The sequence below is a fragment of the Sminthopsis crassicaudata genome, chromosome 4, assembly GCF_048593235.1.
Source record: "Sminthopsis crassicaudata isolate SCR6 chromosome 4, ASM4859323v1, whole genome shotgun sequence".
Taxonomy (NCBI): Eukaryota; Metazoa; Chordata; class Mammalia; order Dasyuromorphia; family Dasyuridae; genus Sminthopsis; species Sminthopsis crassicaudata.
In genome coordinates this window covers 275,773,077-275,825,973 of record NC_133620.1, presented here as the reverse complement: position 1 = coordinate 275,825,973, position 52,897 = coordinate 275,773,077, and the positions used below count along the sequence as shown (strand labels likewise).

General features: G+C 45.3%; 4 protein-coding genes and 1 long non-coding RNA gene across 15 annotated transcripts; 2 read left to right on the top strand and 3 right to left on the bottom strand.

Annotated features, from left to right (window-relative positions):
• Positions 1-7,075: 7,075 nt before the first annotated feature.
• On the bottom strand, positions 7,076-9,327 carry LOC141566376 (uncharacterized). The gene is made up of 2 exons (XR_012489291.1): positions 9,186-9,327; positions 7,076-8,505 (listed from the first exon to the last, which is right to left on the bottom strand). It is a non-coding gene; the product is annotated as an uncharacterized LOC141566376 (long non-coding RNA).
• On the top strand, positions 8,702-34,016 carry TJAP1 (tight junction associated protein 1). Of its 11 annotated transcripts, XM_074310818.1 has the most exons (13): positions 8,702-8,809; positions 9,260-9,409; positions 20,032-20,152; positions 26,438-26,535; positions 26,858-26,904; positions 27,622-27,779; positions 29,157-29,185; positions 29,765-29,926; positions 30,031-30,097; positions 30,359-30,388; positions 31,268-31,375; positions 31,531-31,614; positions 32,176-34,016. In XM_074310818.1, the coding sequence occupies exons 6-13, from the start codon at positions 27,660-27,662 to the stop codon at positions 33,244-33,246; spliced, it is 1,671 nt and encodes a 556-aa protein (XP_074166919.1). In that variant the 5' UTR covers positions 8,702-8,809; positions 9,260-9,409; positions 20,032-20,152; positions 26,438-26,535; positions 26,858-26,904; positions 27,622-27,659; the 3' UTR covers positions 33,247-34,016. The 11 variants fall into 11 exon arrangements, with proteins under 11 accessions (XP_074166919.1, XP_074166927.1, XP_074166926.1 ...); XM_074310826.1 differs by lacking the exon at positions 30,359-30,388; XM_074310825.1 differs by lacking the exon at positions 20,032-20,152 and having other exon boundaries at positions 8,708-8,809; positions 27,622-27,758.
• Positions 33,986-39,219, bottom strand: LRRC73 (leucine rich repeat containing 73). The gene is made up of 6 exons (XM_074310832.1): positions 38,803-39,219; positions 37,476-37,636; positions 36,881-37,003; positions 36,379-36,479; positions 35,517-35,742; positions 33,986-35,319 (listed from the first exon to the last, which is right to left on the bottom strand). Exons 1-6 carry the CDS (start codon positions 39,072-39,074, stop codon positions 35,249-35,251), a joined length of 954 nt encoding a protein of 317 aa, XP_074166933.1. The 5' UTR covers positions 39,075-39,219; the 3' UTR covers positions 33,986-35,248.
• Positions 39,220-41,699: 2,480 nt separating this feature from the next.
• Positions 41,700-49,593, bottom strand: YIPF3 (Yip1 domain family member 3). Its single transcript, XM_074310831.1, has 9 exons — positions 49,308-49,593; positions 45,995-46,192; positions 45,684-45,790; positions 44,076-44,121; positions 43,724-43,816; positions 43,352-43,483; positions 43,072-43,185; positions 42,688-42,811; positions 41,700-42,194 (listed from the first exon to the last, which is right to left on the bottom strand). Exons 1-9 carry the CDS (start codon positions 49,386-49,388, stop codon positions 42,058-42,060), a joined length of 1,032 nt encoding a protein of 343 aa, XP_074166932.1. The 5' UTR covers positions 49,389-49,593; the 3' UTR covers positions 41,700-42,057.
• On the top strand, positions 49,594-52,267 carry POLR1C (RNA polymerase I and III subunit C). Its single transcript, XM_074310830.1, has 9 exons — positions 49,594-49,746; positions 49,826-49,897; positions 50,055-50,162; positions 50,474-50,606; positions 50,685-50,804; positions 51,056-51,208; positions 51,320-51,469; positions 51,726-51,842; positions 52,046-52,267. Exons 1-9 carry the CDS (start codon positions 49,678-49,680, stop codon positions 52,162-52,164), a joined length of 1,041 nt encoding a protein of 346 aa, XP_074166931.1. The 5' UTR covers positions 49,594-49,677; the 3' UTR covers positions 52,165-52,267.
• The last annotated feature ends 630 nt before the right edge of the window (positions 52,268-52,897 follow it).

Here is a 52,897-nt window from a genome sequence, read left to right as displayed (position 1 = left end):
CTACAACAATCTTTTCATGTCTCAGGGATTCCAGTGATTCCTGAGGGTTTTGAAGTCCAACAATTTTTGATGTCCATGAGTCAAACGCCATAACTGCCAGGCTCTTTCAGTGGTAGGTGCAATCAGCGATGGAACCACCCAATGTTTCTTGGGTCTTCTCCTTCGTTTCAAGGGTCTGCTTGAATATTTATCAGCTGACTGACACAAGTTCAGTCTAAGTCAGCCAGAATAAGTAATGGGATTGTGGACTTAAGAGATGAATAGTGTCCAGGACAAGGGACATGATGCTCTCATCCAAGGCTGGACTCCTGACATCTGGAGAAGGATGTTCCCTTAGGAGGTTCCTGATTTCCTTATTTCAGGAAGGACATCAACCATTTCTGTCGTACCCAGAGGGATACAACTTGGGTGTGAAAGGAATGGGTACTTTATCACCTTTGCAGAAGACCCTGGAGACCATTACTGCAGAGTAAGAAAGACTGAAGGAACATGGCGGCTAGAAAGGATTTTGTTCTGTTTGGCCCCAGGGAGCAACACCAGATACAATGAATTATTTGATGGACAAGGCAAATACCACTCATTGGCACCCATCTGATTCCTTCTCTATCTGTAGAGATATAAACAAACCCTCTCCCCCAAACAGTTAACCTATCTGGTCCCTTCCATTCAACACTTTCTGAATCTCTCCACATCACCTGGCGATTATCTAAAGATAGTGGAGCTGCTCGCACTGGACACTGCCCTTCCAGTGGGTTATAAAACCTGTCTGCTGGAGCCAGTGCATCTTTGTCAAAAATCAAGAACTTAATAGTATAAAGAGTTAGATTTAGAAGTTCTCTAGGGTTACCTATGGCTCCCCCTTTCCTTTTTTTTTGGAGGAGCATCTTAATGTCTCTGTTTCTCCTCTCTATTATTGCCTGTCCTTGAGGATTAAAAGGTATGTCAGTAATGTGTAAAATCTTATACTGTGCACAAAAGTGTGCAAAATGTTTAGAAGTATATGCAGATCCATTGTCTGTTTTATTGTTTGTGGCACACCCATAATTGTAAATGCTTGTATAAGGAATTCAGTGACCACTCAGGCTGTCTCTTTTGCTGCTGGTATTGCAAAAGTGAATCCTGAAAAGGTGTCTACTATAACATGGATAAAAGACAGATGACCAAAAGATTTATAATGGATTGCATCCATTTACCAAATTTCACTGGGTCTCAAACCATGAGGGTTCTTCCCTGGAGGGAGTGTAGAAGTGTGGAAAGGAATGCAAGCTGTACAGGCTTTTACTATGCTCCTAGCTTCCTCTCTTATTATTCCAAATTGTAACTTTAAGGCTCAAGCAGCCTGATGATATTTAAAATGAGATTCTTGGGCTTCTTGAAATAAAGAAGTTTTGGCCAACATAGTCAGAAGGCTATTTGCCTTTGAATTACCATCAAAAATAGGACCTGGAAGTCCACTATGAGAGTGGACATGCAAGCTATAAATCTTAGTTGGATGCTTTCTCACTTGCTCTTGAAGTTCCTTAAAGAGCTGATATATACTAGAGGCTACAAATTTTATTTGGGCTGTGGCAATTCTTTGTACCACACCTACTGAATAGGCTGAATCAGATATTATATTTATATCTCCTGGATAATAAGTAAGAGCTAGAATGATTGCATACAATTCATTCTGCTGAGTGGACTAAAAAGGAGTTCTGACTACTCTCTTTATAGTTAAGTCACAAGAGTATACAATGCAAATAATTATGTTTGGATGCATCTGTAAAGATAGTTGGTTCTTTAAGAGGAACTTTAGAAAACTTTTCTTCAAGAATCCATTGCCAGGTATGTAATAGTTTGGTTATCTTTAATGGAGACCCATGTGTAAAATTTGGAGCCATGGCTAATAAAATTTGCCACTCTGGGATGTTTTCACAGCACACATTAACTTGTGCATTAGTATAAAAGGTGTATATCTTGTCAGATAATTTGTACTGCTTGCTTAATAGCCTTTAATAAAATTCTAGCCACAAACACTGGGTAAGGAGTAAGGCTTTGTTCTGGTTGTGCTGGGAGGTCCACCCACTCTATCACACTGTCTCCTTGATGAAGGACTGCTGTGGATGCCTCTTGTGTAGCAAAAACTGATATTTCCAAGGGTTTTTGAGTGACTCTTTCAACCACATTGGATAAAGCCAGTTCAATTTCTCTTAAAGCCTCTTGAGCTTTTTTGGTAAGCTGGCGTGGTAAGTTTAAAGCACTGTCTCCCCTTAAAATGTCATATAATGCAATTGACAGGTAGTCAAGCCTAACACTGGACGCATCCATTGGATATCTTCTATCAATTTCTGAAAGTCATTTAAGGTGTTTCACTTCTCTGTTCTTAAGGAAAATTTTTATACTGTAAGCACCTTAGGGTATACTTCATATCCTAAATATTGAAAAGGAACATGTCTTTGCTTTTTTTCTGGAGCTATGTGCAATTTGTAGTTCCTTAGTGTTTCCATGGTCTTTGTAGACATGCTTCTAACATTTGTTCCTCAGGTGCACATCCCAATATATCATCCATGTAATGTAATAACATAACTTTTGGAAATGCTTTTCTTACTGGAGTAAGAGCAGCAGCAACATACATTTGACACATTTTCATTCCCTGTTGCAAAACTGTCCATTCATATCTTTTATAAGGCTCAGCTAAGTTAACTCTGGGCACTGAAAAGGCAAATCTTTTCATATCCTCCTTATCTAGAGGGATAGAATAGAAACAATCCTTAATGTCTATAACCCAAAGAGGTCTATAACTGCATCTGGCCCATGGGCCGTAGTTTGAGAACCCCTGCTCTAGGCAACTGAGTAGGAGATGGAAGTCCAGGATGAAGAGTTCCCATAGTTTCCATCTGTTCATTTACTTTTCTTAAATCAGTCAACACCCTCCATTTTCCAGATTTATTTATTACAACAAATACAGAGAATTCCAGGGACTTAGAGAAGATTGTTAAGTGTCCTTGGTTGGGTTGCTCCTGTACTATGTCTAATAAGGCCTGAATTTTATCACTACCTAAGCGCCACTGTTCTATCCACACTGGTGTATCAGTTTTCCATTGGATAGGAACAGGTGAAAGTGTTGGCAGGCCTTCAACAGCAGCCCTGCCTAAAAAACCCGAAGTACTCATTTGTAATCCTAATTGTTGTAAAATGTCTCTTCCCCACAGATTGATTGGGATTTTTTCAACTATAAAAGGAGTAAAAACTCCTGTTTCACCTTCAAAAGTCCATCTCAAAAGGGTAGCACTAATTTCAGCTGCTATTGATCTTCTTACACCAGACATGCAGGTGTCTGCCTTAATCTTTGGCCAGTGACTGGGCCAGTTGGCACCTCTAATGACTATATGATCTGTACCAGTGTCTACCAATCCTTCTAATGGTATGCCATTTATATAGATAGTGAGCATAGGTCGGTCAGCTGTCACAGCTGCTGTATAGCACATTCCTGGATTTTGTTGCTTGGAGTCAGAATCTGGGCAACTATCACCAGATTGCTTATTAGGAGTCTGTATCAATAAACTTGATGCTACTACTTCTCCTGGTTCATAAGTCACAAATTGTCTCCCTGTATTAGTGACTGGGATATTATCTACACCTTCCCCAGTTTCCCACATCAGTGTATGGATGGACACTGTTTTGTAAATACACTCAGGAGGTGAAATGGTCAAGCCTACTGTACTTGGAGGCAAGGGATCTGTAGCTTGGAGAGGAACAGATTTCACCTTTCTAGGGGGTATCTCAGTTATCCCAGCTGCATACAACTCTATTCTCCCCATTTGTAATCCCTTTCTCCTATCAGGTTGCTTCCTGGCTGATTGGTCATGTCTGGGTACTGAACTTCTAAGCACTCTCTGGGTGTAGCATCAGTTGCTATCATGCCCCAAGTGTTTTTTGCCTGGGGTTCTGGGGCTGGGCCCCTCATCCCATTTCCCTGAATAAGTCTACATTCTGATGCCCAATGGAAGCCTCTGTTGCATTTTGGACATGGGGTATTGGGTCTTGTTCTCCCACCCTATTTTCTCACTTTGTCTCTATGCCAACATTGAGTTTCAGATGCCCTACTTTACCACATTGAAAGCACTGAAGAGTCTCTCTAGAAGTCCCTTGCCAAAAGGGACCCTATCTCTTTATCAGTCTAAGTATGCTTCCTGTAGATCTCTTTAGGGCTAGGGTTGGGGTTGCCGGTGGGGGTGGGGATGGGGGAGAATCTTTTCCTAATATCTGCCCCATTGCAGCTAGAAAAGGTTACTAGTTTAGCCCTTAACAAAGTGAGTTCCCTGTTTGTCTATTAAAATACTCACCCTATTTCCTGGTCCCTGAGGGGTTCTTCAGTGAAATTAGGGTCCTTGGCCCCCCCGCACTGGATGCCAAATGTGGCGACCTCGTTAGCACCCTGGGTACCTTAGAATCAGCTGGAGTAAGGATAAGCAAAAATCTTTATTCTTAGTCTTTAGCAGTAGAAGTGAAGAGAGTGGACCAGTAGGATCTCTGTGACCTCACCTCGTCATCTCTCTTGAAATAACCCTGGCTAGTCTCCTTCTAACTCCTAGTCCCTCCCACAATTCTCTGTAGACACCAAACAATTGAGCTAGCACAGGATAGTGGGAAGGGCCATTTTCCAAGCATATTCTTATATTGTCCAATTGGTAATTAGCCTCAAGTGCTCAATTGTCCAACCTCAATGCATTGACTCAAGAGCTCCAGTCCCTTACAATTTATCAACTGTATTTCTTATAAATTTGAATCAATTCTCTCTATATTTTGAAAATGAGGCCTTTATCAGAACCTTTGAATGTAAAAATGTTTTCCCAGTTTATTGCTTTTCTTCTAATCTTGTCTGCCTTAGTTTTGTTTGTACAAAAACCTTTTAACTTAATATAATCAAAAGTATGTATTTTGTGATCAATAATGGTCTCTAGTTCTTCTTTGGTTACAAATTCCTTCCTCCTCCACAGGTCTGAGAGGTACTGTCCTATGTTCTTCTAATTTATTTATCATCTCATTTTTTTATGTCTAGATCATGAACCCATTTTGACCTTATCTTGATATAAGGTGTTAAATGTGAGTCAATGCCTAATTTCTGCCATACCAGTTTCCAATATTCCCAGAAGTTTTGTCAAATAATTAGTTCTTATAACTGGAGTCTTTGGATTTGTAAAACACTAGATTGCTATAGTTATTATTTTGTCCTATGAACCTAACCTATTCCAGTGATCAACTAATCTATTTCTTAGTCAGTACTAAATGGTTTTGATGACTACTGCTTTTAATATGGTTTTAGATCTGGTACAGCTAGGCCATGTTCATTTAAATTTTTTTTTTCCATTAGTTCCCTTGAAATTCTTGACCTTTTGTTCTTCCAGATGAATTTTGTTATTTTTTCTAGGTCAGTAAAATAATTTCTTGGGAGTTTGATTGGTACTAACTAAATAAATAGATTAGTTTAGGTAATATTATCATCTTTATTATACTCACTTGATCTGTCCAAGAGCATTTGATATCTTTCCAGTTGTTTAGATCTGACTTTATTTGTGTGAAAAGTGTTATGTAGTTTTGCTCACATAGTTCCTGACTTTCCCTTGGCAGATTGATTGTAGCAGTCCAGTTTGTAATGGAAAGGAACTGGAAATTTGAGTAGATGACATCAGTTGGAGAATGGCTGAATAAATTATGGTATATGAATGTAATGGAATATTATTCTATAAGAAATGATCAGCAGGGTGATTTCAGAAAGGCATACAGTGCTAAATGAAATGAGTAGAATGAAGTGAACATTGTACTCAGTATCAGGAAAACTGTATGATAATCAACTGTTATGGATTTGACTTTTTTCAACAATGAGGTATTTCAAGACAATTCTGATAGGCTTATGATGGAGAGAGGCATCCACATCTAGAGAGAAAACTGTGAAGACTGATGTAGATCAAAGTATAGTATTTTCATCTTTTTTGTTGTTTGCTTGTATTTTTATTTCTCATTTTTTCTTCTTTTGATCTGATTTTTTTTTCGTTTTGCATGATAAATATGGAAATGTTTAGAAGAATTGCAAATGTTTAATCTATATTGGATTATTTGCTTCTAGGAGAGTAGGGACGTCTAGGAGAGGGAGGGAGAAAAATTTGGAACACAAGGTTTTGCAAGGATGAATGTTGAAAATTATTTTTGCTTGTATTTTGAAAAATAAAAAGTTATTATAAAAATATAAAATATTCTGTTTATGAGGCATTCAAAGTGGTTTATAATGTAGCCCTAACTTTCCTAACTTTCCAGTCTTCTTAGTCTCTGCTGTGGACTCTTCAATCAAATAACACCATCCTCCTGGCTGTTCCATAGATAAGATATTTTTGCTCTAGATTCTGCCTGTCCCCCTTTTCTGGAATGCTCTCACTCTTCCTGCTGGTCTCCTGGCTTCCCTAGATTCAGACCCCAATTAAAACTTTATCTTCTATAGGAGCCTTTCTCAATCCCTTTTAATTCTGGTACCTTCCCTCAGTATATAATTTCTGTTTAATCTGTATATAGCTTGTTTGCTTGTTGTCTCATCAAATTGTGAACTCCTTGTGGGCAAGGACTATCTTTGCCTATTGCTATATCTCCAGACCTTAGCACAGTGCCTGGCACATATAAGTGCTTAATAAATGTTTATTGAATGGAAAAGATATAGACTTACAATGAAGAATAATTACTCCTTAAAACCTTATGAAGACAAGTAAAATCCTGCAGGAAAGAATATAGACCCTTCCTGGAATAGAGAACTTTCAAACATTTCTGATAAAAACACCAGAGCTAAGTAGGAAATCGGAAATTCAAACACAAGAATCAAAATAAACTTAGAAAGATGCATTTATCTGAACAATTGAAGAGAGTGAAATGATTCATTGTTGATATTTTTGAAGCAAATGTCCTTCAGAACTTAACCCAGTGCCTGGCACATAGAATTTATTAACTGAGGGACAAGTGGGCATTATATGCCTCATTATCCCTGTTTGCAGATAATGAAACTGAAGTTAAGTGAGGTTAAGGGATTTTTAAAAATAATATTTTCTCCCAATTATATGTAAAACAATTTAAAAACGTTTATTTATGTATTTTTAAATAATTGTTCAGTTACAAAATGCTTTACAAGAATTCTTGAACCCATTTGATTTTTATCCATCCCTATGAGGAAGGCACAGTAAGAGTAATTTTATCATCTCTGTTTTGTAGATAATATGAAAGTTAGACTTATATAAAGCCATGGTCCATGAACTAGGATCCTAGCCAAAACTAGGGAACAAGTGGAATCCAAAATAAAGTTCGAGTCTTCTGGTACCATCTAAATCGGAATGCCAACAAGCTGAGAGAAATGAACTTGGCCACGCCCATGAGCATGAGGCGGCTCGGTCCTTTCCTGACCGGGGTTAACTGGAGCAGAGACTCAGGGTCACACAGCTGGAGCTGACCCCGTCAGTCCGGTTTGTTCTACTGAAGCCTGTGTTAGGCGTAGTGCGGCCACGGGGAAAGACAAAAGCATCACCCCGGCCCCCCGGAAGCCGACATCTGAAGGTGTGGTCCCAAGGAGGTGGTGCGTTAGAGCTGGGACATCCGAAATCAGCGTCAGTGGTTCCCAAACCGTAAAATAGTAATCCTCCTCCACGGCAAGGTTTCCTCCTTCTCCGTGTAAGGGAGTAGCGCGGTGGCAGAGACACTGGCTCTGGAGTCATACTGGTGCCAGGACCAAACTTGCTCTCCCTTTCTTTTCAATAATATTTTATTTTTCTGAATAAAAAAAGTATAAAAACAGCTAGCATTCATTCTAAGTGATGTCAAGTTAATTGCCCAGGATACACAGCCAGCATTCATTAGAAGCAAAATTCAGATCCAGCCGTTTCCAGAAATCTAGTATTCTTTCTTCGTCGCTTCTCTCTTTCTGTGCCTTTCTCTTTCATTCTTCTTCTTCCAGCCCCACGTTTCTCCCGGCTGACTAACTTTACTAGGCGATGACAGAGCTTTGGGTTTGAAGCCGGAAGCGCTGAGAGAAAACCCAGCCAGGTAACTATGGCCTGGCAACCGTGGGAAAAGTCATTCACCTCTTATTTGCCTCCGTCTGTAAAACTTAATTAATTAAAAATTAATTTAAAAATAATAAAAAATCATTAAAAATAATGCTCGCTGCCTTCTAGGGTGGCTGTGGAGATGGGAGTGTTAGCCCGGCACACAGCGAGGGCTGTGCAAGCATCATTCCTGTAGCCTGAGTACAGTGACCGGCGCGCAGTAAATACTACATGCACCGCAGCGATCCCTCCATAGCACTAACAGAGCCTGCCTCCAAGCAGCGCTGGCTAACTGACGGTTATTATCGCCCGGTGCGCCCTCCGGCCCCGGTTGCCATCACCCATATCCCCTCCCCTCTCCGCAGGCCCCCATCGCTGCATCCTTTCTTCCATCGGATGAACAACTCTTCGGAAACAAACCGTGTAACCTCTCCGGGCTTCCGTTCTTCTGCAAAACAAAAGGACCTCTAAGATTTGGATTCCCTCTCTCAAAACCTTAAAATCTCAGTCTAAGACTCTTCCGCCTAACCCTCCTCCTCCTCCTCTTCCTCTTCTTCCCTTTCTCCTCCCCCCTCCCTTATGCCCCGCCCATTTTCACTCCGCTTCAAAGAGCCCCGCCCACTCCGATGACGAGCGGTGCCGCTGTGCGTGGGGATTCCGGCTGCGACCCCCCCCCTTTCCCCTCAGCGGAGGATTACCCGGCCTGCCCCGCGGCAAGATGGCGGCCTGAAGGGAGCGGGCGGCGGTGAAAAGTTTGTTATGGGGGCTGGAGGAGTTGGGGCGGGGGCGGGGGCCGGGGCCGGGGGGCTGGCTGCAGAAACTGAGAGAGGCTGGCCGGGCGGGGGCCGAGCTGAAGAGTTGGGGTGAGGGGGAGGTAAAAGAGGGGGTTCACATGGGTTTGGGGAGGAGGGGCTGTGGGGGAGGGGCGGGGGGCTCTTGTTTGATCCCCGCCTTGCGGCTCCGGGCGAGGGTGGAACTGCAGGTGTTCTCCGGAATTCTGTGGAAAGTGCTCTTTAGGAGCTTGGCCGGAGGGGACTTTTGCAACCTTACTTCCTACCTGAGGCTGGGCTTCCCCCTTTCCCTCCCCCCCGGCGCGTGGAGGCTGGTGGGTGGATTAGGTCCTTTCACCTGGAGGGTCCAGGAAGGGGGCGGGGAGCCTGGCGTGGTAGTCGCCTCGAGCCTTCAGTGAAACGTTCTTCTAGGCCTAGAGGAACCTTCTTGGAACGCCTATCTCTGACTGCAGCGCCCGGCAGTCTCAGCTGGAAGTCCCGAGGGCTGGAGACCGGACGGAGGGAGCGGCCACCCCGGAAGAGTGGGGGTGGTCCGTGGCCACGTTCTCCACCCCGGAGCGGGTAAGGAGGTTCCCCGAGCAGAGTGCGCTGTTGAGGCTGGCCCTGCGTTTGGGGAGCAGGAGGGACGGCTGGGGACTTATGGAAGAGGACGGACCCTAGTGCGGGTCCGGAGTTGCTCGTCTGGTTTATGGGAATTGGACAAAGGGGCTGTTTCATACACAAAACGTAGCTAGAGAAATAATAACTAACACTATGAGTTTCAAGATTTGCAAACTTCATCCCACTTAACTGTCGCCTAGAGTCAAATGGTACTAATCCATTTTGCTTTTGAGGAAACGGAGCGTCTGGGGTTAGGGGACTAGCCTGCGACCACTCGGTTAATTGCTGGAGGTGGGATTTCCAAACTTCGATCAAAGCCCGGTCAACTACCATCCTGCCTGCGGGAAAGTTCCCTTTACGTGCTTTGCGAGTGCAGCAGTACTCTTATACTCGTCTCTCCTGAATTATCTTAACCTCCAAAGTTAGTCACCTGACTTAAAGTGAAGATTGATGGGAAAAGTTATACAAAATAGTAGGAGATGGAGGTGGGGGAGATAAGGAGACTCCGGGTGTCCTCTCCCTATTCTTGTTTCCTGTAGCTTGCGCTCCACTCCCCAGGCGTTTGGTCTGGATTTCCTGATTGGTCTCATCTTTTTTTGTCATTTCTAAGTACAGGGTTTATTTTTATAATAGGGAGTGGGGTTTGGGATAGATAAAGTAATCACACTCAAGTTGAGGGGCCCAGACTTAGAAGGAAAGGAAAGATAAAGATGCTTCCCCCCCCTGCTTGATTTTTCAGCGAAATTCAGTGTTTGATCCTAATCCCGAGGGGTGCATGATAGGAGTGTTTCTTATAGAACCTGGGCTTTCTAAAGGGTAAATCTGTGATTTTAAACAGTCACTTTTACTTAAGAATCCCTTAGGATAAGCTCAAACTCATGTGGCCGAGGTGGCAACATCTTGGTGTCTGAAGGTCTAGAAAAAGCTGAAGAGCTGGGACCATTTCTCTTGTTTTGTAAGAAACATCTTGGAAATAGTCGCAGTCATCCAGAGTAACTGGTGGCGCAGTGACCAAAGTACCGGGTCTGGAGTCTGGAAGACCTGGGCTCAAAGGTCACTGACTAACCGTGGGACTCTGGGCAAGTCACTAGCTCTGTTTTCTGGACAGTAAAGTGGGGAGAATCACTCCACCTCCCTTGGGTTAACGAGAATCTCATTAGATAATATTTGTAGACAGCCTTAGCACATTGTAGCATATAAGTAAGCACTCCACAGATGTTTATTTTCTTCCTTTCCCTTGTATGCAGTGAGACACCTATGTTTTGTATACAGCTCTTGGCATTAATTCATTTTTTAGTTCAGATTTTTAGCCCATCCTAAAGGTTGGGATTGAAGACCAGTGTCACAAGGTATCTCAAACGAATCTGCAGGCTTGAACCTATCTCCCAAGTTAAGAGATAAAGTTTATTATATTTGGAAAGCAAATGGAAGCGGGCTAAATTCCAAAATAATTTAGCAAAGAACCAGAAACAAGAAGATAAATTTTTAGGAAAAAGACAAGAAGATCACATTGAGAGCTTCATGTCATTGATATGCTCATTTTATGGTTTAGAGGATTGAGGAGTGGTCAGGTATGCACCTCAGTATTGAAATTTATGGTTTAGAGGTTAGTCACCACGGACCCACGGATTGTTATCTTGCAGCCAGCCTTGTCTGTGGAACTTCTGCACTTCCCAGGAGAAGTAGCCTTCAGCTTACAGCCACGTCTCTAGAAGCTGCACCTCCTCAGGGGGACTTGGTGGCCTAACAATAGCTGAAGGCAAAATTTAGGTCTGGCTTTTGGGGAATGTGGATCAACAAGTGTCTAGTAGAGAGCTTCACTTCAATGTCGGCATATTGAATGGATCCTTCCAGTGATTTTCTTTTAGCTGAAGGCATGAATCTTCATTTGGGACTTTTTCTGACTTGAATCACTGACCTGGATCTCTTCAGAGTCTGTTGCGTATAAAGAGCCACACAAGCCCTATTTATTTGGAGAAGCCATAATGCTAATGAAATAAGGGATTCTCTTCCTATTCAACACTTAACCATTTTAGGACGGTAAGATAAACTTTTTTCAGAGCCCTTTGCTGTCCTGTGTTTGGGAACCTTTGAGAAACAAATTTTATCATCATATACATTCATGTTTAGACGTCTCTTTGGTGTCTATAAATCTTAGATTGACTTATTTTAGTGTTTTGTTGTTTAAAAAAAAAAAGGTGAGCAGTAAATTGTGCTATTAAAGACATAAGGAATTTCACACTTCCCCTCAGTTCCCTAGATCTTACCTCCATATAAAAATAATTGAAAAACAATTGAGATTCCAATGAAATGGGAGTTCTTGGATTGTATTGATTGTTAGGAAATAGAGATCTGGGTATTTGAACCTCAAGAAGATTTAGCCAAATGTCCAGTGCTGCTTTGTTCTCATACTCTGTTGTGAATCTTTGATGGGTCAGATTCCTTTCCCCCCTCCCATTTCTTTCCCCATCCTCCCTCCCCTCTTCCTTCCTTCCTCCTCTTCCCCCTCTCCACTTTCCCTTCCACTTCCCTTTCCCCACTTTTCTTTCCCCTTCCTCCTCTCCTTCCCCCTTTCCCCTTTTCTTTTCCTTTTCCTTTCTTCTCTTCTTCCTCTCTCCCCCTCTTCTTCTCTCTCTTCCTTGTCTCCCTCCCCCTTCCTCCTCCTCCCTCCCTCCTTTCTTCTCTCTCTGTCCTCCTGTTTCCTTTCTTTTCTCCTCTCTCCTGATAGGAAAGAGATACCTTTGAAGCCACAAATCCAGGGGTGTAGCAGGTATTTGGTTGACTGAGTTTCCTTATTTTAGACTCACTCTTTCCCTATTTCTGAGTCATGTTCCATGTTTAACATACCCTCTAGGCCAGTTTTTTTTTTTCCTTTTTTACTTCCATAAATGACTATGTTGTGAGCAGGGTTAGACTTGCATTCTGATAGTCCACAGAACTCCAGATCTGGGGCCCAGTGCACACCTCCTTTTCTAGTATTCTAATGTTTTTTCCTTGATGTGATGTGGTAAATCTTGTATATAGAAGCGAAGGAGTTATGATTGTGCAATGAATTTCAAGTTATCTGTAGTTAGACTTTTGTACTTTCCCTCCCCCACAAATATATAGCAATTTACACATCTCAGCATGCTGTACTTTATCTCAATTTGTGCTGCAAGAGCTTTGCATGCTGAAGCGTGTTTTCTGTGGATTATAACTTTATATTTCAGTGGAAGTCCTAAAACTTTGGGCACGGGGCATGTTTTAGCACGTGATTTAATTTCAGTATGGTTGTTGACAAAGCTTCCATTTCTTTTGCTTTATGTCCATTTCTTTTAGCCTCCCTCTCCATCTTGCACCATCTTTTGTACTTTGGTGAATTATAGTGAGACTCCATTTTGGAAAAAATAAACCAAACTTGATGAGGGAAGCAATTGGTCTCCTGACCTTAGAGAGCTATTGTTCCAACAATAAGTATGTCAGTGATTCCATAATCTTCTTCTGGCTTTAGGATAATCCTACAAACATTGCTGACTATCACATGATCTGCTGGTCATTGATAACCAAGTTCCTGAGACAATGGTGAATAGGCTATCCTTCAAACCTACCTGTAAGCCATAAAATTAGCAAATAAGTAATATGAAGCTCTAGTCTATCTCTTTCTTTCTTTCTTTGCTAAAATCCTTTTGGAACTTAGCCTACTTCAATTGGTGTTACAATTTTTTTAATTTTAATTTTTTTTTCTATTTTTGCTGAGGCAGTTGGGAGTTAAGTGACTTGCCCAGGGTCACACATCTAGGAAGTGTTAAGTATCTGAAGCCAGATTTGAACTCAGTTCCTCCTGACTTTAGGGCTGGTGCTCTATCCACTGTGCCAACTAGTTGAGATTAGTGGCAGTCAGAGAGTTGTTAAAATCCCCTTTTGGTTGGTGAAAGAATTCATGAACCTGAAATATTAATTGGCAAAAATGAAAGTTTATTGTTGGATAGGAAGCCAGCTGTGCTAAGAGACTGATTTCTTTAGTGGCAAAGTCCTAATAGGGAAATGGAAGCTGGCACTGAGAAGAGAATGCCTTCTCAGCGGGTAGGGTCCTAGCAAACTGCTTTGGATCTTCTGCAAGGAGTGAGTTCAGAAACTGAATTTTAAAAAGGAATCTTGACGCTCAGGTTTCAGGTTGAAAGGGAAGCCACAGTTCCCAGGCCTAGATGCTTATCAGTATCCTGCCCAGATGACATCTCCAAAAGGGTGGTTTTTGACCAAGATTTCTAATTGAATAACGACATTTAACTTATCTGGGAGGGAGAATATGCCTTTCCAGAAAGGCCTGAGATCAAAAGGGAACACAGTTTCAGAGTGATAATTTTAAAGGGAACATAGTTTTACCCCCCCTTCACAATCACAATAAACTTTGACCCTTGATTTACAGATGGGTTCAAACCTGCAGTTCTTTTGAGATGCCTTGCGACACCGGATCTGTGACCCCAATCTTTTGTGGTTTCCTTTTGAACCTCAATAAACCCATATTATAGAAATCATTTTATTTTGTGGAATTGTCTCTAAATTTCTGCCTAGTTGCCAATATAATTTTTGATTTAGGCAGAGTTTAAGTTTTGTCCCCAGTAAATTAGTTGAAAAATGTGAAACTCAGCCTTTCAGGGGGTTGGGAAAAGAGTAGGAGAGATGATAGTCTATGAGGAAAAATCTTGGTGGAAAGAGACCATTTCTTCTGAATTTTCACCTATCTCAGTGCCTTTCCTTTTTTCTTAGGGTTTTAGTTGAGACCAAAAAAAATAGCAACATTCAGATAAAGCTAAAAAAAAATTTATGTAGCAATCATAATCTCCAATTATGTAAACAGAGATAAATATATTTATAAATAAATACTGCAAATATAGATAAATACAGATTAAAAAAATATAAGTAGTGAATTTACTTTATGTCAAAAGGTACCTCAAGTAGCAAAACAATAGCAGTACTTAAAGGAAAAGTTAATTGAATGGGGAGAAAAATAAATTGTAAATCTACCATAGTGGGAGGCCTTCTTATACTCCTTTTAGGCCTTCATAAAATTTTAACTTAAATCATAAATAAATGAGTTTGAGACTTGAATGAAAATTTGGAAAAAAAAGAAAATTAGGAAAAATTGATTCTCTTGTGGATACTGAAAGGGAATAGAAAGAAATTTACATATTATCAGCTGTTTATGGTACCTTTATAAAAATTAACTATTGTGGTATAAAGATATAACAAAAAAATGGAAAAACAAAGATACTAAACAAATCATTTACTAATTACAGTATAATAAAATTTATTTTTAATAAAGAATTTAAAAAATTAATTGGAGATTAATATAATTCTAAACTGATAGGCCAGAGAAAACATTGTAGAAATAGTAGGAAATTTTATGAAAGAAAATGATAGTAATGAAACTATATACCAATACTTAAGGGATACAACTAAAGCAGTTGTAAGGGGAAAATTTATATCTTTAAACGCTTCTATGAATGGAGAAATCAGTGAATTGAGATAATAATGAAATAAGAACAATAACATAAAAAATCATCTAAATAAAATAGAAATGATAAAAATTAAAGATTAGTAAAATTGGAAGGAAAAAGATAATTGGATTGCTAAAAAAATTAGAAGCTTTAAAACATTTTTTTAGTTATTTAAAAGAACTAGGAGTATTAGCTAACGTGATTAAAAAAATAACACCAAATTATATATTAAAATGATGAGGAAGTAAGGAAATTAGCAGGAATTATTTACCCAGCTACATGCTAATAAAGTTGATAATTTGGAAGAATTTAAATGAAAATTTACAAAAAATATAAAACACCCAGATAACAAAAAGGAGGTTTTTTTTTTTTTTCCTATGAAATTAGCGGAAAATAGCAGCTAAAATTTAAAACATAAAAATGAATAAACAAACTTCATGGATTTTTTTGTTTTATTATGATGTAACCAAAGTCTTACTAAAATTGGCTTGCCCCGGTAAAATTCATAAGAATCCTGTCCTGGTTCCTTATCATTACCTTAGATCCATGTCTTGCGTGGAGTAGGTATTTGTTGTCTTCAATCCTTGAGTTCCCATCTTGCTTCTTTGGTGGATACTAACCATGGTACAAAGAGGAGATGGATAGGTGAGGATGCTCTCATGCTGATATTGTGAGTATTATGGACTTACTTAGAAGTGTTACTGGACTAGTAACAGTTGAGTGATGAATTTCAGAGATAAAACTACTTCTTTTCCTCCCTCTGCACAGGGGGAGGAAAGCACAGACATGCTTGGGATTGAAAAAGGTCAAAAAACACTGAAAGAGAATGTCAAAAGGTAGTTAAATGAACTATTAAATAAACTATCTTGCTTATTTGTTCTTTCAACTAATGTGCCAGAAAAGGAATTTAAGTTGCTTCACAGTGACATGAATGGATGGGTTTCCTCAGTGTAGGTGTTTGGTAGCCCCTGAGGCACCTCTTCCCAGTCTGTGATTTGGCTCTAGTATGTCTATGTTAATGGCAGTTTGTTCCCAGAAATACTGTATCTCTTTATTATGTAACTTCATTGTTAACACAACACAGAATGGTTAAGGGTGGAATTTAAGGGTGACATAGAGAATAGAAATAGAAAACAGAAGAAATCAGTTGACATGACTTCTGGCTTTGCTTGCCTCTATGATGTGATGAGAACCAGGGTCCTCTTTGCTTTCCATTTGGAAGAATAAAGAGTGTGTGTCCTAGAAAGTATTCTGATTCTTTGTAGAAACAGCGCTATATAAACTATAAATTCCAAGGAGTAGCATTAATAATAGCAACAGTAATTCTTTTTAATAGAGGGTTGAATTATATGGTTAACAGCTAGACTGTTGTAATTCTCTAGTGTTGGTTTTGACTTTTTCATTCTCCAGTAGTACTTGCTTTATAGGGCCACTAGGGGAATGAAAGGAAGTGAAGTTATAAATTTAACATTGATGGTCTCTTCTTTGTTATCATTTCCTATAAAGAAATGGTATTTGGATTATTTATCAAGTAGATTTTAGGGGCAAAGTGACCAAACTAACCAAATCAGTTTTAAAAATTACCTCCATCTTTGAGGGGCCTATTCTTGTCTCAGTTCCCCCCCCCCCACACTTATTTGTGTATATCCACCAAGGCTTTTTCTTCAACTCTCCTCCTTGGCAATCTTATCTATTCCACTGGGTTCAGTTTTCACGTATGTGCCAATGACTCTTAAATCCTTATGTCCTAGCCCAGTGTCTTTCCCAGATTCCAACCTCATGTCTCTTATTGTCTTTTGGGCAGCTCTAGCTGCTGTCCTGCTGGAAGCTCAAACATAACATATCCCAAACTGAACTCATTCTTCTTTAGAAACCCTTTTTCTTAAAATTGACTGTTCTCAAAAATTGACTCTCCTCAAGTACCCATTTCAGTGGATAATAATATTTACTGCCCACTGAACTTATTTTAAAATCTCCAAGTCTCATTGACTCTTTCCTTCTTCTAGGTAGTTGCAAAGTCCTCATGATTTTCTCTCCATGCTATTGCTTGCCTTGATTCTCTTGCTAGTATCCCAGCTTAGGTTTTCATCATCTGAGACCCTAGATTTAAAGTTGGGGTAGGTGAGTTTGGGGGCCATTTAGTCAGTCTCCCCTTGTTTTACAGATGAGGAAACTAAACAGGTGAAGTGACTTTTTTAAGGTCAAATAGGTATAAAACATCAAATCTTAGGGATATTGGTTATTTTAATTCTAAACATGTCCTTTTCTATTATACCATAATTTCTCTTGGGTGAACTATTGTAATAGCCTACTAACCGGTCTCCCTGCCTTGAGTCTTTTATCCAATCCATCCTTCACACAGCTATTAAAATAATTGTTGTAACGCACAAATATGTTCACTCCATTCCCTTTTACAGACTTCCCCATTGCTCAGGTTGGAAAAGCTGTAGACTTTTGGGAACACCCTATCTTGTCAACTTAACTTTACATTCCACACACATTCAGTTCCCATTAAACTGATTATTCTTTAGTCTTAGCCTACGTTTTCTGTCCTATGTGAATTCACATAATTCTGTGGCTATAATGTATTCCTTTTTGTAGTCTCTACTTATCAAAATCCTAGACCTTAAACAGGTGCTGCCTTTTTTTTTTTTTTTTTTTTTTTTGTGAAATCCTCCCTAATGTCAGTTTTCCTAAAGCACTTTGTCTTAATATCTCCTTTGCCCCATTACTTTTTTTTGAAAATAAGTTTTTTATTGATATTCTCTGTTTCTTATATCGCCATAATATTATATTCCCTGCACCTTTTAAAGAGCCATCCCACATGATAAATAAGTAATTTTTGGAGAGAGGGGGAAAAAAAGGCAGCACAACTTATCAATAAAAATATCCATGCAAGTACTATGTGTAACACTCAATCACTTAATCACGGTACTTTTATTTGTTTGTTCAGGTAAAAACTGTGTTGTTTTCATCTTTGTATCCTTCTTGTGCAGTTTGCATGTTGTGTAGGTCCTTAATGTTTGTTGAATTTAAACATATTGAAATTATTCCTCAGTTTGAGACATAGTCTTTGGACCTTCTGGTAACAGTTATTATTATCATTTTACTCTTTTGAGGCAATTGGGATTAAGTGTCTTGCTCAAGGTCATACAGCTAGCAAGTGTTACGTGTTTGAGGCCAAATTTGAACTCAGGTGCTCCTGACTTCAGGGCTGATGCTCTCTATTCACTTTGCCATCTAGCTGCCCTCTGCCTTCTAGTAAATGTAGGTTGAGTCAGTAATCTTATTTTGTGTGTGGCTCTTTCACTTTCTTTCCTCCTTGATTCAGTCAGAATAGTACTGCTTCTTGGGCAGCACTCTGTGAGTGCATTTAGAATTTTTTTCAGGCTCAAGTTATTAGGTCTTCTCTTTGCATAAAACAAGGTAGAAAAGATAGATTGACATCTACTTCCCTTTTGCTTCTATTATCTGCTGAAAAAAAGACAGTTCTCTCCATCCCCCAGACTGGAGTTTACAAGAGTTTTCCAGTGAATGAGAATTTCTAGACAGCTTGTCACTCTCTAGTCCATCTAAATTTAAGGAATCTGATCACTCATGTTTCCAATGGACCAGCAGTGATGCATGACATCCACCTCCTGAGAGTGAGGATGGATTCCAGAGACATTCCCTGTCTCCTGCTTGTGAAGCTTCCCTCCACTTCTGGGCTATTATTCACAGATACCAAAGAACTGAAAGGTGTAAAGCTCAGCAAATAGAAAATAGAAAAGGATTTATGAGAGTCTCTCATAGTTGCAGCCACCAGTGCTACAGCATGAGGTACATGTCCCACATCTCTTTCCCCCTCATTTTTCCCTGCCCTCCTACTCTCTATCATGCTAAACTCAGGCAGGTGTGGATCTGCTTTGGGCTTTTCATTTTATTTTATTGGCCATCAGCTGTTAGTACACTGACTCTCAGGTGCCTTCTGCCCTAAGAATTCCAAAATTAGCACCTGATAAATTCTCTTCCATTGCAGGCCTGTTCAGGGCAGAGAGGGTGTATAGTGGGGGTAAGGGGGAATTTTGTTATTTCTACTGTTTCACATGGCCTACTTTTTACTTCCACCCACTTGAAAAGTTATAGCCAGGATGCTTTTTTTTTTTTTTTCTTTCTCCCCCTGAGGCTGGGGTTAAGTGACTTGCCCAAGGTCACACAGCTAGGAAGTGTTAAGTGTCTGAGACCAGATTTGAACTTGGGTCCTCCTAAATTCAAGGCTGGTGCTCTATCCACTGCACTACCTAGCTGCCCCCCAGGATGCTTTCATATGAATAGGTGAATGAAATTGTCTCCTGTGCTGGGGGATGTGGTATCCTTTTTACTGAATCTTTGTTACTTGGAAAAGATGGAAAAGACTTCATTGGATCTATAGGCTTTCTACTGAGAATAAGGCTTCTATATCCTAGAGGCCTTTCAGAGCCTATGGGGCTGGCAGGACACTAATCCATCCCCTCCTGGCATGTAGAGTGTGGTCATACACTATGCCATTGTATTTCATTTTCTGATGTAATTCCTGTTTCTCAGTTCTGAGGCTGGTTCCTTCATTCACTTTCTACTTGTTGCCCGTGTGGGAAGAGAAGAGACGGACTCAGCTGGCATAGTCTAAGTCGATAGGTAGTAGTGCCAGGCCATGGGTAGCTTTACTCCCAGATCCTATCAACATTTTAGATTAGTATTGCCAGACTTTTACAGTACAACCTGGCAGCAGTATTTGTGATGCAGGGAATAGGGAGGGTAGTCTATCTCTGCCAGTAGTAATACCTTCTTCCCTCTCCTTATCTACCCTTACTGTGAGCACTCAAAAATTATTGTGGATCTTTTTGTTTGTTTGTTTTTCTTTTCTGGTTAAATAAAAAGTTTTGTGCCCAAGCATAGTTGGTTGATGGAGGGTGAAGACCAGGTAATTGTCATGTTTCCCCTGAGGGTTGTTTTCTCTGTTTAAACCTGCTGAAGGGGGTGGTCTGTCTGAACCTTTTCTTTTGGGAGCATCTCTGGCATATAGCCCCACAGGCAGGGGTTAGTTGTGGTAATCTGTAGTTTGGCATCCCTTCTCCTCTCTTTTTGCAGCTCCAGAGTTGGGCTGCTCGTAAACCAAGCTGTTTGTTTATATGGAGAGCCTGGAGGGTGTCTGCCATGAGTCTGCTGCTAACAACAAGAACTGGCTGGTTTGGGAGAAGACACTAACTCCGTGAGTCTGAACCTAGCCACAAAATGTGCTTCTGATGCTTTGTTAGCCATTCCCCTTCCCTGAGTCTTTACTAGAGCCTGGTTGCTTCTTGCTATCTGATGGACTTTTGCATTTTTTCCTCCATTAATCACATTTACTGTTCTGCTTATCTTGCCAATTTCTTGCTTGGCTTTGATAGGGAGCCCCTTTCAAGGGTTTGGTGGGGAGGTGTGTCATTAGAGAGCTGTATCCTTTCTAGCTGGGCACTGACTCTCACCTCCAGCTTCCTTGCAATTCCATTGCCTTCAGTGCTTCCGGTTTGTCCTCAAGAGGTATTATTAGTTGGTGTCCTAGGCTACTCTGTAGTTTCCATTTTGACTCTTAGACCTGAAGATTTCCTAGAAGCTACAATGATTTCTGATTTCTATACTTAGGAAGTAGACAAGATTAGAATGGGAAGTAGAAAGGGGATTTTCCTCTAATCCAAATGTTCTACTGCTATCCCAAGGATTTTGATATCCTGGATTTTTATTGGAAAGAATGGTGGATTAATTAGTACTCCCATTACTTTCCCCCTCTGGATAAGAGCAATTCCAGGCTTTTTCATCAAGGGAAATGTTTGGAATCAGGGATGAGAGGTTGGGGAGGAATTTAGGTTAGGCTTTGGAGAATTCCAAGAAAGAGTAGTTGGTCCCTAAAACTCAAAATGTTAGGCCTAGTGAAAAGAGGACTAGGTTTTTGAATAAGAAGCCCTGGGTTTGAATCCTGGCTCTGTTACTTACCATTGCTTTGTAATCAGTCAGTCACTTAGGTTCTCTGGTTTTCTTTTGTAAAATAAGGGAATGGGACTAGAACTTTTCCAATATCACTTCTAGTTCTAATTCCTGTGAAACTGGTATCTGGATTCAGGCCCCTATTTTAAATCCTGACTTTGCCCTCTTGCTCTCATTATTCTTTGAGGTGGATGTTGAGTGAAGTTTGACCTTTCTCCATGTCTGGAGGTGGGGCTGGACTTTAGCCCAAGTTAAGCTAGTAGTAACTCCACAAGAAGACTTAGCTAGAAAGGGAAGAGGACTTCGATTTTTGCCATTTCTAGCTTGGCTTGTAGATCGGTGAGTGAAAACTCATGCCGGATGGGGGAGTTCATTCAAAGCTTTCCTTTTGCCAACTTAGATGAGGTAAGGAAGATGAAGATTTCCAAATATATTCTTAATGTTCCCTTGTGTTGTGATAAAACACTTTTTAAAAACAACTTCCTTGTCCTCCTGGTTGCTCTCTTTTCTGCAATTCCCTCCCACCCTTTTCTGACAGAAGATCCTGATGCTAAATGTTCAGAAATATAGGGGGTTTGGGGCCTTGTGGGCTTGGCTAAGCCCTTTTAGAAAGAGAAAGTGGCTTTTTATTTAGAAAGCAGAAAGTAGTCTTATCAGTGAAAAAATTGCATTTATATACTTTGCTTTTTAATACTGGAGTAAAGAAGATAGGGAAAGGTGTGTTGATGACCATTTTGGTTCTGTTTAAGAAAGCCATAGTGACTTGGAGCTAAAAACCTTGGTCAAAAATATTTATTGGGGCAACTAGATGGTGCAGTGGATAGAGCACTGGCCCTGGAGTCAGGAGGACCTTAGTTCAAATTGCGGCCTCAGAGACTTCACATTTCCTAGCTGTGTGACCCTAGGCAAGTCACTTAACCCCATTTGCCTTGGGGAAAAACAATTTATCACTCAGTCTTCTTTAGGAAAGAGAAGCCTTGATTGGGATATGTTGGTATAGGGTACTTTTGGTTTAGTGAACTCCTCAGTATTATTCACTATATTCAAAATGGGTGAGTAAGGTTGGCAAAGGGGGCTGAAGGATAAACAAAGGGAAGTGTACATTGCCAGATGTGTTATTATTTGGTCTTGAATAATATAGGGGTTACTTTGTTCCTTTTGGTGTTTGTTTAGAGCAGAAGATCAGATAGGCAGTACTTGTGGTGTTTGCTCAGGTGGGTCCTAAGTAACTAGCACTGGTTCTAAGCAGTTTAGGATTACCCTGGATCCACATATTTCCCATCTTCTTGGGACTTCTGAGAACCTGTCACTCCATTCTCCTTGAAGCCAGGCAGAGGATCAAGCCTGGGCAACAGCTTGAATTGGATGGTAACGGTCAGTGTTTGTTGGGACAAGCCAAGCCAGCTTTTTCACTGATCTAGGGGACTGGCCTGGAAGCCGATTGATATCTAGCTAGTGTTCACTGCACTAAGCCGATGCTCCTCCCAGACCCCACCCTGACACTGTTGGCTGCCTGCCTGCCACGCGCCCAGGATTGCTGGAGGCTTTGCTCATGCATCTCTGGAACAGCTGCACACTTGACCTGGGTAGGGTATATAAAAGAGGGAAGGGTAGTAGGAGAAGCACCGGAAAACTGAACCTCAGGTCCATTCTGTTGGAGATAGATGGACAGCTGTATGTGGAATGATTATGGCCCTGTGTGCCTCAGCCTAAAGATTTGCAGATTGGTAGGGTTACATGAGGATAGATGTGAAAGACATCTGACTGAGGAAGGAGCCCCTTCTGGGGTGAACCCTGTTTTGTTTCTTTGATATATAGTCCCTTAACGTTGAGTGAGGGAGTGAGAGAGGATTGGTAGGGTAATGGGGACCAGCAGCTTTGGCTGTCATGGAATTTGGCTAGAAGCAGAACCCTGATTTTTAGGGGAAGTCTAGAAATAGACTAGTAGAGATAGAATCTCCTTTCCCTTCTAGGGATCTTGTCTGACATTCAAGTTACTGAAATGTCCAAGTACCTGACTCCTTAAGATAATTACATTCCCTAGCAACAATATGAATTTTGCTCTTTTGTCTAGGAGACAGACAGAATCTGATCCCTGGCAAAGAAAATTGTCATAGTTCAGCTCAAAGGTGAATCATGCCTAAATATTTGCCGTGTCTTCAAAATAGGTTGCTTTTCTTTTCTTTCTCCTGGGCATTGGAAAAGTCCATAAAGAGCCTACCTTAACTGTGGCAGTGTGTAAGTTAGACTTGGAAATAACTGTTCAGTTTTTTCCCTCTTAAGTCAGGAGTAAGCGAGTGCCAGGGAAGAGCCAGAGTTGATGGCATTGTACCTTACCCCCAATTCCTCATTAGACTCAGGGAAACAGGTGTGTCCCATTTCCTAGCATGGGGAGTAGTGGTGGCCCAGAGACTGTAGCAGATTTATCTTGTCTGCTCACCTTCTTGCCCAGCTATTCTGTAGTTTAGCAGTGCATGTCTGGTCCTATTTCTGATGAAAGTAGACTTTGTTCTTTGGAGGCTGATAATTGTGCCCCATGGGGGTGTAATCAGGGAGAAGGTATTTAATACAGGGCAGGCGGGAACAGGCGGCCTGTCCCAGCTGGCAGATTGCAACATGACAATTAGGTAGGATTTCAACTCTCTTCCCTCCTCCCTTTACTGTCCTACGAAGTGGTGAAGAATGAATGTTATGCAGGAGTACAAGAAAGGGGTGGGCAGGGCAGGGAGGAGCTTTGCATACTCTTTTTTTCCCAGGAATTGGAAGAAGAAAGCACTACTGTGATAGACTTCACTTGGTATACAGACCCAGCTGTGTAATTGTCAGCTTTCTAGTAGTTGAAGTCCAAGATGGCTTTGGGCAAACCCAGGCAACTAGAGTTCTTGGGGATTTTTCCCATCTTTCTTTTTCAACTATTTTTTATAGTTTTACATGACATAAAACCTAGATCTTTTCTTCCTTACAAGTTGATAGGTTGAGTGATTCAGGAGCTTCTCTGATATACTTAAGACGTCCCCTTCCTGGTCCTGAGAGGTCCTTCTTGGGATCATTCCAGCCTCTGGGAAGCAGCAGTGGCTCAGCCACAGTCACCTCCAACTCTTCTTGGGCTTTTGTGAAATCCACCATCTTCTCCCCACCCCAGCCTCAACTGCTTTTCCTCAAATTCCTTCCAACAGCATGAAATCTATCCAAGCTGGAATCTGATCCTTGGAAGACTTTTCTTATTAAAGACCTAGAGGAGGGGTTGGGGGTCTAAAGTAATGTTCTCCATCTTCTCTCCTGACCTCCTTTCATTGCTATATTTCAGCCCTCTCCCTTTATTGCCTTCTGTCTCACACTGTGTTAATCAGTATTCTCCACAAGACTTCTCTTTTTCCAGGCTCCATGGATGTATAGAAGGTTAATGCCTTGTCTCCTTTCTCCCAGCAGAACCTGATTTATAATTCATTGTGAGGTCCAGAGTTGGGATATGAAGCTAGATGACCCTGAAGGGCCAACATGTACATAAATAGATCAAAATTGAGGATGAGGATAAAGATGGAGGAGTGCTGCTTTTAGTCCTGGGAATCAACAGTTTCAGTCCTTAGTATAAATCATGTTTTCTCTCCAGACATTTTCCCTTTTGATGATCTGCCTGATAATTGGTCTTCCCTCCTTTTATTCTATGGCAATAGGTTACCCCTCCCCATATGATCCCTGTATACCTTGTATACCAAGTCTCCTTTCTGCCATTTAGAAGTATTTTGAAAAGAACAAGTGGCTTCCATGCTGATTTCTCAGTATGAATTTTCCACTGACCATCATGGTTTATTCTTAATCACTTGAGCTAGTCTTAACTTAGGGTGGGAAGGGGGAAATGTTTGGTCAAGGTCCTTTGGATTTTTAGCAGCTGAGAAAAGCTGAGCCAGAGGATGTGGATGTAACCAGAGCCAAGGGCCATAGGGCTTGGAATGGGGCAGATCTGCTTACAGGTAGGGTTACCAGACACCTGAGAGAGAGAGTCTGAGACAGCAAGCTCATCCTCCCTCCCTCTGTTCATACCAATAGCCTGGTGCCATGGAAGAGAGGTGGGGGGAAAAGTTTGTATTGTAGGGAGGAGAGAATTCATAGACCCTGGGGGTGAAGGGTACATGAAGGGACCTGCAGGGAGGAAGTCATTCTTTGGAAGCTGGGGGTGGAGTGACTAGGGAAAAGGGGTGGGCATTTGGCTTCTCTTTCAGAGATGTAGACTGGCAGGACATGTTCCCCGTCCTCCCCACAGGGTTAAGGTGCTGCCCCTTCTTTCTCTTTTCTCTTGTCCTGTGCCACTAGCAGATTCCCTGATGATTGCCCGTGGGCAGTGATAGTGTTGGGGCTGTTCCCTGTGTTCCTCCCCTTGCTGCTTCCTGCCCTGCTGGGCAGTCACTCCTTTAAATCTGCAGCCTTATGGTCTCTCTAGATCCCTTTCCCCAGACCTCCTCTTGAGGGCTATCTCTGGGGGAGCAGGGCAGGGGTAGCTTGTTTGCTCTCCCTTGTTTGCTCCATTCTTGAGGAATGTGTTCTGTCCTTGTGGGCCTGCCCAGCATTCCTGCAGAGCGAGTCAGTCAGCACACTGCCTGTGCCCTGTGGGGGCATGCTTCTGGCCCGACCCTGGAGCTCCCAGGTTGTGGCTCGAACCCCCAGGCCCAGACCCAGGTCCCCTGGGCCCCACCCTACCCAGGCCTCTCCCTCATCCTCCCTTCACCCCTCCTGCACGCTTCTTGCCCTGGGCCCTGCAGGAATGCTTTGAGAGCAAGCACAGTGCCGAGTCACAGCCAGAGCATGTCCTGACAGCAGAAACACGTGCTCCTTCCTGCTGGGCTCCCCCCAGCCCCAGCTCCATGACGGGGAGGGGAGCTTGTTTTTTATACCAAAGAGGCCAGTTGAGGTTAGTGCCTCCCCTGACTCTAGGAAGGTATTGACTGCCCCCATGCTGTAGCTGTGTTCACTGCAAGTTATAGAACCCTTGTGCCTAAGGAATAGGATTTGGGAGTAGAGGAAGATGGGAAAGGAAAGGTCCTCTCCTGGATCTTTCATTATTCTTTCTGAAGGACATTTAAACTTCCCTTTGGAGTGAGTGTGCCCACAGAAACAAGTGGGATAGCCGTTGGGGACCATCGGTGTTGTCTGCTTGTGTCCTCTCCATCATTTGGGTACTCTTTATATTTCTCTCTTTTTTTCCTGCGAGATTTCAAAGCCCTGAGAAGGAAGTGGCAGATAGGGAGAGGGGAAGCCATGTGACAAGTTGAGATCCCTTTGTTTTGCCCCTGAGATTCCTGGTCTGGGACGTTTCCTTTAGAATTCCAGAGAGGAGGATTGGAACTAGAGTTCTCATGATTCAGTAAGACTTGCTTCTCTTCATACATACCCTTTCCATTCCCTCCTGGTGGCAGTCTTTTCTCTAGTTCTCTTTAGTACATCTTCTTGGCCCTGGGGACTGAGATAGGCAGTGACAGTCCTGACAGATAGGTGGCTGATACCCGGTTTCTCCTTTCTTCCTCTTCTTGGATTTCAGGAACTGTCAGCCAAAGGAGCTGGAGGGGCCTCAGAATGAGGAGAGCCAAGGGCTGACTCCGGGACGGCAGAACGGAGCGAGCTGCTGACAAATAGACGGTATGTCTCTGTGGAAGTCTAAAACAGCGGGCCTTTTTGAGGGGAGACTTGGACCAAGCTAAACATTGGGAAATTTTAGATAGGAGGTGTTGGACCATGAGAACTGTGATAAACAGATGGTGTGGATTTTCTATACCCTAAAACTTTGGGGATCCTGGAGCTCTTTTGGCTGCATAGTTCCCCCAAACTCTCAAGGGAAGGGTAGTTGTGACAGAAGCTCTCCAGTGTGTTAGCCAAGACTTATTCTCTGTTTGGGGTGGGGAGGAATTTTGTAGAGGAGCCTACATTCAGGGACTTCTCAAATTCCTATTCTTCCTGCCAGAATGCCTGAGTGAATCTCCTTGGTGAGGCCCCAGTCTGAACCCATAGGTGAGTTGTATTTTTTATAGAAAATATTTTTCTTATTCATGAGGAGCTTAAAAAAGGAAGAAAAAAGAATGTGCATCCACACATTTCTATCCACATATCCTACCCCAGCTGGTTTGATGATCCAAACCCCCAGTTATGGTTTGGGACTTTTTTTTGGGGGGGGATGTGCTTCTTCCTTAGCAACTACATACCAGGACACTGTAATAGTCCCTGTAATCAGCATCCATGTTCTACTAACTTCTACTAGCTTGGTATTTGCTGAGATAATAATAATAACAACTAATAGCTAGCATTTACTTAGTACTTTAAAGTTTGTAAAACCTTTTACATGTGTTGTCTCAGTAGATCATCACAAACCTACTGTTTGGTAGGTGCTATTATTATCCCCATTTTACAGATGAAAAAATTGAGGCTGAGAGAGGTTAATTAACTTGTCCAAGATTATATAGCAGCTAAGTGCCTAAGTCTTGATCTGGACTCAGATTTTCTTGACCTTAGCAATCTTTCCCCACCCTCCTTATTTCTGGGAGCCAGGCAATCTTATCTTCTCTGCCAGAAACCCTTCCTAAAGAACCATCTCAGTAACAAGGTATGGGGGTGGTTGGGAGTGGTCTTGAGTCTCCACCACTTTTTCCATGAAAAGCTTACATCCCCATTTGTCTTTTTCAGGCAGTAGTAGAGCACTTCTCTGTCTTCCTTTTTTGTTTCCCACCTTAGCTCCCTCCAGAAGGTTAAGGAGTTTTACCTCTCCCAGGATGAGCAGCACAGCCCCCTCTAAGAAGCCATACCGAAAGGCACCTCCCCAGCACCGGGAGCTGCGGCCTGAGCTGCCTGCTCCATGGGCTCAGCAGGAGGTCAGCATAATTGAATGCCAGGTAACCTAGTGCCAGTGGGCATTGTCAGGCATAAAATCCGGGCAGTCAGCCAGCCCTGCCACTGCCTTGACTTCTCTTGGTCTGACTGAGAAAGAAGAAGTAGGAATCGGGAGACTGGAGCGGCATGGAGTGGGTGATGGTGATGGTGATGCATCTGGGTGCGCTCTGCACCTGTCCAGGTTGCTTCTGGTATTCAAGCAGCCCAAGAGTGAGGCTTACCTGAGGGAATTCTGAAGGAAGGTGTCCCCACACCGTCATTCCTCAGGGGAGGCAAAAGGGCCGCAAGGCACACAGAGTTCTAGGTTCCTGGAGTGAGAAAAGATATTGTTTTTAGCTTGACCAAAAGTGATATCAAAGGAGTTACCTTAGAAGACTATGGCTTGGAGGTGGTATCACCACTTTAGGAGAGAGTCAGAGCCTAATCTCAGTGGTGTATGTATTCCTCCTAAAGAATTGCTCAATATATCCCCTTTTAGAAATGATGATGTACTTTGAACAGAATGGTAATGTAAATTTCAATGCAAAGAATCATCATAGCCATGAGGATAAATGTTGTAGGAGTATTTAATTCTATCCATATCTCAAATTAAAAATAAAGTGATCCTACTAAAAGGAATACTTTCAAGATGGTTGGTGCATATTGAAGTGTGTTTCTATTAAGGATTGGGTGTTTAGAGATGGAATGAACAGTTAAGTTCTAAATATTTTTGTTTCCCCACAATATTTTTGCCTCAGAGTTCAACACCCCACCCCACTCCTTCCTCCCCTCTGTGCTGAACAATCTCAGAGGCTTCCTCTTCTCCAAGGACTTAACCGCCTTTCACTCTTCATTGAATAAAGGAAATTCCCTCCATCATGAACTGACACCTTTCCTCCTTTTCCCTGTTCACTCTCACCTCTGCTTAGGACCCAAATTTAGAGCCACCCTGGTAGAGCCACACTGGTTTGGGGGAAGAGGCATGTCAGTTCCTTCTCTTGAGTCTTATGTAAAATTGGGGGGAGGGAGGAATCAGGGCACTTTCTCAGTGTCACCTTTGCTCCAGTCACCAACGATATTTGCTTCTTCCCCTTCATCAGGGTAACAGCTGGCCTAGAGCACACTTGCACTGATTGTATGGAGGCCTAGGGAGTGGGAAACATCTTTATGGAGGGTTGGGTGAAGGCATTCTGAACTCAGTCTGTCAGGCAGGGTCTCTGTGTGACTGGCGTTAGAGGGATAACAAGGATGGAGAAGTTTGTGCTGCCATCTCCTTGTGGTCAGAGCAGGGGGGTAACCTGGGCCTTCTTGGCTGGCCATGTTAAGGTTAGGATAGGGGGTAGGATGAGCCAGGAGCAGGTTCAGAGCTGAGCCTTTGGCCTCTTTTCTTTTGTGCACAGGAGTCCCTGACAGACTCGGAGAGGATGAAGTAAGTGCTGCCTTCAAGCCCCTCCTCCTGATTCTTTGTCTGCCCCCTTAACCTTTTCATTTTTGTGTCTCTAGTATTTTGAACATCAGAGGCATCTGATTATTTTAATTGAATTGTTTCCCACCAGCCCCCCGTTGCCCCACCTTTTGTTTTGGAGAGAGATGGAAGTTTCATCTCATCATTTTTGTCTCCTCTGACCGTGGGAAGGACAGTGCTGGGCAGAGGGAGGTGGCCTAGGCCTCTCCGGCCAGGTGCGAGAGCCTCTGGGTACCTATGCCGAATGGTTAAGGGAATAATAGAGAAGACCACACCCAGAGGCCTGATTAGTCTGGATGGGAGCCAGAGACCCCTCTACCTTCTCATCTCTTTTTCTTCTCATTTTGGCTTTGCCCATCCCCCTTTCTCAGCCAAGTTTTTAGGCCTCTGCTCATACATCGCCTCATCCCTGGCAGAGGGGAGCAGCGGTTTGGCTGAGGATTCCTTCTGCAGCAGAGTCAAGTGTAGGCTTTAGGCCTCAGGCTCTTGCTCCTCTTCTCTGCTGCCTCTTCTGATCCCTGGCACTCGCCTTTCCCCGTCCAGGCTCCTGCAGCAGGAGAACGAGGAGCTGCGGCGGCGTCTGGCCTCTGCTACCAGTCGCACAGAAGCCCTGGAGCGGGAGCTGGAAATTGGGCAGGACTACCTGGAGCTAGAGCTGGGCCAGAGCCGGGAAGAACTGGACAAGTTCAAAGACAAGTTCCGACGGTGAGAGTGGAGCTGGGGGATGCACTGGGCAAGGAATGGGGGCGGGCAGATGGTGCTGTGGCCCTGCTTGCTGGGAACTAGCCCGTCTGTTTTCGTGTCTGTAGGTTACAGAACAGCTACACCGCATCACAGAGGAATAACCAGGAGCTGGAAGACAAGTTGCACACACTGGTAACTGGCCACGGAGTACCTCCAGGGCACCGAGTCCACCAGAGGGCAGAGTGCGCTAGGGCCTCCAGGGAGATCTCTGTACTCTCAGGGACTTGGGAACAGGGAGGGGGGAGGGCAGGAGCCAGGGGCGCAGAGGGGGAAGGGGGGAACCACAGTGTGTTGTCTGAGTCAAGACTGTCTTAATGCTCACGGCTATTTCTCTTTTCTCCTCGTCTTCCCTTCCCCCATGCCGCCACTGCTGCTGCTGCGCTCTCCTCTCAGGCCTCTCTTAGCCACAGCTGGATTTTTGCAGTTGCGTCTGAGTTTGTTTTTTCTCTCTTGTATCTTGGCCTTGCCCTGGGACCCTGCATAATTAACCCTACCCTTTGCTCCATCACTAGTGCCCTATTCTGTTCCTCCTCTTTATCCCTGTTCCAGGCCCTGTCCTCTTCCTAGAACAGTGGCCATGAGTGCCCTCTTCTCCCAGGAGCTATGGAGGGTCAGGGAAACTTGTAGGTGGCTCTTGGGGTACCATTTTATGCGGGTGTTGGACAGTGTCCTCCCTGCTACATTCAACAGAGATGACTAAGTGGCTTCTCCCTCAGAGGGACTGGAGTATTGAGGGGTACCCTGAATATGTGTCCCTCTTATTTCCCTCTCTTGGAATTGCTGTAAATCTTGCCAATGCTACAGAAATACCAAGTTACCTCTCAGGGCCACCTTTGCCACTTGCTCCCCCCCATGTCCTCCCTCTCCATTCCTGGGCACAATGCATCCTATTGGTTCAGTAGAGCCTGTGTTTGCAAGGTTCCTGACTCTGAACAGGTGATGTCAACTGCTCTAATTCCCTTTGTCCCTTCCTGTTCAATCCCACACCCTGAATTTATGCCCATGAGGAGCCCTTTGAGTTGCACAGAGATATAGCAGCCCACAAACACTTCTATCACTCTTTTCTGTGGATGGTGATAGATAGTCCATGCCCCTTCCTATCCCTGTCCCTACCATTTAGCCAAACTAGAGAAAAAAAAGAGAGGCCCCTGGTTCCCTTTGTCTTTACATCCGTCCATCTGTCTGTGTTGTCTACCTTAGCTGTCCCAGCTCCTGTGGCTATCCCATATTTGTTGGGGGGAGGGAAAATGATTTGAGGTGGCAGTAAGTACTAGGCTAAGGATACTTAATCTCTTACTTTAGATTAAGAAAGCTGAGATGGACCGGAAAACCCTGGACTGGGAAATCGTGGAGCTGACCAACAAGCTCTTGGATGCTAAGACTACCATTAACAAGCTAGAGGAACTCAATGTAGGTTCCTTTTGGGCACATGTGCTTTTTTCCCCATGGCTAGTGGAGTGGGGGGCATGGATTCTGGCTGTCACAATCCAATGCCTGTGGGAAAGGGACTCCCTTCCTCCTCCTTGTAAGCAGGGTGGGCACCGATCGTAATATCATTCCTCCAGGAGCGCTACCGGCAAGACTGTAACCTGGCTGTACAGCTGCTCAAGTGCAATAAGTCCCATTTCAGAAACCATAAGTTTGCTGATGTAAGTATCACCGACTCTTACTTTCACCAGCTTCTTCTCTGATTCTGACTTGTACTTCTACTTGCCTTTTCTTCCCCACCTCCCTTTTTTGCCTATCTCTTCTTTATAATTCTGTTGATTCTCTCTGCTGTTCTCTGCTGTCATTGTCCTTCTCCAGGGAATGAGAATGGGAGTAAGGGATCTGTTAACATTTCATGAGTAGAGGCCAAGGGGGTGCAGCAGGGGGAGGATCAAACTTCTCATCCCTGAGCAAGGAGGAGGGAGGGGGATGTGGAGAGAGCTGTTAGGGACAAAGGCTTGGAGTGCTGACACAAGGTAAGAAGGGTTCCTCCAACTAAGTACCAATTCCTGAAAACTGCCCTCTAGGCTAAAAGTATGAGGTATGTAAGCAAGCAGGGTAAGATGCTGAGGGGATCACTGCTGACTCCTTAAGCTCGTTCCTGGATCTAGGAGGGCACACCCCCATCTAGGGACGGAAACATCACCCAGGGTTAGGAGGAGTGGATTTATGTTCCAGTAGTCTTAAGTTGTTCCACTCCTGTCTGTATTTCTCCTGTGTAGCTGCCCTATGAACTTCAGGACATGGTTAGCAAGCACTTGCACAGCACACAGGATGCCCCTGGCCCTAGCCCCGCTCCTAGCCTGGCCCCGGGAGCTGTGGTGCCCACCTCCGTCATTGCTCGAGTACTGGAAAAACCAGAGTCACTCCTGCTCAACTCTGCCCAGTCTGGCAGTGCCGGACACCCTGTAGCTGAGGATGTCTTTGTGCATGTGGATATGAGTGAGGGGGTCCCCGGCAATCCTGCCAGCCCTACAGCTCCGAGGAGTCCCACCTCCCAAGCCAATGGGGAGTGCTGCCCAGCAGACAGTGCTCGGGGCTCATCGGAGGAAGAGCTGCCCTGTGAGAAGCTGAGCCCTTACCCAACTCCTCCACCTCCCCACCCATTGTACCCGGGCCGAAAAGTGATTGAGTTCTCTGAGGACAAGGTGCGGATTCCCAGGAACAGCCCTCTGCCCAACTGTACCTATGCCACTCGACAGGCCATCTCTCTGAGTCTTGTGGAGGAGGGATCCGATCGGGCCCGACTCAGCCCTGGCAGCCCTGCCTCCACCCAAGCCTCCCCTCGACCACTTGCCAGTCCACCCTCTGCACCCAGTGCTGTGGCCAGTTCTGCCAGCTCTGAGGAAGATTTGCTGTTGGCTAGCTGGCAGCGAGCATTTGTGGATCGGGCACCTCCACCTGCCCCTCTGACCCAGCGTACAGGCTTTGGGCGTGATGTGCTTCCAGATTTGCGCAGTTTTGCTGGCAACACCTCTGATGATAATGAGGACACTGACCCTGTGCCCTCCTCTCCAGTTGGTGAGGGGTGTCGACTGTTGTCTTTTCCTAGCCCACCCCCGTCCAGGGATGATGATGAGTTAAATCTAAATCTGCCCTTGAGCCCTGCAGAGGAGCGCCAGAAACTGCTTCCTGAAGAGGGAGAGGAAGGGTCAGGCACTCCTCTTGGAGAAGGCAAGGTTCGACTGACCTCCCACCGTCCCCAGAGAAGCCCCAAGCGGATGGGTGTGCACCATTTACACCGAAAGGACAGCCTGACCCAGGCCCAGGAACAGGGCAACTTGCTTAACTAGGGCTTTAATCACCCTTTCTCTCTGCTAACAAACATGGTCCCTCTTCCCCTGCCCCCCAAACACACTACCAGGTTGTTACTGCATGGGGGGATTCTGAGGCATCTCACTCACTCTAAACTCAGGTTCCCCACCCCTTTGCTCCTTGGACCAGCAAGTTCAAGCCATTGAAAACAGAGATCTTGACCTTCCTTGGTTGAAGCATTGAATCAGTCCCTTCACTCAACTTGAGCTTGGCCATTTCTAAAACTGGGACCCCAAACATCTGTCCACATATGCCCCTTTATTAGGCCCTTACTGATCGTGCTGAGCAGAGACCATTATTTTTTCCCACACCTGGACCATCCCATGTTTTTGGTCTACACTGGGTGTTTGAGTAGGGGAGGGGAGGGGAAGGTCCTGTCAGTATTTGACCCAAGTCTACTTCTCATGGGAGTTTATTTTGGGAGAAGGGGCTGTTTTTGAACCTCAAGTTTTTTCGGTTGCCTGAAACCCTTTAAGCCGTGATGGCAAGGAAGCTATATAGCTGCTGCAGGTCCTTCCAGTATAGTTGGCCCTATGGGGTTGCGAGAGTGAAAGGAGGATGGCTTAGGGCTTTCTGTCTCCTCCTTGGGGACAGTAGGGTAGAGAGAAATCTGCCTGGGCTGACCCTAGACCTAGGGAAGACTATAGATGTCCCTCCCCTCCTTTGGCTCTAGACTGTTACTCTCAGCTTTGGGAAGTTTTCACATTGATGAGTCTATTTTAAAATCAGAAATAAACTATTTTATCGGTAGTTTTGTGTCATCTGTTCTACTTGACCCTTCAAACTTTGCTGCCCGGTAATTCCTCCAGAACAAAGGTGCCTCTGAAGATGCCCCACATCACATGCCCTGATAGCAGACATGATTCTTGGACCTCCCCCTCCCCCTTGGGATGTAAACTTAGCTCTTGCCTAAGGTTTCCTCCATCTTTGCATCTCTAGTATAGTGCAAGAGAGATCCAACAGAGGACCCTAACACTGAGTTATTCTTGTCCCCCTTCCTGATCATGATGATTTCCTGACCTGGGATACGGGGCTATCCTAGTCTGGAAGCTGCCCAAGCTTCAGCACTAGGTTGGTTGGATCATTTGTTAGTGAGTGGCTATTGTGACCTTTTGCCTCTAAGACACCCTACGGTCAGCAGCAAGGCCCTCGCCCATCCTTCAGTAGTGGGTGGGCTTGTACTAGGTGACCTCTAGGCATGGTCCTTGGGCTACATGGAGAGAGCGGTCGGCACCCCGTGGGAGGAAGCACTGGAGGGAGGACAAGAGAAGTCCTGATGCCAGTGGGGAGCAGAAAGCTCGAGCTGGGAGGAAGCTCGGACGGCCTGAGCCCTTCACAGTTGAAACTGCCTGGTCCACCAGGGTCACGGAGGCAGAAGGCGGCTTTTGGCTAAGGTGACGATTGACTACTGCGATCCTGGGTGAGTTAGCTTCTTATTAGCTTTATGAGTTAACAGCACTACCTGCCCACAGCATGGTGAAGATTAAATGCGTGTGAAAGCTTTGTGACTCCGGGGCTGCAGAAGTGGGACCTGAAACGATGAAAGGGGAGGGAGGCCCAGAGCCTGTGCTGGGGGCATAACTGCCCCTAGTGGTGGCCACATCTGGCTTCTCCAGTAGCCCTTGGGCCGCAGGCAGCGCCTGTGGGCAGCTATGTCATCATTGCCCCTCCTGAGCCCTCTGAGCCCTCTCCCACCCACCCCAGTGACCACAGCCACACACCAGGTTGTGGAGTTTATAAAATCTACCGAGCCAGCGGGCTTCGGCCGTTGCTGCTAATGCAGCCGGGGCCCTGCCTGGGGAACAAGTGCTGCCCGGCCGTTTAGTCAGTGGCAGCTGCCAGAGCCACCCCTGCCCGCCCGAGGGACTGCCCGAGCCCCAAGCACCACCCCCTAGAGACCCTCGGGCTTTGCCCGGCTCACAACGGGAGGACATTCTGAGGCCCCGGAGGCTAGGGGGTGGGCAGGTGAAATGGCAGGATTCACATCTCGGTCTCAGCCAACAGACTGTCTCCCAGCCCGGATGTCATCAGCACCATCTGGGAACCGGGATCTGCAGAAAGAATTAAGAAAACAAAGGTTATCGAGACTTTAGAATCGGGGGCAGGAAGGCCATATCTAGTCTGGGGCGAGTCGTCCCTCAGCTTGCCATGTACAGAGTGGTCCAAGAAGGAAGGGTCTGAGAATCTCAGTGTCTGTTTCTTGCTCTTGACTCTCCCCATCCCTGCGGTTCCAAGTTTTGGCCCTTACCGCTGGGGCAGATCCAGGATCCGCCCCTCTGGCGAGCACTGAGTTCCCCATCTCGCTCCCTGTCCTGGAGCCGGCCATTGTCTCCCCCTGCAGCTGCCTCCTCCTCCTCCTCGCCCTCCGAGAGCAGGTCACAAATCTGCTGTTGCAGCTCTGGGCTGATGCTGTTCTCAGTTAACACCAGGCTCCGCAAAGCTGTGGGATAGTTCTCCACCATGTCCAGCAGGGTCTGGGGGCGATTTGTGGGAGGAGGACTTGTGAGGTACACAGACAACAGTCCCCGCCATCTCTAGCATGGGTCTCAATCCCTGCAGCACACGGAACTAACGACTCCCCAGCCCTCACCCAAGCCTGGCACTCTGCGGACCTCCTATGTCTCCTCGCCCAGAGCAAGCCAGACTGATTTCTGCACTGCAGGGAGAAGGGCACCAAAGTCATATCAAGAAAACACAATTCACAAAGTGGGGAGGACGGTTTTAGACAGGAAAGGAGGGCCCTGGAGTTTGGCAGCTTCTAGCAGTGGGCTTTGTTTTGGGCACTCATGAGATACTGGGTTGGGAGAAGGATCTGTGTGATTCAATGAAGAGGGTCCAGGAGTGTCAGTGTGACCTTGGACAAGCTTTCCCTGCCCTCTCTGAGCACAAATTTCCTCAATTAGAATACTAGGGAGGTAAGACTAGGAAATCTCCAAGGTTCCGGGCTGTAAATCCTATCATTTAACTCAGTGTTTTTCTTATCCCCTCCAGAGGCACAGGGAAGACAGGGGAAATACACATTCTCTAGGCTTTTCATTCCCCTGGCACCCAGCAGAGCGTTCTGCACATGGTGGGCTGAATCTATGTGGCTGGCTTCCTGGGCTCCTCACCTGGGCTGACTGGTTGGTAAGCCCAGTCCCCTCCAAATCCAGGACCTCGAGGGTGCGGCTGGAGGCCACAGCCACAGCCAACATCCCTGCCACATGGTCACCTGGAGGGAGATAGCCAAGGAGAACTTATTGCCCCCTCCCATCCCTCAGCATCACCCATTGCCCTAGCAACCACCGGATGCCCCACCTTCCCTGCGGAGGGAAGCTAGTGATTGGTTGGGTCATCAGGAGAAGATAGCTATGATTGGTCAGTAGTTGCCAGCAGAGGCTGGTGGATGTATGGAGTACAGTGATATTGGGGGGAAGGGAGAGAAAAGATAGTGTTTAGAGAACTGTGGCTCTTTGAATATCCCCCACTTGCACAGCATCCAGGACCTTACAATATTCTAGGATTGCCAAAGCAAAGCAAAGGTTGATCAGGAAATTTGAGAAGCAGCATCGTCTGCCCCCATGCTCAAACTTTGCATTCCAAGTTCTAGTTGGGGGTTTCCTGAGGACTCACCCAGGGGGTTGTAGTCCAGATTGAGGACTCGGACCTGGGAGCTGTGGGCCACGGCGATGGCAAGTCTGCTCCAGCCCTTGGGAGTGATTCCAGGGTTGGCACTCAGGGTCAGCTCCTTAAGGCCTGGTAGGGGGGAGAAGCCGGCGGTGCTGAGTTTTGGGCCACCTGGGCCCGTTCTCCAGGCTGCTCAGAGACCTGATGAAAGCCCCTGCTGCTCCAACCAGATGTGAGACCTTACTCCACTTCCTCCTCTCCCAGCCCCACCAAAACCCCCAGCCCAGCTGCTCTTCTACCCAGATGTGGAGCATGATCCTGATTCATTCTTTACCTCCCTAGTTCATATTTGTCATACTTGGGGCATTTCCAAAAATCCCTCCCCTCCGGAGTCCAAGAATGACTTCAGACATTCCACCTCCCTAAAATGCATTAGGCTCTGTAATTCCTACTCCACCCCTTAAGCAGGATAACCTCCCACCTTTGGAAGTGGAACCCCCAAAACTGCTGGAAAAGGAGACAAGTCAGCTTCAGGAGAACACAGAAATTCCCACCTAATGCCCTTGCCCTTGCTCACGACCCTCTGCGCTACCCTGCTCACCTGACTTAGCCCCATCAGGGGGCAGGAGACCACAGATGAGGTTGATGGCTTCATCCCCCAGCATGCAGTCCCCCAAGTCTAGGGCCACGAGGGCAGGGTGCAGGGCCAGGGCAGGGTTGAGCAGGGCCAGTCCCGCATCTGTCAGGGGGCTCCCATGCAGGCTGGGAGTGGGAGAAGAGTGGGGAGGCGGTCGTTGCTATCAAGCGCCAGCCTCTACACAGAGTGGTCTTGCTTTCTGCATGCTGGGGCAGTGGCCCTGTGTAAATGGTCATGTGGTAGGGCAGGCGGGGGTGCAGGGAGGAAGGGGAAGAAAATCACATCCGGCTAGCCAAAGTATCAGAGGGGCCTGGGAGATTGTGAGGTCAAAGTGGAAGTGGGTTCAGGTCTTTATGGGGGAGGGTGGAGAGCTGTGGAAGGAGGGAGTTTTGGGAGAAAGCTCAATCTGACAGGACTGAAGGTGGAGGATTGGTGGAGTGGAAGGCTGGGGGGGGGGGAAGTTGGTCTGACATGCTGCGTCAGGGGAATTAAAAGGGGAAAGCCAGAATGCCCTAAGATGGGAGGTCTGGGGGTCTGGTTAGAATGTAGGGCAGAGTAGGGAAAGGAAAACCCCATTCGGGATTGGGAATTAGGTTTTCATTTTGAGAAGAGCATTAGGAGGTGCTACAGCTGGGAGGTGGGGTGGGGGTGGGGTGAGTAGTTTGAGCTGAAATTATGGGAAATAAAAATTAGACTTTAAGTAGGAAGTTAGGGAGAAACTGCCCTAAAAAGGAGGCTCAGCAGGGCACTTAGATGGGGCAGACCTTGGCCTCCAGGGGGAGATGACACGAGAGCCCCTCAGAGAGGCTCGTGAAAGGCGCATTCCACCCTGGAGAATTGGATGGCGGACGCTTAGGAAGTGAGGGTGGGGATGAGTTTGCAGAGTTCACGAGACTCCGAGCTAGAAAGAACCTGAAGGGGTCAATCTAAGTCTTGCAGTTCAGTTTATAAATGAAAGTGAAGCTCAGTAGACGGGACTTGCCAAGGTCACTGAGGTATTGTTAAATGGGAGTGTAAGGGGGTGGGGGAAGACATTAGAGGGTGTCTCTGGGAGGGGAGAAGGGGACAAGAACTGACAAGGTGTGTGAGGTTGGGGGTCTCCCCTGCGTGGAGGGCTGCAGGACTAGGTTGGGGGGTCTCATCCACGGAAGGGCTGAATCTGTATGCCTTACGTCGGAGGGGGCCTGGGAGTCCCAAAGGGAGCAATGGCCCAGGAGAGCCGGGTTGAGGTACCGGGAGGGGCCCCCCTGCCCAACCCATCCCCTTCCCCAGCCCGCTCCTGGCAACTCACAAGAGGGACTGGACGGAGCGGTTGACCCTGAGGGCCTCGGCCAGCTGCTTGACGCGCCCGGGACTGGACACGACGCCCAGATTGAGGTTCAGCTGCGCCAGGGACGAGGCTCCGGCCAGGGCGCGGCAGATGCGGGCGAAGTCACGGTCGCAGAGGCGGCAGCCACGCAGGGACAGCAGGCGCACGGCGTTGTCCCGCAGGCCGCGACAGATGTCCCGCACCTCGGCGCTCGACAGCGGCTCCCCGGAGATCTGGATGGAGCTGGGCAGCATCGTGGCCGCCGCGGGGCCAGGCCGCTGGGGGCGCCGGGGGCGAGGAGCCGGGCACCCGGCTGTGCGTGGAGGCGCGCGGCGGGTAGGGCGCTCCGTGCCTGCGGGCCCCAGCCCGCGCTCCGCTGCCGGCTAGAGGCGGCGGGGCGGTCTGACTCGAGCGGGCGCGGTCCCGGCCGCGGCACAGGTGCCCTGAGAGCTCCGAGCCCCGGGCCCCGCGCAGCGGGCGGCGGAGGCTCCGGGGCCTCGGCTCATGGCGCGTGGCCCCGGACCCAGGAGGGCCCGGCGCAGATGGAGCACGTGCCCCGGGGCTTCCTGCTCCTCCTGCTTCCCCTCCTCGAAGCCTCTCGCTGCCTCCCTTGGGCCGGGCGGATGCTGGTAACCGCTCCTCCGTGGGAAGCGGCCAACAGAACCCCGCTGCGGAGAGCTGCGGCTCGGGCTCCGCTCGGGCTCCGGCCTGGGGCTCCGGCGGCTTTGCCGGAGAGGGCGGCCGGTTTCCACAGCAACGGTCGCGTCACGGCCTCTCGCTCCGCCCTCTCCCAATCCGGTCCTCGATCCACTGACTAGGCATTGAGTTAGCCGGAGCCCTTGGTCTAGGAAGGGGCTTGTAACAGCCCCGTCGCTGTCAGTCCACCCAAAAGAGAGGGACTCAGGAGCCGAGGCAGTGGGCATGGGTGAGGCGATCCCACCTCCTCCCCTCCGACCGAACTAGGGTCATCGACCTACGCTGGAGAGATGCCCGCGGAGGACCATGATGGGGGCGACCCCAGCGTCTGCCACACACATACTCAGTCCCGAGCACGATTCCCTCCTAGTTGTATGTGACCCTCTGGTTTCCCGATCCAGGGATCCTTGCTTCCCCAATCCCCTTAATTTGCCCCCGCCTTCCTTTGACTCCTCCTCCCCAGATCGCTGTTCGTTTGCCCCGCCCTTTTTGTCCCAGCTGCAGTGACGTGACTTTTTTCGAGCGTGGGGATTCCGTGGGACTGGTCCAATTACCCAGTTCACCTTGCGCCTGGTAAGCAGACAACCTCTGCCAGGCCGGGGCGGGGGTGTGTGATGCTCTCCCACCTCAAGCGCCCTTCTAGGTCTGAGCTTAGATTACACAGATGTCAGCACAAAGGCAGGTCCAAATGGTGGTAAAGGAAACAAAGGTAAAGGTGGGAACTAGAGCCCTAGTTTAAGAACCAGGTAGCAATTGGTGTCCTATAGCGTCGGACAATGCTTGACCCTCTTTATGTGGTTTGACATTTCCTACAGCTAATTTTACAGATGAGAAGACTGAAGCAAACAGGGTTAAGTGGTTTGGCCAACTTCAGGAGATCCTGTCTAAAGCCAGATTCGAACTCTGGAAGAGGAATCTTACCCCACCCACGGCACTCTATTGAACCAAAAAAGCATGGGTGCAGACTAGGGAGCACTTCCTAGTCCTAGAACTGCTAGAAGCATAGTGGATAGAACGATGGGCCTGTAATCAAGTTTGATCTCAAGACACTATCTACATAAAGTGCATACCTGATTTTCCTAGGAGTAAAATGGAGATGAGAATATTTGTTAAATATTTACCACGATGCCTGGCACTCAATATGAACTAAATAAATGCACATTCCTTTCCTTGTTATTTTCAGGTAAATAATTTCCTCTCACTGACCCCATTTTTACATCTGCAATGTAGGGTTTACCATATATCATCTAATTTGGCCAGTATTGTGGGGTTCAAACGTAATGATGCTCTGCATTGGGAAGCAATCTATGTCAACTGTTACCACCATTATTCCTCAGAAAAAAAATGCAGGGGTGGGGAAACAGGGAATGTTTTCTGGCTGACATCCCTAGTGTAAATAGGCAAGAGGAGCTAAGGACTACAAAGCAGAACATGATAGTTTGCTCAAAATCTCAGCAACATAGAAATTGTTTTCTCCAACCAGGGATTCACATCAAGTGAAATGTGTTTTGGACTCCATTTCTCAAAGGTCTTGGGTTGAAGAGTGCACAAAATTCCATCAACTTATACTGGGGGAGAGGAGGGGAACATACTCCATCGCCCTTCACCCCTGTTATTACTAATTTCAAATGTTTTATTCCTACATCTAATACCTATTGCCCCTTAATCAACCAGAAATTGTCTTGCAGTTTCAACTTATTAAAGGTAAAGAGGAGAGTCCTAGCAAAAAGTTATCTACAGCCTGCCCTAGTACACATATACAATAGGTTTTCTGATAATGGTGCAAATGTATATCCTGGGTTGGAAAGTGAAAGCCTGGATGTCTTTGGACACACTGTAGGGTAAGTGCTGGGAAAGATTGGTCCAGTTCTATGCTGCATGCACAGGAAATGACTTGTTTTGGAAAAATCTGTGTCAGATCTAGAAGACACTACCATTCTGATTTGGGCCTGTCTACTGATCCAACTAGCTGAATCTACTGTTGCTACTCAATCTTCTGACCCAAGTGAGTTTACATATTTGTACCCTGCTTCCTAGGTACCTACTCCAGCTCCCCCAATCTTCACACCCTCCTCCCCACCACAGAATTAATGTGACAGGCTGAAAAGAAGGGGATATTTTATAATGGCCACCAACTGAGAAAGGTGGTGATGGCAGGGTGGGCCACTGGAAGAGTAGCTGAATTTCCAGATCCCAATTAATCTTTTAATTACCAAATCTATAATTAGCAAGATGGTACAGAGAGAATGAAAAGGGCAGGGGGGAGGGGAAACGGAGAGGAGGACCCAGAGGGCCTGACACACTTTCTGCCCTGGAAGAACAGCCTTGATCCTGGGCAAGGAGCTCCGGGCCACACTCTTCATAAACTTGGAAGAGATGCAGGGATATTGGTGAGGGAATCCATAACTCACAGAAGCCCCAACCCCCATCAAAAAAAACACAGGTCACCAGCACTGTCCTTTAATCCTCTTCCCCACGATGCTGTGGGGACCAGCAAGCTGAACTTGAGTGGAGGGGATATTTGAAAAGACCAGGATGGAGTCAGTGTGGCTGCAGAGTCAGGGCAACAGCCTTGGCTGTGGCATTGAGCACTGCAATAGGGAGCCCTGGGATGGGAATGTCCCGGGGGACTCTCTGGATGGGGGGGATGTTGGGACCCTCGAGGGTATCCAGGATCCCTAAGAGAAGGAAGAAAAGGAAACACAGAATTTCTGAGTGGCTTAGATTGGATACTGAAGCACAACCCACCCTGGAAATTCTCCTTGGGCTCTGAAGGTCATCCTGAGGTACCTGGCACTCTAGGGAATCTTCTTAAAGACAATGTACTTGAACCCTCTAGGAGGTTTGTTAATGTTGGCTTCTGCACTGCATTTAACCTAGCCTAGAGAGATGGTGATGATCCTCCCATGTGAAAGTTCAGTGAGAGCAAGTCTTATTCTTGCTGTTTTCCCTTTGTATCTCCAATGCTTGGCACACAGTGCTTAATAAATGCCTATTTCTTGCAAGAAAAACACTTCAGGAAGTGCAGGAGAAGCCTGTAGGAAGGAGATAGGCCTAGAGCAGGGGTTTCTTCCCCCCTCCTTTCTTCCATTCTTTGGCTAAACTAGAAAAAAAGCAGCCAATAATCACCCTCCACTCCCTTCCCTACCCCCACCCACATCCATGACTTACCTTCTACAACTTTGTGGTAGGCAAAATGCAGGTAAAGTAAGAAGAGCATGTGTAGGGTAGCAAGGGTCCCACAGAGAAGCAGTCGCTGTGTGGGACCCACTGTCCTTGACACTAGCACCGCCACCTGGGGCCACAAAGGATGTCACAGTTCAAGTAAACCCGGCCCATCCTGGGACAAACACTGTGGGTAGGAAGGACAGCAAGGGGGTGGGAGTGGGGAGCTGTCTCTGCACTTGGCCGAATGACCTTTCTTCATGTCCATGACCTTAGAGGTTTGGGGTTGGGGGCGAAGAATCTACCCACTCAAGAGCCATTCTTAGATTCATGCCCATTCTCAGGCCTCCTCTCATACCCTTCACCCTCATAACTCCTCCCCCAACTCACCATGCGCAAGGTGGACAATCCACCCACCAACAGCCAAAAAAGATAAAAGAGAGCATGGAGATGGATATTGTAGGTGATGAAGAGAACAATGCAATGTCCAAAGAGTCCATAGCCCTAAGGAATGAGAAGAGATGGCATTTGGTGGCAGGCCTGGGGAATCTCCCAATTTTACCCCAGGGATTCAGATACCTCCCATTCTGGCCTTGGCTGGCTAAGGGGTTGATTCAGCTGAGGCTCAGAGAGTTTGTCTGCTGCCTGCCCACCTACACGGTCCTCTTACCAGTAGTGCCAGCATCTGTAACATGGTGATTTGAGCATTACACAGGTAAGCCAAGAAATAAATGAAAGATGAGACACCCAGCCAGTAGCCAAAGCAGGTGCCGATTGCAGTGCCCATCAGAGTGCCTTCCCGCTGGGGTGAGGAAAAAAAAAGGGGAAGACTGATTTAATCACACAAAACCTTTCATTCTCACTTTCCTCATTCTTTTTCTCAAGAGTCTGAGTCCCATTCAGTCAGCTCTCCCAAAGCTGCCATTTACCCTTTGTCCCAATGTTTCCCAATTCATTTAATAATACCCAAGCACATGTCCTTAAACCCAACAGGAGAGTCCTGGAGAGCCCCTTCATTAACCTCAGTCCCCTATCTGCTTACAATAATGGTATCAGATGTCTTCATCCCGTGAAGGAGAATGGCAACCAGGGTGAACACCAGCATGAGGGGCCCATAGAGTTCGCCAGCAATTTTCTGTGGAGACACTAGCTTAGCTTGTGATGTTCAATTAACTGATAACCTTCCCTTCTACTTCTGCCCTCCCAACCCGAGCTCTTTTCTTGGAGCCCTTGGCCCTGAGTCCTGGGCCAAATTTCCTACCCCACCTTTCAGTGACTTTGCCCAGACCTTCCAAGCTCCCACACATTCAAACTACTGTTCCTCACTGGGCTATCATTTTCTACTTGGAAATATTTGGGAACATCAAGTAACAAAAGGGACCATTACCACTTACCTGGGGAAAATTGACCATCTTGACAGGAATCATGGACTCCAGAAGCCTATAAAATAGGAATTATGAGAGGACAGGGTTGAGAGTAATAATTTCTAGGAGGGATCTCTTTCCTTCTTCTATTATGGTGCTGTCACCAGAAGGGGAAAGTCTTTGAGGAAACTGGGCCAATGGAAAACAAGGAGATGTTGAAGAGCTCTACCTGGGGGACTGAAAAATTGTGGACTTTATAGAAATGTGTTTAATTTGTCATGACTTAAAGTTTATAAAACACAATAGAACAATTTTAGAAGTAGGCAGGGTAAGTATTATCCTTATTTTGTCAACTGGAAAGCTCAGAGAAGTAACTGAGTTACTCCAAATCTCACAGATCCTTGGTATAAGATTGGAACCATGTACTCTTTCCACTACATTATATCTTCTGTGTTATTGAATATTAATTATGTTCAAGTCAATGTTTTAAGTATAAAAGAGACACTTGTCCTAGGGTACTGGGAGAGAAACTAAGCACATTAGGGGTTGGAGGCAATAGAGAGGAGAAAAGATGCAGACAAACACCCCACCTGCATTTGTTTTGCTTGCATTTCTCCTCTTAAGAACCTATGTATTCTTTGATGTGTAACCTTCACAAAAGCCTGGCCCTGAGACTGGAGTATTTTTCTGGACTCAGGTCTGTAGAACAAAATACACTCCAGTGTTAGGTTCTTATTAAGTGCTAATGATATAATGAGATATTAGGTTCTTACTAAGTGCTAAGTCGGTACTTAACAATTCTCTAGTTCCGGCCTTTAAAGAGAGTTTTACCCCTTTGAACTTCTTAAGGGCCACTGTTCTACCCATACTGGTGAATCACTCATCCACTGAATAGAAACCGGTGAAAGTTCAGGTAGGCCTTCAACAGCAGCCCTGCCTAAAAAGCTGAAGTGCTTATTTGTAATCCTATCTGCTGTAAAATGTCTCTTTCCCCACAGATTGATGGGGAGTTTTTCAACTACAAAAGGAGTAAAAACTCCTGTTTCACCTTCAAATATCCATCTCAAAGGCCTAGCACTAACTTCTGCTGCTATTGATCCTCCTATCCCACACATGTAGATGTCTGCCTTAATCTTTGGCCAGTGACTGGGCCAATTGGAACCTCTAATAACTGTATGATCTGCACCGGTGTCTACCAATCCTTCAAATGGTATTCCATTTATATAAATAGTAAGCATAGGTTGGTCAGCTGTCATAGCTGCTGTCCAGCTGGATTTTGTTCATTGGAGTCAGAATCTGGGCGACCTCTTTTCCTCCAGAGAACCACCCTCTTTTATCCTCCCAGAGAATGGGCATGGAATAACTCAGGGGCTTCTGGGAAAAAATACTTCAACCAATGAACTTGCTCCTCTTAAACATTTCAAAGGGGTAAAACTCCCTTTAAAGGCAGACTGACTTAGCACTTAGTAAGAACCTAATATCTCATTATCTCATTAGTACTTAGTAAGAACCTAACACTCCAGGACTTGGCGGGAGGGGCATGGGTCAGGGATCAGGGAAGCAGAGACAGCTGGCTGCTATAGTGATTCTGGCAGAAGTGGGGAAGAATAGCATGGTTGGGAAGAAGAGAACCCTTACCTGCTTCGAACTTGGGCAGGCTCCACATCAAAGTAAGGCCTAAGGATATCTATATTAGCATAGAGGCTGAAGGCTTTGGAGGCCTGTCTTTTCCCGGCCTGCCACATCTGAGAGAAAGGGATAAAGAAAGTAACACGCTGAGAGCCTCTTCTGGTTTCTAGAAACTAGATCAAATTTTCCAGGAGAGAAATAGGAGAAATTCTTGTTTGGTTGATACAAGGATCATCCTGCCTGAAGATGGAGACACAAATGGAATAGCTTGGACAGAACCTTGCTATTCCTTAGCCTATTACAAGCTCAGTATTGCTTACTTGATCAGCCACCTGACGACTTAGCTGTCCCTTGAAACCCTTCATTCCCAGGAATTCTCCATCCTCCTCCTCAGCAGCAGCTGCATCTGCATCCACCTCTTCTTCACGGAGCCTCTGATGTAGCTCCCCCATATCTTCGAAGCTAGATCCTGATGTGTCATCCATGTTTTCCATGTCAATCACTGCTGAGCCTCCACCCTGTGGGGTCAAAGATATAGTCTGTATTGAATCCAGATTAATAATCATGGCACTTACATTCATCAATACTCTTGGCCCCTTCTCATTGGACCTATGCCTGGAAGGCAGGGCCATGGGCTCCAGGGCTTTTATTTAAAGGGGTGAGAGCTGTGTAAGTGTCCTTGAGGGAGGATCAGCAGTTTTTCTCCCCGAGTCCCACCAGTTAACTTCACCTCAGACAGTTCTCCCCATTGTCAGCTTCCTTTTGTGTTGTAAGCTCCATGAGGACAAGAACTGTCTTAATTTTTATTTGTACTTCCAGCATTGTGCTAAATGCTTTAATAAATGTTTAATAATAGGCTGATTTTTCTCATCCATCCATTCAGTTCACTATCACTATTCTTCTTTCTCTTAGCGGAAAACTGGGATATTCCTTAAAATGTAGATCTAGTTATGACTGAGTGTACAAATGAATACACCACACACCTTACACAGACACACACACACACACAGTGCCTCAAAAGTGCTTTACTGCCCATAAAAATATACAAAAAACCCAGCAGGCATTTCAAGTCCTCCACAATTTGGTTTTCACCTTCCTTCCCAGACTTATTTTATATTACTCCTATTCAGATACTTCTTTTAACAAGCAAAGTAGCCTACTATTTTCCTAGGATTTCACTTAACTTTATAACTTCTTCACAAATGGTGTCTCATGTTTAGTAGCTCTTCAGCTTTCTATACTCCAGCTTCCTTTTGAGGTGCATTTCCCTGATTGTTTCTTAGCTATTAGGCACCTTCCTTTAAGAATTACTTTGTAATTACAAAACCTGTAAATATATTCTTAACTTCACTCCTCTCCCTCTCATTAAAATGAAATGTTCCTGAGAACAGGGACTATTTAATTTTTCTATGCCCCTCATGTTTAGAAATGTTTTTATATAGTAACCATTCTGAATTTTATCTTCCTGTCTCTCCCAACTCTAGGCATTTTCTCTAAAGACCTGAGACTTTTCAGGCTCAGGCTTTACATTTTAGTCAGCCAAACTCATTTTTTTGTCCTGTACTCCCTGTTTCTTTCTCTCCAATGAGGACAGAGAATGAGTTTCTGTGAAACATTTTCTCCCTTAACCTCTTCCCTATCCCCATCAATAGAGACAAAGAATATCACTTACTAAATCAAATGCTCTCTCATCACCTCCTAGTAAATTCCAACCAAATCTGGTATTCCAGAATACATTTCCTCCCAGTTTGCAGTCTTCCCAACACTTGGATTGCTGTCCCTTCCACTTGGTTAATATCCTTCCAAGTCCAGCTTAAATGCTGCCTTTTATCAAATGTTTTCTGATCTCTTCCTCCTCTCTCTCCCTCCCATTTTTATTTCCTCTTGGAATTGCTTTATGTTTACTTAATTTGTACACATCTTGATATGAACAGACAATTTTCAGATGATGAAACTGAAACTATTTCCACTCATATGAAAGAATGTTCCAAATCACTACTGATCAGAGAAATGCAAATTAAGACAACTCTGAGATACCACTACCCACCTGTCAGATTGGTTAAGATGACAGGAACTAATAACAATGAATGTTGGAGGGGCTGTGGGAAAACTGGGACACTGATGCATTGTTGGTGGAGTTGTGAAAGAATCCAGCCATTCTGGAGCAATTTGGAACTATGCCCAAAAATTTATCAAAATGTGCATACCCTTTGACCCAGCATTGCTGTTATTGGGATTATAGCCCAAGGAAATACTAAAGAAGGGAAAGGGACCTGTATGTGCCAAAATGTTTGTGGCAGCTCTTTTTGTTGTAGCTAGAAACTGGAAAATGAATGGATGCACATCAATTGGAGAATGGTTGGGTAAATTATGGTATATGAAGGTTATGGAATATTATTGTTCTATAAGAAATGACCAACAGGAGGAATACAGAGAGGCTTGGAGAGACTTACATCAACTGATGCTGAGTGAAATGAGCAGAACTAGGGGATCATTATACACTTCAACAATGATACTGTACGAGGATGTATGCTGATGGAAGTGGATTTCTTCAACATAGAGAAGAGCTAATCCAATTCCAATTGATCAATGATGGACAGAATCAGCTACACCCAGAGAAGGAACACTGGGAAATGAGTGTAACTGTTAGCATTTTTTGTTTTGTTTTGTTTTTCTTCCCAGATTATTTTTAGCTTCCGAATACAATTCTTCCTTTGCAACAACAACAAAATTTGGTTCTGCACATATATATTGTACCTAGGATACACTATAAGATATTTAATATGTATGAGAATGCCTGCCATCTAGGGAAGGGAGTGGAGGGATGGAGGGGAAAAATTTGGAACAGAAGGGAGTACAAGGGATAATGTTGTAAAAAAAAAAAATTACCTATGCATATGTACTGTCAAAATAGTTATAATTATAAAATTAATAAAAAAAAAAGAAAAAAATTTGTACACATCTCATAAATTTCCTCATCCTCCATTCCGAATAAAGCTTTTTCTCTATTTTGCTGGGATCTTTCGGGGGGCAGTTTCTCCTTCTTCCATGACATTTGTCACAGTTCCAGGACTGTTGAATCTCCCCGAGAAGATAGTAAAGGCTCTGTTAACATCTGTTGAAGGAGTAAACAGATCTTCCCTCTCGGCCCAGTTTGAGGCCCTGGAGGCCAATCCAGTCCTCCCCCTCCCTTTCCCACGTGTGCGGGCACTCAGTACTGCGGATGGACTACCGGCTCTCCGTGCGGTGGTCTTCAGCCCAAAGCTCCACGGAAGGGCCCGGAGAAGGAAAAAGATGCTACGTAAGGGGCAGACTCAAATCAGATGTGGAAAGGACCCTGAGGGCTTATGGCGTCTGGGGCGCTCGCTGCTTTCCGTCTATGGGGCTCTTCTGTACAAGGGCACTGTACCGGACAGTCTCCGAGCACGCCCCCGGCTTTAAATCCCAAGATCCGGCGTGGGGCTGGGCTGGGGAGGCCGCGGAGGAGGAGAGAGAGGAGAGCGAGAGGGAGAGGAAGTAGAGGGAGCAGAGGAGGGACAGACTCAGACTCTACGTTCAGACCGCCGCAACAACCTCGCGAGGGACCCTCCCCCCCGGCCAGTCCGGGAGTTTGGGGGCAGAATGGGTCTTTACCTGGATATTTTCCTCGAAGCCCCCCCATTCAGGGGAGGCCCCATTTCGGGTACCTCCCACCGGGGCCACAGGGCTTGCCATGTCCCTCGAAGGTTCCGGTCACTCGGGCTCGCGCAGATACTGCGCAGAGGACACGGAGAGGGCCCAGCCCCAATGTGGGTAGTGGGACGGACAAGTGTCTCCCCACCGTAGGATGCTCCCGGAGGAAGACGACCGGATGTTTAGGCGACCGCACCCGGAAGCTGTAGACGTGGAAACAGCAGGTCTGTTTTATCTCGCGAGACCCAGGAACAGCTTATAGTCACGGCGACGACGCGAGGAGGCTAGTGCGCTCGCGTCCTGGGTGCGCGGCAGTCACTTGGTGTGAAAGATGGCGGCCTCCGGAGCGGTGGAGGAGATGCGGAGCCGCGTGGTGCTCGGGGAATTCGGCGTCCAAAATGTAAGGCTCAAATGATGAACGGGACCGGGATATGTACGGAGGGCAGGGTGCGGAATCTTAGCGTCACTTTTTCGTCTAGGTTCATACCACGGACTTTCCGGGAAATTACTGCGGTTTCGATGATGCCTGGGACCAGAGCCGCTTCGAAAAGGTGAGGGGACGCCGAGTGGTGACGGGGGAGCTGGGGAGGAGAGCACGGGACGCGCGAGGCTAAAGGATTGCCCGGGGCCCGAGGAGGCCTCTGGAGGGGGCGGGGGAAGGCGAGTCCTGGAAGCTTGTACGGCAAATTCTCCCATAAATTCTTTTAGGAATTCCGCGTGGATGTGGTGCACATGGACGAAAGTTCGCTGGAATTTGATATGGTCGGAATTGATGCTGCTATTGCTAACGCTTTTCGGAGGATCCTATTAGCTGAGGTAGTAATGGTACTTATTTGCAGGGGAGAGGTGATGGTAAAACTTTGTGAGGAGGAGGAAAGAGGAAAAAGGCAAAAGGAAAGAGCCACCCTGTTATATCCACATTTACTACTTAAGCTTGCTTAATTTTTTTTTTCCAATTTCTAAGTTTCCTTTTAGTTGCTTGTGTCCCCCTCCCCCTCCTTTTCTTTTAAAGGAGTACCTAGAAACATGTTTCTTCCCAGGTGAAAGGAAAGAGGGTCTGTTCTGTTTATATTTGAATATTTTGTTTACTGAATATTTTCAAGGAGCAGTATCATTTCCTTATCTAGGTTCCAACCATGGCTGTGGAAAAAGTCTTTGTATACAACAATACATCCATTGTGCAGGACGAGATACTGGCCCATCGTTTGGGTCTCATTCCCATTCGTGCTGATCCCCGGCTTTTTGAATATCGGAACCAAGGTAGGAGAGGAGAGGTTGGTGTGGGATAAAGGAGAGAGGTTGTGGGTTGGCATAAAATAACCTCTCTTTCACGTGCAGGTGATGAAGATGGTACAGAGATAGACACATTGCAATTTCAGCTGAAAGTTAAGTGTACCCATAATCCTCAAGCTGCCAAAGACTCTTCTGATCCTAATGAACTTTATCTCAATCACAAAGGTTAGTGGTGACAGGATTAGAAAAACAAAGGTGCAAACCCAGCTCCTCTACTTATATGATCTTAGGCAAACTTTATTTTTGACCCCCAGTCTCATCTGTAAAATGCAGGGATAAGATTTTGTAGATGTAAATCTAGCAGTACATAGGGAAGCACTATCACCAGACCCCAGAAGCCATCTAGGTCTTCAATGACATCTTCCAAATTTCCTCCAGATCATCAGAAAGTGACTTTTTTTTGTCCTTTCCTGTAGTATACACAAAACACATGATGTGGATACCCCTGGGGAACCAAGCAGATGTTTTTCCTGAAGGCACCATTCGTCCTGTACATGATAACATCCTTATTGCTCAGCTACGTCCTGGCCAAGAGCTAGATCTACTTATGCATTGTGTCAAAGGCATTGGTAAGGATTGTTGGGTATTAGTCTAACAGGTCTCCTAAAGTTTTCTGTTTGGAAATGCTAATGGTGTAGCTTCAAGCATGATATTAATTATGGCTTTCCTGTCCTCTTCAGGCAAGGATCATTCAAAATTTTCTCCTGTAGCCACTGCTAGTTACAGATTGTTGCCAGATATCACTCTACTACAGCCAGTAGAAGGAGAAGCAGCTGAGGAGCTGAGTCGCTGCTTCTCACCTGGTGTCATTCAGGTGCAAGATATAAAAGGTATCTTTAAAGGATGCTTATATCCCCATGTTTTGGAATCCTTGAAGACACTTCTCAATTATCATATTTCTTGATTTTTACTGTTCTTTCTCAGGATTCTTAAGCTTATAGCAGGTACCTGATTGTTATAACATTTATTTCTAACAATAAAACCCTTTGGAGCATTTCTGAAGCCACATTACAAGCTACTGGCTACAGATAATGCAGTTGATTTTGCCTTGACAGAACCAATAATAAATATAATTTTATCAATCAGGAAAGAAAGTAGCCACAGTTGCCAACCCCCGTCTGGATACCTTTAGCAGAGAGATTTTTCGGCATGAAAACCTTAAGAAGTTGGTGCGGTTGGCCCGAGTCCGGGATCACTACATATGTGAGTATTAGGGGATGGGATTTAGGAAAGGTATAGGAATTAATTGAAAACCACACTTTGATCCCACACCCTGGGAAAAGGATTTCCTTTTCCTAGCCCTGTAGCTCTATATTGTCTGCTACAATTGAGCTTTTTACAGGCAAGTTTTCTCTCTTTTTATATTTCTAGAATGTACTAAATTCTTAAATGTTTTAACATTACAGTCTCAGTGGAATCAACAGGTGTTTTGCCCCCTGAAGTCCTGGTGAGTGAAGCCATCAAAGTTTTAATGGGCAAATGTCGACGCTTCCTGGATGAACTGGATTCAGTTCAGATGGACTGAATTATCTTGCAGAGACTTAGTGTCGGACAACTGGATGGCAAGATGATTTGCTTTGTGCCTCACTTTGCAAATAAATCCTGGGAATTGATATCATTGGAAATGGGATTGCAGCCTTAAAGCATTCTTGATTACTTTTTTGAAGTGTCAACTCTGCAGTGAAAAGATCTGGCATACCATTTGCAGCAATATCTGGTTTACAGATTATGTTCCCCAAGTTAATGGGGAAAAGACAAGAATTGGTAAGCTCAATTAGGATAATAACATAAGAACAATAACCTTGAAGTGCCACGAAGTAGTATATACTATGAGAAAAGCAGCTTGTATATAAAACTTGTGTATCAAACTCAGATTTTTTTTTACTGACATGCAGAAATGTGCCTCAGTTAATGTTTCTACAAAAAGGCTCTAAAAACAATAATTAAAAAAAAAAAAACTAACATGAAATCACAAGATGTTAAAAATTATCACAACACAATAAATACAACTCTTCCCTTAATGGCCCCAACCACACACAAGTATAAAGAGTTCCACTGAGGCAGTAGTCAAAGCTAGTAGAAGGCATGTTCCAAAACTGCCTTTGTGGTCAACAGAAAAACTTAAAATACTACAACAGAATACTTGAATGTGTGTGTGGAGGACAGGAAGTCTGTGCAATACAGGTAGACACACTGGATTTGAGACGTTTTCCCAGCTTTCCCTTGTTCTTCTCTATGGGTCCATGAACTACAGAGTC

What these genes read in the sequence shown, in the direction of transcription:
- TJAP1 (XM_074310818.1), top strand. Translation starts at nt 27,660, where the DNA reads ATGAGCAGCACAGCCCCCTCTAAGAAGCCATACCGAAAGGCACCTCCC. An exon ending in GCCACAGCTGGATTTTTGCA is followed by an intron (nt 30,389 to 31,267) that starts GTTGCGTCTGAG and finishes CTCTTACTTTAG; the next exon opens with ATTAAGAAAGCTGAGATGGA. An exon ending in GAAACCATAAGTTTGCTGAT is followed by an intron (nt 31,615 to 32,175) that starts GTAAGTATCACC and finishes TCTCCTGTGTAG; the next exon opens with CTGCCCTATGAACTTCAGGA.
- LRRC73 (XM_074310832.1), bottom strand. Translation starts at nt 39,074, where the DNA reads ATGCTGCCCAGCTCCATCCAGATCTCCGGGGAGCCGCTGTCGAGCGCC. An exon ending in CCCTGATGGGGCTAAGTCAG is followed by an intron (nt 37,004 to 37,475) that starts GTGAGCAGGGTA and finishes CCCCCCTACCAG; the next exon opens with GCCTTAAGGAGCTGACCCTG. An exon ending in TTACCAACCAGTCAGCCCAG is followed by an intron (nt 35,743 to 36,378) that starts GTGAGGAGCCCA and finishes AATCGCCCCCAG; the next exon opens with ACCCTGCTGGACATGGTGGA.
- YIPF3 (XM_074310831.1), bottom strand. Translation starts at nt 49,388, where the DNA reads ATGGCAAGCCCTGTGGCCCCGGTGGGAGGTACCCGAAATGGGGCCTCC. An exon ending in GCTTCGAGGAAAATATCCAG is followed by an intron (nt 46,193 to 49,307) that starts GTAAAGACCCAT and finishes TTGACCCCACAG; the next exon opens with GGTGGAGGCTCAGCAGTGAT. An exon ending in GTCGTCAGGTGGCTGATCAA is followed by an intron (nt 45,791 to 45,994) that starts GTAAGCAATACT and finishes CCTTTCTCTCAG; the next exon opens with ATGTGGCAGGCCGGGAAAAG.
- POLR1C (XM_074310830.1), top strand. Translation starts at nt 49,678, where the DNA reads ATGGCGGCCTCCGGAGCGGTGGAGGAGATGCGGAGCCGCGTGGTGCTC. An exon ending in GGAGGATCCTATTAGCTGAG is followed by an intron (nt 50,163 to 50,473) that starts GTAGTAATGGTA and finishes TTCCTTATCTAG; the next exon opens with GTTCCAACCATGGCTGTGGA. An exon ending in AGTCCGGGATCACTACATAT is followed by an intron (nt 51,843 to 52,045) that starts GTGAGTATTAGG and finishes TTAACATTACAG; the next exon opens with TCTCAGTGGAATCAACAGGT.